Below are 60,948 nucleotides of genomic sequence, written 5' to 3'. Positions count from 1 at the left end.
CACGTGGTAGGCTACATGTGTGATTTAACAGATAAAGTGTCCCGAGAAAACCGCTCTCGGTAGTAAACTTAAATCAGTTATAGCAGTGTAGTACCACAGGGGGCTTTTCTAAGATAGGTTTAACAAGCAACTGATAGTGAAACCAGAAGCACAAACAGAAGGGATGGAGGTCTTCATCTAGCTGTCCAGCAAGAGCATCTGACACAGTTACCCAGCAGAAGGAGTAGACCTTGCTTTGCAGTGGCTTTTTTTTCCCCATCAGAAACATTTATTGAACAGTTAGAGTTTAATACATTATAAAGAACCCAAAACACCTCTTTTTCCTCAAAGGTTCGGGGATGCATAGGAAGGCCTGGCAGGGCCTTTGGGCACTACTTGGAACTTGGTGTTCTCAGAAACAAACTAGTCATTAAATGGAGAAGCAAGTATAGCATCACTAATACTGTGGTCTTAACAGGAGGTTTGGTCTCCCTCATAAAACAGATGTGAACCTTTTCCCTCCCTTACCACACTCACAAGGCAATAACACTTCTGGTTAATGACAGTGCATAAGAGATGCTGATGCCACAATGTTTTGTTTTGTTCCCCTCTTACCTTTGATAGGATAAGGCCAACCTCTTCCTAAAGGGGCATATCATTTCTTTACAGACATCTGGTGCCAAGGGAAAGGGGAACCACTAAAGAGAAAGAGAGACTTAGGCAAATAAAACTGATGGACGTACAGGTTGCCGCAAAGAGGACCTCTCCAGGGTTACCTTTTTCTAGACACAGGTAAAAATGCTTGAGAACACTAGGAAAGGCTTCCCCCCAGAAGAGAGGTCTCAGGTCTCGTGGTCTGTGTAGGCAGAGTGCTCTGCTATCTCGGATCCCTGGGAGGGGCAGGGAGCATAAAACCTGGTGTGCCCAGTCAGTTTGTGAGGCTCCCCTCGGGGAACTAAGGCTTGCAGTGTTTTTGGTCTCAGGAAGAGTTAGGGCTGGACACAGAGAGAGAGCAGCTTTCTTGAGAGTTGGTTCTAGGGGACGCAGGCAGGCTGGGGAGGAGACACGCCCACACATCTGGTGGCAGGTGGAGGAATCTGGTGACAGGGATGTCCTCCACATGGGTCTGGGTGGTCTGGGCTGTGCGTGCCTGCTGGCTTTGGTTGCCTGTGGCTCAGCTCCGGATGTGCTGGTTAACTGTCCACCTGCATTAGGTCTGATCGGTGATGTTGCTGACCTTAGCCCAGGCCGGGAAAGTGTCCAAGTGGAAGAGGCTGACTCCCCAAGTATTGATGGCCACCATCACTATCACCAGGCCAATGACATTGACTCCCAGGCCAGCTTTCACCTGCGGGACAAAAGCCAGAAAAACGCTGAGCCAACAGTAGCCAGATTGCCCCACAGTGAGCCTTCCTAGGCCCAGCCTTAGCCTTGCCCCCATGCTGTGTGGTTTCTCCCAGTAGCTGCTTAGACTGCTCTAGCTCTGTTCTGTACCCATCTGTGGCAGGACCAGAAAGGTGGCGGGGGAGAGGCTAGTGGGGGGCGGGGAGAGGGATAAAAATCACCTTCTTGCCTACAGCACTCTCTTGTCATTAAGTAGAAGCCTGGGAGGTCTGTGAAGCTACCGGAGAAACCAGGTCTGAGGAGTGTTGTTATTTGTGTAACGGAGTGATGGGGAAATATATTTAGCATAAGCAGATCTCCTGACAGGAATGCAGAACCTCCTAAGTGCTCACGGACATTAAGAATGTAGGAGAGGAGGCTGGAGAGATGGCTCAGAGGTTAAGAGCACTGACTGCTCTTCCGGAGGTCCTGAGTTCAATTCCCAGCAACCACATGGTGGCTCACAACCATCTGTAATGAGATCTGGTGCCCTCTTCTGGCCTGCAGGCATACATGGAGGCTGAACACTGTATACATAATAAATAAATAAACAAACAAACAAACAAACAAATAAATAAATAAATAAAAGAATGTAGGAGAGGCTGTATTTAGCCACTGTTACCATCTCCCCCCTCACACACACACAGCTGGGGGATGTAAAGAACCTTGGGTTACTTAGGGAAGTAGCTGCCTCTGTCGTCCCATCCCACCCCCCCCTCCCGTCTCCCCCACCACACAGACACCTAGAGTAACAGAGACCTGCTAGCCCCGATGATGTGAAGGGCGGTGGCTGGTTGAAGTGGGACCCAAGCAGGTCCTCTAGCTAGTAGAAAGCTGGGGAAAATGGACACTGGAAAATGTTCAAAACCCACGACTAGCCTTCTGGCTAGGACCTGAGCTTCTCAGTCATCCTGCACCCTGTTGTGTGAGGCACGGACCATGCTTTCCAGCAGATAGTGGAGGGGTCTTGCATACTAAATTCAGGTTCCATGGAACTGAAAGGGACCACAGGAAGTACCTACTTGGAACCATCTTGTTGAACAGGTGAAGAAACTGGAGATTTAAGTTAGCATCAAGCTAGGAACGGAACCTGACACTGGCTCACTTCCTGTCTTCTAGTCCCTGCATTAAGTACTGTCTCTGATAACGTAAAGGCCAGGGGTAAGGGGTCAGCCACACAGGGAAGCGGAGGCAAGAGAGTTGAGGCAGAACTCAGCATGAGCAGCCTATAGTGATGCAGTGAGAGGGGAGGGGAGTGGCCACGATCTCCCGCCCCGAAGTCACCCCATGAAGAGCCTTTTTAATGGTGAAAAAGGTCTCCAAAACTTGTGTGGCCACTGAGGAAAAGAGTTTCACCTCAGCAAGGGTGATCCTGCTTCAGACTGTTGGGCCTCAGGGCTTTGTGTGGAGTTGGTTTAATATCTCCTCGTACTGTGGTCAGCTTTGGGGACTGAGATCAGCCGTGATTATAGGCTGAGAGAGGAATGTGGGTCTGCCCAGCACTAACAGCAGCCACAGACTGTCTCTGCACAGCCACCTCCTGGGACCCAGCTGGAAACCAGAGTCTGGGGAGGAGACATTTTAATTTGTATTGCTGCCTTCAGGGCTCCCTCGCTTGGGCGAGAACTGAACAGAAGGATCCTGTTCTCACAAGACACCTTTCACCGGGGCTGATGCAGTTTCTCATACTCCATGGTCTCCGAATAAATCAACACTTGTCCAGGGAAGGATTGCGCAAGCTCATGCCTTCTGGAACGAGGCCAAAGCCTGTGCCCTGGTATCCTTCTCTATCCCCGGGCCTGCTTTTTTCCAGATGAGAGTTAGCGTAAACCCATCACTATTCTGGAACTTACAGGCCAACCCAGAACCCTTTAATAGGAATTGGTCTTTCCGCACACCAGAGAGTACTGGGAGCCTGCTATGAAATCAGAGATTCCAGGAGAAGTCCACACAGCGAACCATCCCTGCCCTCGTGGAATGGGGCCTGGCAGAGGGCACCCACAGCTCACCATGTCTTTGATCTGGCAGTGCCCATAGCTGAAGACGATGGCATTGGGGGGGTTGCCCACAGGCAACATCACAGCAAAGGAGATGGACATGGTGACGGGGACCAGGGTGTACAGTGGATTGATGTGTAGCGTTTCCGACTAGAAGAGAAAAGTCCACAGTGATGTTAACTCTGAGAAGAGGCTGGCATGGCCTGTGCTCTCAAGGTGGTGTGGTGTTGGACACCATGTTCTGGAGCATGTTCGTATTAGTTCCCTTCCCTCTGGGGCACGCTTTTGCCCACAAGGGCAGAAACTCTGAGGCAATTCCAAGGATGGATGTTTGAGCTTTGGGGGGGGGGGGCATCTTATACTTTATTTCTTTTTATTTTATGTATGTTGGTGTTTCGTCTGCATGTATGTCTATGTGAGGGTGTCAGATCTTGGAGTTACAGACAGTTGTTAGCTACCATGTGAATGCCAGGAATTGAACCCTGGTCCTCTAGAAGAGCAGAGTCCTTAACCACTGAGCCATCTCTCCAGCCACCCCTTTTTTGTAATTTATTTATTTATTTTTATTGGGAGGAGACATCTTAACAAACTGGTTCTTGAAGTTCATTCTTTAGCTAATAAATCCCTTCTTTAAGAAAATCTCACGAATAAATCTCAAAGTGGCTTTAATTGAAGCAAGAATCCCTCACCGTTGGGGTATAGGTCTGAGGGGCTCTCCCACCCTGGAAGATAGTTTAGTTGCTCTCTTTGGGATTTGAATCCATGGCCTTGCTTTCAGTATTGGTTTGTTTTAAGAAAATGGTCTTGAAGGGCACAGTGGCACATGGATTTAATTTCAGCACCCCTCCCAGTACTGGCAGGCAGAGGCAGATGGGGACATCTGAGCAGAGGGCAGAGAGCAGCCGTGAGAGCTGACGTTCCATGAAGCAGGAAGGATTTTTGTAGGTTGGTAGGGCCTCTATGCCCTACGCTTCCAGGGGCAGCATTCGATCAAGTGTATTTCCGTGGGAACTTCGACACTTGCTCCATTCATTAAAAACTGGCCTGAGGTCATGGAGTCAGGCTGATATTGGAGGTGGTGCCTGTTCAAGCTATGGTCTTGTGTATTGTTTCCCTGAGATGACTTCAGTGTGCAGCCCAGGCTGCCTTCAAAGAAATTAATTCTGCTTTTTTTTAAAAGTGTTTCTAAACTATGAATATATTAATGTATAATTTTATTTTACTAATTGTCATTTTAAAAAACTCGCCACTTACACTGTGGATTGAACACCAACCAGTGAAAGTGGTGGGCAGTGAGAGAGGAATAGCTATAGGAACACTTCTCCAGGCCAGGCTTGGCACTGAGGTCCTCGGGCACACGTCTGGCCATCAGGGAGTCTCAGCTACTCACCAGGGTGCACAGGATGGGCAGGAAGATGGTGATGGTGGCTGGATTGCTGACAAACTCTGTGACGATGGACACCAGGACACATGCCAGGAGAGTGATAGCCCACGGTGGGAGGCTGCTCAGAGACAGCATCTGGTGCCCAATCCACGTGGAGAGGCCGGAGCTCTGCGGAGGAGGTGGGGCGGTGAGAAGGAAGGAGCAAAAGCCAGTTCTGGAGGGGTTGGGAAAGCTGCCTGGGAGGGCTCCCCGGCCTCTCACACTGAGTTCATGAGTAGATTGATTTTATAGTCCAGAAATGTCTTAAAAATAGACAGCATTCTATGTTTGGGTTTCCTGGTCATGGGGCGTTAGAGCCACCCACCTTGGCCTCAAGATCTTCCCCAGGCAGAATTGGGGGTCTCTACCCCCAGCTTTGCACTTCAGGGTTACTCATCCTTCTTCCACCCTCTGACAACCTCACTCCGTGCAGCCCCCTCGCAATGGTGAGGTTATTCTTCCTCTCCTAAATAATGGCCAACGGCATCATTGAGTTTCTGTACTAAAACATCCCAGGTCGCTATATGCATTTTTCTCTCTTCTCTGTGACTGACACACTCAGACTCTTCCTAGAGTATCCCAGAGACTGCAAAGGTGATAAAGAAATGGAGAGTGGGCAGGAGACAAGGTGGACTATATCTCAATCCATTGAGCTTAAGGACCACTTCCATGTGGTTGGGCGGCAAGCCACCTTCGCTCCTCTTCGCTAAAGTTATCGAGAGCTCATGGATCTCCAGGGAACTCTCACCACACCATGGCAAGCTCACAGACTAGTGATGACCAGAGACCTTCACGGTTCTCTCTGCTGTAACTGAGGCGTGTGGAGGACTGAGAGCGGCCCACACAGTACTTGGTGTTGGATAATAATTCATACAGCTCCTCACAGCCTCTGGCAGCTGTCGCTCTTTCCCCTTCTAACACATTGTTATACCAAGAGAATGGTACAAAGGCTGGGAGAGCCACCAGATGAGTTGTCAATAGTATATTTTAGGAAATGATTGAGTTTTACTTATGATGTTATCCAAGTAGTACTTACAAACTAAAGTAACATAAGGATAGTTTTCCAACAAATTATTTATACTAAAGTTTGAAATAAATTGATAAATTATGGTGCCAAGTTAGAAGAAGCACAGTGAAAGACGTCTCCCATTTTTTTTTTTTTTTTTTTTTTTTTGGTTTTTCGAGACAAGGTTTCTCTGTAGCTTTGGTGCCTCTCCCGGAACTAGCTCTTGTAGACCAGGCTGGTCTTGAACTCCCAGAGATCTGCCTGCCTCTGCCTCCCGAGTGCTGGGATTAAAGGTGTGCGCCACCACCGCCCGGCTGACGTCTTCCATTTTTAAAGACTTGGTTGAAAATGCTCTACATTGGAGTTTCCTTACTTGTGCCAAACTCTGAAATAGTTTCAGACTCAGTAGGAATGGCACAGATTTTGCCTGAATTGCTCTAGAATCAAAGCTAGCTGAGTCAGAAGGGTTTACAGGGACAGAACCGTGGTGCCTATAATTCATACACAGTTTTGATGGAAAAAGAATAGGTCTTGTCAGGGAAGGTCCAGGCCAAACTAAGGACTGAAATGCAATAAAAGTCAATATAAAACTCTGAGCACAGAGTTAGAAATGTTGACACAGGGTGGCTGAAAAGGACTGAGGTTTATAGTGGCCCCTAATGCCGAGAATTAGAGCTGCAGGTGATTGCAGTTTCATTGTAGATGTGGACACATGTGTCCAGGCAGCCTCAGAAAAGCTTCTATGCTTTTCTGCATAGCAACTGCAGGCTGATGCTGCCGTCAGGGAAAGAGGAGGGCTAGCTGATATAATTAACAGATCGGCCACCCCAGGACCATATTTAAATACAGCGGAGGAAAACTTCAGTGAGTCCTGAGTGAGAGCGGAAATTGTATGTAACCTTTGAGAATAGTTAAAGGAGCTAGGGACTTTTAGCTGGGGGAAAAAGTCTAATACAACCTATTGGTTACATTAATAACTGTTACCTGGAATTCTAGACGACAGCCAGAACCAACAGTGATGACACACAAAGAAGAAAGAACAACTTGACTGGAAAATGAGTAACTGCTCTTTGTACAGGGAGTGCCCAGTCAGTGGAGGCGTGCAAGGATGATGTCCTGGGGGGATACTCAGTGGGAAGGAAATGGGCCTCAGTGTCCCCTGAGACCAATTCCCCAGGTTCCTTCCCATATAGGAGTCTGGCTGGGTGCCAGTGGTGAGATAGTATTGAGGCCCAAAAAGAATGGGCAGTCAAGAGGGCTCTGCAGAGAAGACCACTTATTCTTGCAGGGGACCTGGTTTCAGTTCCCAGCACCCACATGGCGGCTCACAACCAACCCTAACTCCAGTTCCTGGGGATCTAATGTCTTCTGAACTGTGCAGACACCAGGCACACATATGGTGCATATTCATACATGCAGGCAAAACACTCACATACATAAAATAAATTCTAAGGTGGAAAATACACCAAGTTTGGGATGGGTTAGTACATGCAGCCAAGGTGGGGCGAGAAGCAGTCTGAACCTCAGTCTGATTCATTCCCAGGATTCTTTCCTTCACAGAGGGCTAATGGTAGAAAAGCTTCGATTATTTCCTGTCAGCCTCACTAAAACGATCCCATGCTGGGTGTTCTCAGCCAGGAAGCCAAGCAGACGTATATCCGCTTCTGCTAGGATTCCCTGAGAGGCTCAGTCCAGGCATGTAGATGGTCAGAGGGACAACCTACTGAGTTGTCATTTGGGGTCTCTATGAATGTTTGTGACCAACCTCCTGTCAGTGAGACCCCAGAAAGGAGATGCCTATAAAATCCCCACTTCCTTTTGATAATGACAGTATGGGGGTTACAAAGGAGGTATCAATGTCTGTGCTGACTTGTGGCGCCAGCTAAGATGGCCAGGGAGGAACCAGCGTCTGCTCTACCATGTTGCCGTCCTTCCTAGTGACTTGGTGGCCACTTCTAGTCTCTCCTTCAGGGTTGTAATGGACTCCTAGGAAGCTTCTGGACCAATATTTGACCAAGAAGAGAGCCGAATTGTTACCTTGCTGCCAGATGCCAGGGCATAGCCTCCTCCCACCAGGATGACAATCTCCCAGGGCATCGTTTTCTGGAAGTCCTTCCAGGTGATGATGGGCTCGATCCCCTGGGTGGGCTCCTGGCTTGTCCCTGGATCACAGATAGGAAGAAACAGAGGCAGGTAAAACCCTGGAGGCATGACGGTTTGTGAAGAAGAGCCTAGCTAACGTGGAAATTGCAAGGGTTGGGAACTAGCTATCTGGGTTGGAGTCTGAAGGGCCTCGGAAGGTCTCTTGGCCATTCTGACTTGGTATTCTCTGATTAAAGCCACTTCTGACTTTGTCCCTTGAGTCTTCTCTCACCGTCTCTCTTCTTCCCAAAGCACGGCTTCTTCGCTGGAATGAGGAAGAGCAGGAAGCCGAGGAACACAGAGACCGTGGCATCGGTGCGATAGCCTTTCCTAGCAAAGAGATAGCACGGGGCAGGAGGAGGAGAGTCAGGAATCCTCGAGAGCCACACAAGTCTCACTCAGGACAGGTTGTGGGGACAGAGCACCTCTTCACAGGACACAATCCAGCAGTGACAGCAACCTCTTTGCCGGTTGTTGGGCTGTGCTATGGTGGATTTACAGGGAGGATTAAGGTCTGGAGACAGCCTCCCTAAGGGAGGTGTCTTAGTGTGACGTGACAGCCGGGTAGTGCTTGAGCTGAGTGATCAGAGTTCTTTAGATAATAAGGAAGCAGGGGCCTCTCTCCTGGGGGGGACCACGCCTCCAGGCTGGTGCTGGGAGAGCTTGAAAATCTGCAGTGGTGGCCTCGGACCCTATGTGTACCTCGCCTGGTGGCTTCTTTCCCCACAGGGCTCTGAGGCCACAGTCTCATTATAGCTAGTCCTTTATAGAGGTTTCCCCTTTAACACGCTCAGCGTCTGGGAAATGGGTGAGGCCCCAAGCGTGGTTCCGTAAGCTGACTAAGGTTACGTGGTAAGTGGCAGCCCCTAGTTCCAACCCTAGACAAGGACTCCCAACACTGTGCTTTCTTCCCAGCTCCATACTGCCTCTTCCCTAGAAAGCATGGATTTCCCAAGGGGCAAAATGCTTCCTGGGGTTTATATAACCTGTGGTTACAGCTTGAGGGATGAGTGAGGATGGGGTTCCGGAGGAAACAGTATTGCTTACTTTTCAAAGAAAGAATCCCAGCCAGGGACAAAGCCAGGCTCCCTGGTAAACCACAGCACTGTCATCAGGATGAAGAAAAAAGCAGTCACCATTTCAGGGTAGCTGTCAAAGAAAGCAGGAAGAGCCGCTTCAAGAACTGAGAACTTAGCTTTCTCACATGGCTGCTGGAAGCTCCTATCCAGACCGCCAACACTGACGAGATGAAACATAGATGCTACTTAAGTACTAGACTGGCCGGCAGTGAATTAGGAAACAAACTGACAGGGATGCTAGAGGCGACAGAAGCCATGTTTCCTGGAGAAATGTAGGTGGGAGGGAGAGGGTACAGCGGTGTTGTGAATAAGACAGCTTAATCTTCACTCTCAGGAGAGCGCCATACAGTGAGCATCCTCAGATTCGGCCGGTGGGAGCACACATTGCTACCAACCAGTGTTTTAGGGAAATTTACCATACACCTTAGGAGCTTTAATTTTGGTTATTTCCTTCACCTGAGACAATAACTGGCAATGCACAGTGAATTATTACCTATTGAGAAGGGATCAACAGTGTTGTTTATCCAATGAGGTTCTGTGACAGTGAGTACATTTTGGTATTACCATTAAAATGAGATCCAACCAGTAATAGTCTTGTTGCCATGGCAGAATGAATGACATGGGCCATAATCAGAGCAGAAGGTTAAGTGAAAATAGCATATACAACTACGTTCGGTATGAATGTTATAATATATATATATATATATTAGGTATACATGTATAATATAATTATAATATACATAGCCTGTAGTACTGAAGTTTGAACCCAGGACTTCATGTATGCTTAGCAAGTGCTATTTATTTATTTAATTATTAAAGATTTCTGCCTCCTCCCCGCCACCGCCTCCCATTTCCCTCCCCTTCCCCCAACCAACTCCCCCCACCCATCAGCCCGAAGAGCAGTCAGGGTTCCCTGCCCTGTGGGAAGTCCAAGGACCTCCCACCTCCTTCCAGGTCTAGTAAGGTGAGCATCCAAACAGCCTAGGCTCCCACAAAGCCAGTATGTGCAGTAGGATCAAAACCCAATGCCATTGTTCTTGACTTCTCAGCAGCCCTCAGTGTCCACTATGTTCAGCAAGTCTGGTTTTATCCCATGCTTTTTCAGACCCAGTCCAGCTGGCCTTGGTGAGTTCCCGATAGATCATCCCCATTGTCTCAGTATGTGGGTGCACCCCTCACGGTCCTGAGTTCCTTGCTCGTGCTCTCTCTCCTTCTGCTCCTGATTTGGACCCTGGGATAAGTGCTTTATCATTGAGTTAACTTTCCGAGCTCACTTTGGCTTTAATTCAAAATAGTCTAAGTTGCCCAGTCTGGTCTTGAACTTACCTTCTTGCCTCAGCCTTGGGAGTTAATTGAAATTGTAAATCCAGCTTAATCATATAATTTACACATACACACGAAAGGAATATATTATGCTAGCAATTAAAACAAGGATACAAGTCCATTTTACTTTTTCTTATACATTCCTATATTATATAAACAGCATACCATGGACATTTATTCCTTTTACAAATTAAAGCTTTAAAAATATCATTTCTATCTGATTTTTTTCACTCAAAGTTCAGTATAGGGAGCACTCTGAGAGAGGACACATAGCCTTGATCAGAAGGCTGTACGGGGCACTGTGGGGGTACTGACAGAGTGTTCGTCTAGTTGGTAGTGATGTCCTAGTATTGACCGCCTATCTTCAAGTCTGTGTTTTATGCTCTAAATATAGCACTGAGGCCCCCGCAGCTGGATCACTATTGAGACATGTAAAGATCCCTGACTTTACAAGGAGTCTCACAGGTTCCATCAGTGGCTGTGTTTTCTTTCTGTTGAATTTTCTCGAACTGTCCCGTTAGATCCTTCACCCCATACCTTGGACTGAAGACAGAAGACAGAAGAGGGTAGTCACCGAAAACCGGGCCAGTGTGGCTCTGACATTAAATAGCACCATCTGAATGCTTAGATGTGGAGTTCTGGAAAATTCTGCCAGTGCGGGGGACTGTCAGGACCAAGGCTGCTGGTTCTCCTCACTGTTGGCAATGGGACGGGGAAAGGGGAACAGTAGCTCTTACCTAATGTCTCCCAGCTTTTCGTATTCCTCCCGGATCCTCTTCTCCGACAGCTCTTCCCGTTTGGTCTTCTTCTTCTTGCTCAGAGAACAGGTCTCTTTAAAGCTAGGAAGGGAGAGTGAGCACAAAGGTAAAATACGCTTCTGAGGTCAGATATACCGCTTGTCTCCTGTGTGGTCACCTTGTCCTCTTCACACAACGCTGCCCGCTCTCCTGTTTGCATAGCTTCTGTCTGCCTAGTTACCCAGCCCCTCTTAGGCCTTCCTCTGGCCATGGTTATATCCATGCAGACATAGTTGGGGTGTGGGCTTACGTCTTACAGAGGGAGCTGTGTATTTATGTCTAGTTATTTTCATAATCTAAGTATGTGAGTAGAGTTGCAGTATTGATTGTGTGTGTATGCATGTGTGTGTGTGCACACATACTTATTTGATAGAGACTAGTTTTATGTTACAATATTGGCCTGCTGTATACAGGCCATCGCTGGTTTGACAATAAGTTAAGAGTGATGGGTTCCATAGACAATTTACTAAGGAAACATCATATGTGTTTTCCCCATTTGCATTTGAGATTGATTAAATTTTAGAGTAGATGGATGGTTAATAAGAGAAGGCTTACTAAGCAGTTTAATATTAGAAATAATATCACAAGGGTCATGTCCAACTTGTCATTTTGAGAGATATGATGAGCACATTCCAAATAAACTTCTAAACAGAAATCACTCCTGTTTATAGAATGAAAGCCAGGGCAGCTTAGACTCTTCTTCCTAAGAGCAGTTGAGGTTACTCTATGACTTGAGGGCAATGAAACTGCATCAGGCAATCTCCAGGCTTTCGATAAATCAGACAGGTCTGCAAGCCAAGTGGTCAGAATTAAGACCATCTCATTATGCACTGAGAGAGAAGTGCAGAGTTCATGAAATCTCCGAGTCTCCAGAAGAGGCAATGTTCAGTTCAGTCTCATCCCCTGCATCCCCAGAGTACAGGCCGTTGGGTCTGAGCCTGCCCACTTGCACCAGAGCCTCTGGAAGAACCTTGGTGTTCGGCCAGCAGGGCCCGGACACTCACTTGCAGCCCAGGAAGAGCCAGTGCATCCAGAACCAGCTGACCACCAGCATGAGGAGGGAGATGGGGAAGCTGAAGAGGAACCAGGTCCCGAAGTTCACCACCTCTGCCGCCGGGTACTGGCTGGAGGGGGAAGAGCAGGGCAGGAGTAAGGAACACATGCTATTTCCACATGGTATCTGGGAGTGACAGCCAAGAGCTCCTTCAGGAGACACACAGCAGGCTCAGAGCAGAGGAAACTACAGTAACGCTTGACCAAATGTTACCTAGAACTGTGCAGACTCAACCCAGCTCCTCCTCATTGGCAGAGACCACAGGGAGCTCCCTAAACCTCCTGTTCTGCATTGCTCTCCAGTTTCCATCCAGATGAGTTTCCAGAACTAAAACTATGACATCCACCCTTACTTCAAACTCCTTGACGGTTTCTCATGGCCTTCCTGGTGCTGGCCAAGCTTGTAGGTCTTGTCAGCCCTTTGCCATTTGTTCCTCTCCCTTCCACCCTCCTGCCTCAGAGCCCTCACACCGCTGTACGTTCTTTGGAAAGCTTCCATCTAGTTTCCCCTGCCTCATCATCCAGGTGACCCCATGGCCTTCCTGCAGATGGAGGAGCTCCCTAGGCAGAATCCTGGTCTGGTCTGGCCCTCCTCCACTGGCATGCCAGTCGCTCCGCTCTGGCTCTGACTCTGCCCCTGGCACCTAGCCACTTTCTAACCCAGCCACCAATAGAGGGTACTTACTTAGCCCTTGCTGAGTGAGCGAAAGACTTACTTGTTGAAATACTCTAGGAAGATGAGGCTGGTGGATGTGCCAATAATGGTGGTCAGGCCACCAATGGTGGCAGCATAGGATATGCTCAGAGAAAGGCACTTGCAGATCATTTGGTCATGGTGGGATCTGTACTTCTTCCTGTTCGGTTCTTGGTTCTTGGAGCTGGGGGTCAGGACTCCTGGCTTCTCCTACCAAAGGAAAATCAGTGAATCTCCACGGTTAGCATGGGCTAGCCAGGACACGAAGCCAGAGAGGCGGGAGGCGCAATGGTTCAGTGGACAGGCGCTGAGTTAGAGAAGAACCTAGCTTTCGTGAGATGATACACTTGAGCTCTCCCTCCCTGCCTCACTCTTTCCTCTCTCTTGCTTTTGGCCTTTCCCCTCCCTCTTTGCACATAAGCCTCGGCCTTGGTATGGTCTTGCTTGGTCCAGTTCATAGCCTTGAGTATGGACTAAAGAAGCAGGTGCCCCCATCCCTTCCAGGCTGGGTCCTTTCACTCTCTTGCTAACTCTTTTCATTTTTATAGTGTTTTTTGTTTTTTTTTTTGACTCCCGGTCAATTAGTCCAGTGTAGCCTCAAAATCACCATGTAGCTAAATTTGGTCTTAAATTCCTCATCTGGCTGCCTCCACCTTCCAAGTGCTGGGACTACAGGCAGGCACTACCACGCGTGGCCGCACGAGACTTGGAGAAGCCTGGTGCAAACATCAGCTGGCCAAGTCACAGGAAAACTGCTTTTTGGAAGTGGCCGTCTTGCCATGCTGCTCATGGCTCTTAACTCTTGTGAAATATTAGTTTGAGATGTGTTATGTTCATTTATGCAGTGGAATATTTGTTTAGTGATGCAAATATGTGTTGCACTCTGTGTTATTTTGCCTGCCTAAAACATCTGATTGGTTTAATAAAGAGCTGAATGGCCAATAGCTAGACTGGAGAGGGATAGGTGGGGCTGGCAGGCAGAGTGAATAAGTAGGAGGAGAAATCTGGAAAGAGGAGATCAAGGAGCCAGAAAAGGAGAAGAGAATATCAGGGTCCAGCCACCCAGCCACACAGCCACACAGCCACTCAGCCACACAGCCACACAGCCACACAGTCACTGAACCACATAGCCACCCAGCCACACAGCCACACAGCCACCCAGGCACCCAGCCACACAGCCACACAGCTACGCAGTCACCCAGCCACACAGTCACACAGCCATAGAACCAGCCACGGAGTACGAAGGAAAGAGAGATACATAGAATAGAGAAAGGTAAAAGCCCAGAGGCAAAAAGTAGATGGGATAATTTAAGAAAATCTGGCTAGAAACAAGTCAAGCCAAGGCTAGGCATTTATAAGAAAGAATAAGTCTCCATGTGATTATTTGGGGAACTGGGTGGCAGACCTCCCAAACAGTAAAGAGAAAAAAAAAAAAAAACCAACTACACTTAACTATTGTCTATCTTCTTCTGAAGACCAAAGTAAGGCATGGGTACTTCTAATGGCTGAAAGATTCACTGCTTGCCTGAGCCACAAAGGACCACTTGGATTCTCTGGCTCAAGGATTTCCCATGATCCTTTCTTCTAATGGAATTTATACTGAACCTGAATACATGAACTAACTGTAGCTTTTAACAGGTTTCCAATTCATAGCCAGAAGACTACCAAGGGTTTAACTATGTGTGCACACTGCCTTGGAATCGAGATGCTGTGCTTCCTGGCACCCCACTGTTGATTCCTGATTTCATTGCTGTGCCTCATTTGCAAGAATGAAGTTCAAAATCACTACTTTGTTGAGCCAGGACTGTGGAGAAAATGCCTGGCACTGGGCTTGGTACATGTTCACGGAATAAGCATTTCATAAATGGTGGCATTTATTAATGGTGGCAGTGAAGATGTAAAATGACCAAGACCGGTGATGGATAAAAATGTCTGAAATCAAGTGCTATAGGTGCCCGATGCCTCTTCAGACCAGCCTCAGCATTGCTGCATTTCTGCGTTTTGTTTTAGAGTTACAGCAACAGGAGAAGGCTCATTTGTGCAGAAGAGCAACCGTGCTTATATCCTCAGGACACTAAGAGAGAATATTTACTGTGGGTACCGGTGAGATGGCTTCATGGGTTAAGGCACTTGTCTCCAAACCCGATGGCCTGAGATAGATCCCTGAGACCTACATGGTAGATGCGGAGAACTGACTCCCCCAAATTGTCCTCTGACCTACACATTTGCACCTGCATACTCCTGTGTGTGTCCATGTATGCACTGCATGCGCATGCACACTACACACACACACACATACAATAAATGTAATTTTAGAAATAAAAACTATAGTGCCCTCAAAGAATCATTTGAACCTCATCTCTACCAACATAAAGCATTGACAGTTGAAAAACCTGTGACCCAGAAAGTGGCACATTTTGGCTCTTGGTTCTGTCCAGTGAGCTCAGGCACTTTCTTTCCATGGCACACACATCAGACACTAATGACAGTTCACTAATGACAACATCAGGACCAGCACCTTTCGGAGGTATAAGCTATTTCATATAGGGTCCAGTTACCTGTGATGAATGCTGCCTCTTTGGTTGCTGCTGGTTTGTTGTTTGGACAGGTTTGGTGACCATGGGCACACCGTTTAGGTTCTGCTGGGACAAAAGCCATCGTACTGTTAGGAAGAGCATGTGGTCCAGGTGCCTGGAGACGTACCGCTTGACTGTCCCAGGGCTACCATAGGGACTCAGAGAGCAGAAGGCTGAGAGGGCATTCCTAAGGGCACCCCTACCCAGGGTCAGGATCCATCTTATAGGTTCCATCCAGCCAGGGGAAGAAGATTTGAAACCTGGGATCACCATTCTGTCTTTATAGGCAAGTCGAGGTTCCAGGAGTTTATTAGCAGGTGAAGAACTCTATTCTTTTCAAAACCATGAAACATTAGAAATAATCTACCACAGTGAGATCCACAGTTTGGAGGCTGGAGAGAAAGTTCAGCAGTTAAGAGTATGATTGCTCTTGCAGAGGACTTGAGTTCAGTTCCTAGCACCCAGGTTACAACCACCTAGAACTTCAGTTCTAGGGGATCCGAAATCATCTTTGGGACTTTGCACGTCTCTGTACTTACATGTATACACACACATGCACAGACACATACAGACATACACATAAAATCTTTTAAATAAAATATTTTTTTAAAAAAATTGCACAGAACTGGGCGGTGGTGGTGCATGCCTCTAATTCTAGCACTCAGGGAGGCAGGAGTAGGCAGGTGAGTTCGAGGCCAGCCTGGTCTACAGAGTGAGTTCTAGGATAGCCAGAGATACACAGAGAAGCCTTATCTTGAAAAAACCAAAATAAATAAATAAGTAAAAAAACTGCACAGTTTAATTGGCCAGTTACTCTTTTTTTGTTTGTTTGTTTTTAATTTTTATTTTGGTCTTTTGAGATGAGGTTTCTCTGTGGCTTTGGAGCCTGTCCTGGAACTAGCTCTAGATCAGGCTGGCCTCGAACTCACTGAGATCCGCCTGCCTCTGCCTCCCGAGTGCTGGGATTAAAGGCGTGCACCACCACCGCCTGGCTTCAGTTACTCTTCTTGTGAAGAAATGTGAAACCTTCATGGAGAGAGGGTGAGTCTGAGCAACAGCACACAGGTAAACCCTGCTCTCTTTAGTATTAAGATTTTGCGAATGGAAACCCCAGTGAGAGGAATATAATCCTGAGCTTGAACACATGGCTCTTGAAATCAGAATGTCTGAATTTTGGTTTCCATTAAAAAGATTAACTTGTATTTTACTTATTTAACTTGTCTTGTTCAGCTAGCCAGGACTCAGAGCTGGGGTTCAGAACTACCCACACCCTTGTCTGAAGCCCCACTGGCCCTTCTCGTGTCCAGCCCGGGTGAGTTCAAGAGCCTTAAGCTTAAGTTCAAGGCCAGCACCGAGGCTGCTGACCTACAGAAAAAGCTAGCAGGCATCTTGGTGCCTCAGTTATCTTGAGGGAATTCCACGTGATGTCAAAGCCCAGGGCAGGGAACTGAGGCCATACCTTGTTCTGCATCAGAGAAGTGAAGTCTGCAGTTGGTGTGCTGAAAAGAAGCAAAAGTATCAGGGAGAGCCAAGTGGAACAAGCGTGGCGAGAAGGGTGCTCTTCCTCGTGCTCAGTGTTTGGTATAAGGGTCTTAATGTTAGACTCCAGTTTTCTAGCCTCCAAAGAGGACCTGTGTTTCCCTAGACTCTCCTGACTCCTAAGATGCTCTAAAAGTCCAGGGGCTTGCTTCCTCCCAGGGACGGGCCAGCAGCTTCCTTTGAAGTGGCACCAACACCCCCAATAATAGCAGATATGGAGTTCTGATTGGGTGCAGACACTTAAATTCGAGCTTCATTTTCTATGACACCATCAACCTTCGTAACAGATCCAGGCCACCAGCATCCAGTCACATCACCTCTTAGCGCTAGGATGTCAGAAGTGGGTGCCTGTGGGTCTCTCACTGTCTCATTGGAAAACCTATGCCCGGATGGTATCCTTATTAGCTGCCTCAAGAAGGTCACAATCTAGAAACAGAAATGTGTGACATGCTATCTGAGGTAACAACAGCAGGAAGAGACATGCAGGGAAGAAAAAAAGATGAGGAAGAATTTGGGTCAGTAGCTGCTCCTCAGGAAGGGGACAGTTAGCTGTATGCGCCGAGTCCCTCCCATACCTGTGGCTTCTCCAGTCTTTTCCCTGAAGACAGAGGAAGATGGGAACAATCAGAAATCCCGACACACGGAGTTCTCAGTAGCTGTTTATAGTCTATGTCGGTTGTGCGGACTGTGGCCCTACCGGCTCACCCACTATGAAGGCGGATGACAGTGCTGGGCACTGACACACAGGACATAGAGTCCGGTAACCATCAGTGCGTCAAGGCTGCGTCAGTAGGAGCTGAAGAGGATTACAGGGAAGGGTGCTTTGGAGATTACATGAAGGACTCACGTTTCCTTCCTAGACTGGCTGAAGGGGGAAGCGAGGATCGCCTCAGAAGGCAGGGGAGGCACTGGTCACACGGAAGAGCACCAAGTATCTGTGCTTCTACAGCATAGTGGATCCTGAAGAACTAGGGACAGCTGAGCTTTTGTTTCAGACATTTGGTACTGATACAGTGGAGTGAGAAAGGCCAGAGAGAATAGTTACTGTGGTCATAGAAGCAGCCTGTGTGCAAGCGGGCATGATGCCCATCTTCTCAGGGAGGGGACACACGGGAAGAAGCAGGACTGGAGCCATCTTGAAAAGCATTGTCTAGAAAACAGTGACCACAGGAAACAAAGAGGCTGAACCATCAGAACACGGACAAGAAGGGAGATATGTGGTCATCCAAGAGCCAAGAGCCATCAGGCCTGGGTGATGAAGAGGTCACTTCAAGGTCACCTGTGAACCCTGGAGGTGGGCACCTATAAGTGACAGCTAGGGACTGGGTCTCAGACAGGATTCTAGCCTGGAGCCTTTTTGCCCTATGGTCTTTTCTGTAGCCTACATTTGCCCCAACTCTGGAGACAGCAGAAGCAACAGAGTGAGGGGACAGTAGGAGATGGGATGGGAGACAATGGAAGGTAAGTTCCTTTCTTCTGCAAGCTTAGGCCCAGAGGGAGCAGGTGTGGGCTCAAGGAGAGGAGAGAAGTTTTGGAGAGAGATGAGAGATTTGACATGAGCCTGGGCTAGACTGCCGAGGATCTAAAAATGGGATCCTTCTGCCTCTCTGAAAGGACCAGGAAAACTGTGGCATCTGCCTAAGATACCAGCAAAGGTGAAAGACAGCAAGGCAATATACAAGTCATGATGGAGGACAGGGGTAAGACAAAGATGATATTTCTGCCAGGTCCTCTCTGTGTCTGTCCAGCTATACAGGCTGACTTCACTCCGTGTGAACTCTGTTTTTTTGTTTGTTTGTTTTTAGTTTAAAAGGAAAAATTACAAAGACCCATCACAAAATACAACTTTTAAATGTGTAGTGTTCACTCTGGAATACCCGTAACAACTGTATTTGTATATAGGCTCTGGAAGGAAGTCAGCTGTGGGTAGACTCCACACATATGAACGCTGAAGAACATGTTTCTCTTTTCCTGGTTTTCTGGCTGTCTAAAGCATTATACAGTCCGCCACCAACTGTCCCCTGGTATTCTAAGCGCATAGGTGCGGGTGAAACTCTCCTTAGCAACCACAGGGCAACTCCTACATTTACTCAGATGTAACATCTTTTTATTCTTCTTCATCCCCAAGTATCCTGGGATTAAAGGAGATGCTCTCAAGATCTTGAGAAGTAGAGTCTATGGACAGAGACAAGCTGGTGAGCTTGGTACACCACATCTAAAGCAGATGCCTTTGGTCCTATCTTTCCTGGCCTCTCCGATGGGCCCAAGGAGCTCTGTCTGGGAGGAGGGAGGTCATACTCACTCTTCGTTCACAAAGATGAGTTCCACAGAAGTTTGTCTGTTGTTTACATCAAGACCTATTGTGGTAGAGAAACACAGGAAGTGAAAACTGAGGCAGGAGTGGACCCTGTGTGTGGAAGTCCAGGGGCTCAGGACAGGGTCAGAGGTGCGGTAGATGATCCCCTCCCCTTCTCTCTGGTCTGAAGGTACAGTGGGGGTGTAGATGCAGACAGACTCCAGAGTTTTGCAATAATGCTTGAGCACCTGGGACAAAGAGAAGGGGCGGAGGTACCTGCGGGCAAACTAGGAAGGGAGAGTGTCCATGGGTAAAGGGTACTTGGGTTATGGCATCTGGCATGGGCAAAGTAGGGAAATGAAGACAAGGGCATGGACACCAGGTTGGGCACTGTTGCTGTGAAGAATGGCAGGGAATCCAGGGAGGAGGACGGAGGAGCAGGGGGAGCTGAGCTCCAGTGAACTGTACCCATAAGCTCTGCCTCCTCAGGGCTGGAGGTGCCTGCTACCAGCTGCTCCTCCTCGGCGTTGATCAGCTCCTGCAGCACGGCCTCCACGATGGGCATCACCATGGCGGTGGTGGAGGTGTTGGAGAGCCACATGGACAGCATGGTGGTGCAGCACATGAAACACAGCAGCAGCCTGCGGAGGGCAGGGGCGATTGGGGCGGAGCATGCAGCTGTGGAATTGGGCCTTATGACCCACAGGGTGCCGGCCAGCTTCGAGCTCCCAATGCTGGGTGCAGAGGAACCTTTATTTCAGCATTGGTCCAGCGAATGATTCACATTTTATGGCTAGTGACCATGGCCAGGAAAAAGCCTTTAAAGTAGGAAAGGATAGCTTTGGTAGAAAGGTCCCAGGGTACGGACTCACTGTTATTCTTGCTCTGTGGACATTAGGTGGAGCCCTGTGATGTGTCTCTTACGGACAAGGGGGTTCTTTCCTCTCTCCCTGCACCCAGGGAGTCTAGGGCACAACTGTACCCCTTGCTCAGTGTAAGTCAGCATAGTGATTTGGGAGCAAACAGAGATGAAAGTCGGGGCACTCAGTTACCCGGCTACTTGTCTCAGCATCAACTAGTGGCAAGAATGGTCATAAAGCCACAGAAGCGTTTTCTGTCCCCGCTTGTGTGCATGACTCCAGCTGGCCTCTAGAAGAGTCAAGCTTGGAGGAACACAGAGCAAAAATAACCTTCAGATTATTTCCCCTTGACTCGGAAGCACAGGGCAGGCTGTGCCTCTACAGACCTGGTGCTAGTTGTCATTAGATAAGAACACAGAGGTGGCTTTGTTTATATTTCGGACGACCTTGGACAATCTGGGGGCAGCACATATGTGGACTGTGCCCAAGTAGGGCAGAGTCCTGCCAGTGTTTCTGTTTGAACTGACAGCAACGTGGTTCGAATGTTTTGCACACTAATGGCAGCATGCTACGCGGGCGCAAACTTGCTTGGGTAGTGTGGTAAATAGGGAAGAAGGGAAACACAAATGGGTGGAAATTCTTGTCGGTAGTATAGTTTTAAAGAGCTCTGCAGGGGCTAGAGATGTGGCTCGGGGCTACAGTGCTTGCCCAGGGCGAGGTTGGGGCTTGCTTCACTTATTCCACCAACCCCCTCACCCAGTACCACAAAAGAAACAAAGCTAAACTAAAACAAAGGAGCCATAAGGTCCCAACAAGATGGAAGAAATGCCCCCCCCCCCCCGAAGCTGAGTGGGCAGATGGTTGCTGGGCCTGCGTGGATTAAGCGGTAGTTAGCAATTCCCCTTAGCAATCTGGGAGACAGGAACACCCTTTAGAATTCCAACATGTTAGTCAAAAAGACCGATGCTGGAAATGAATGCTACCTGATTTACAGTTTGCCCCTGGGACTGGCGAGGCAGCTCACATAAGATGTAGTGGAAAGTTTTGAACTAGGCACAGAGAAAGGGAAGAAAGAACAAGGGGCATCCGATCCCACAAAACCGTCCCCCTTGACGCCCCCGCATATTCTGTGAGGGTGAGGATCTGGGCGGAGTGGAAGAAGAGAGAGGATGCGAGGCCATGGAGAGACACGCACTGCCTGCCTAATGGGTCTGGGATCTGAAGCACCACCAGCAACTCGGGTGTATGGAAAGAGACACCCATATCTTCTTAAATGACAATGGGGAAGCCACCCACCCCTTGGTCCAGTGTGTACCCTAACCTACAGGGGAAAAAAACTGGCAAACTGTTTCTGTTGACCCATTTTGTGCTTTCTACCAAGACCCTTAGGTGTTGCAAACCTGCTGTCCTTACAGTCCAGGTGTGACGTGAATGCCTTAGATCTGCTGAAAGTTTCCATCAGGGCTACTGTGCAAATCTGCATTCCGGCTATCGGATCTCTCCCACGGGTGCGGGAGGTCAGTGCCCATCACTCTGATGTCATCTCCTCATTAGCAGAGGAGCGCAAGTACACATCCTGCTGCGGCTCAGGCCCCGCCCCCCACCCCACACGTGACTCACATGCCTGGCTTGGCTCCGGCCATCAAGACCATGCGCAGGGCGATGCGCTTGTGCAAATTCCACTTCTCCACGGCGGCCGCCACGCATATGACACCCACCAGCAGCAGTGTGGTGTTCTTGAAGTACTCAGCCGCCACCTGTAGGGAGAGAGGCAGGTCAGCCACGGGCTGGGAAAGAGCCATGACCAGTGCCGAGTGTTCTGAGAGCCAGAGGCTGGTGAAGGAGAAGCAGGGAGGTGAGGCTTAGTCAATACCTGGTTATCTCCTTCCCTTAGTGTCCTGCAGTTCTGGGATCAAACCCAGGGCCTTTCCCGCGCCGGACAAACACTCTGCCATTAACCTCCACCACCAGTTAAGATGGTTGGTTAACTCCTAAGCACCGGCTGACCTTGGGCATCACCATATCAAACTCTTCACAAAGGCCATCCCATTTCACCCCTTCCAATAATAACTCCATGTGGCCAATAGTATTCAAATAGTACTAAATTTGAATTTGATGTGAATTTTTCTTTAATAAATTTATTTATTTTATGAATGTGTTTTAAAAAAATTAACACACATACATATGTATTTTTACTTTGATCTTTAAAAAATTATTAAAACAGGATGCAATAGCATAGACCTGTGCTGGGATTATAGCCAAGTGCCGCCACACTCCACAGGATAGAATTCTTGAAGGGAATTTTACAGTTTGCTATCCTTTTTTCCTGTTTCACTCAAAATAGAAACAATAAAATATAGACTAAATATTTCATCCTTCACTTTGGTTAGCATTCCCTTCTCATCTGCATGGTCTCCCCCACACACCCACCCCCTTCTTGTGGAACCTCTGCACTCCCAGTGTTCCCCTTTCTCATTACACGCTCCGGCATGTCCTCACTCGGAACATTCTGTCTTCATCCCTGGCTCTATGTTCGGAACAGACTTCACAGCCAAGTTCAAACCTGGTGCAAAAATTCCATACACTGTAGAGCGCTTGGGGCAAGACTGGGGTTGTGGCTTTACTTAAACCTAAACATTGCAGAGAGCTCAAGGGCAAGGCTGGGCTGGTGGTTTGAGGTGTGTGCTGAGGTTTGGTTAGTTTTTAAATCTATCTCTTTCAGTCTTTCGGTAAAAATTTTGGATTGCCAATAGTGGAATAACATGCAAAAGTAGATAAATAAATAAAAAATTAATAATACATCAATCAATAAATAATAATCACATAGATGGAAGAACCATGGCAGAGAGTGAGGAGTTGAACTTTTAAATTTAAAAATGTCTCTCAGAGTGATGAAACAAGAACATTTTTAACTTCAGGAAAAATAATTGCGCAGTGAAGGACATTTAAATATAGTAAAATATGTGGGATTGGAAGTCAATGACATTTATATAACCACACTTAAGAGTTTCCTTTTGGCTACTGAATTAAAAGAAGTTGGGGGGCTGGGGAGATGGCGTGGTTGGTAAAATAAGTGTCAGCCAGCCTGCCGCTATGAATGGGATTCCCTGGATCCACGTAAATCTGCATGCATCTGTAATCCCGGTGCTCCTGTGTGGAGATGGGAGGCAGAGGCAGGAGAGTCATCTGGAAGCTCTCCGGTCAGCTAGACTGTCATAGAGCGGCAGAGACAAGAGAGACTGCCTCAAACAGGGTGGAAGGCAAGGACCTCCACATATACACTGTGGTACGTGCGTACCCTCAGCCACCACCCCTCCTGTATAGTTACTTATTGGAGAATGAAGGGAATCACAGTGGGGGCGGGGTGTAAGAGAACACAGTTCTTACCTGCCACATGGTGGGTGTCATTTAATGTCTAAAACCAGTGACTCAGTGGGAATATGGTGATTAGTGCCGGGGGTAGCATAGGTGAAAGGCATGGCGTCTGAGGCTGGCTGGCTGGGACTTGGAAAAAGTGAGGAAGAGCTGGGGAAGGAGACTCCTGCTTTCATGATAGACTCGTTTAGTTTAAACTTTGTTCAAGCAAACCTTCATAGCCACAACAACGGAACCTACTCCATTTCTCTTTGCCGGCTTGGAAATTTCATGAGTTTTTTGTTTTCACAGTGTGGTTCATGCCTGCGACCATTTTCTGGGAGGCAGAGCCCTGTGCTTCTGGTTGACCTAGCTCTTGTCCCCAAGCTTCCTCATCAGTTGACCATGGTCACGAATGCTCCCAGAGGCCATAGGAAGTCTTCTACTACAGGTAGTTCGAAACGTTCCTGGGGAAGACGCTGTTCCCAGGAGGAGTGAGCATGGTTGGGATGCTATGGGGCCAGTACCTTTCTAGTTTCCTCCCTAGGTTTCTGTGAGTTGGCTTGGGACAGTCTTGAATTTTCCTTTGTCTACTGAGAGGGAACCTCACAACAGACATACGACATGGAAATCATGGGGAATGATCCGTGTGCTACCCTGTGACCCCTGCTTCCTGCTGTGGAAGAGTTGATGAGACTGTAATTCTTCTCCTAGGAGGCTGGCAACAACTTTGGCATGTGCCATCTCATAACACCAGTTTGTGTGTGATGTCTTCTAGAAGGCTCAGTGTTCCTCGTAGGTGGGACTACTTTCTCAGGGTCCCACCCAAGGATAAGAGGAGGACCGTCAGGTAGGTTGGACCTTCTACACTCCAGGTGCTTTGCAGTTCACAATTGCTTTTTCCACTGAGCCCTGCAGAAGTCCTATGGGACGTACACTGGTTGTGTTTAGTTTTAAGATGAGCGAACTCAGAGAGGTTGAGGAACCCGTATGAAGTCACGGTGTGAGGGCAAAGGTGGGGTATCCAAGCATAGCCGAAGCTAAAACCTACTAGGTACCATGCTGTATGAGGTGGACCAGCCGGAAACCAACTGGGAGCAGGCCATTCAGTATCCAGAAAGCACAGGCCGGCATACATTGCTAACCTTCATCCACATCCAGTCTTGACACTGGCTGTAACTGCTGAGGCAGGGTGCCAATCAAAGACTCCGCTTCAGTGTGTTACTGGCTCTGTGATGTTTTCTCATTAAGTGTCTGATGAGCTTCGATCAATTCAGGTGTCCTCCCTGACCTCTTGTGTGTGAGCCAGGGGCTCTCTTGATAGGCTGTGAACACAGAGGTTGCACAGGAAAGTGGGAGGAGCGAGAATTCCAGAGTCAGCCACCCTAGGGAGATTACGCAACCCCTCTCGGCTTTTTTCTTTTCATCTCAATGAAAAGCAGGGTTATGTAAATCCCTACCTTGGAAAGTTGTTGCCACGAGTAAATGCCAGCTGCAAACCTAGCTAGCATGGCCTGCCACATAACAACCGGGACTTCTGGCAACTCTCTTCCTGTTCCTAGAAACTTTACTCAAAGCCTGGCCCAGTCTGGGGGGACTAGCATATGGAGCAGGCTCCTGCACAGAGCTAAGCCACGGGCTGCCTGCTCCTTCACACTGGTGAATGAAAGTCCCGCTCCGTGGTGGTGTCTGTGGTTTTCCCAGCCCACTGGCTTCTCTTCCGCAATAAGACCCGCTTATTTAGAGCCCCTCCAGGGCACCTCCAAGTCTCCAGATTCCTAAGGATTATCTTAACCCTTTTCTAAAGTGTGCTACCTGCTTCCTGACTCTGTTGGATCTGCCACCTTGTCCCAGTCTCCTTCCAACAGGTACAGTGTCCGACTCCCAGCCCAGCAGCGCCCACACAGGGGCACGCACACCTCACTAGCCGCTGACAGCACTGAGTCTCCCTTCCCTGCCCACATCTTATACTCTTTCTCTCTTCTCAGGCCATGCGGTGTCCTCTATTGAGACAAATGTCCTCAGCTGTCCCTTCCCCAAGTTTTAATACTTGCCGGCTTGGAAGAGCTGATAGCAGAACCTGTTGGAGTTATCTATAAGCAGCACTAGGGTCTAATAGTGCACTTCTCCCAGGAAGACAGCTCATGGATTTGTGATGAGTGTGGGGGCAGCCATTGTCTCCTCTGCCTTTCAGCTCTCTGGCTTTCCTGGGAGCGAATAAGTATTTGAGACTGCATTTTAGAAGAGATGGGTCCCCGAGAAAAAGTGTCACTATAGAAGGGTATGGTGAGGAGCCTGGGCTCTGGAGAGCAGCCGCTGGCTGTTACCCCTACCCCATACCCAACCATCTCGCCCATGAGCTAGAGGCTCTCGGACAAGCTAGTAGACTCCATGTTGGTCACTCCGGCCTGGGAAGTGGCAATAGCAGAGCGACTTAACTCACTAATAGTCAGGGCCTTGGTGGCCTTGAGCGAGACAGAGCAGCTGGGCCCTGAGGAGTGCTCAGCGGGAAGTACTTATCAAGAAAGGAAAAGAAATCAGTGCCAGGAGCTGGGGAATGAGGGGTGGAGCTCCGGTCTGCCAGCACAAGCAGGGGAAGGGAATGAGAAGAAACAGGAGGGACGGGCAGACTCAGAAGAGAGATCCATCCAGGTTTCCTCAGAGAGGGACGAGGGGGACGACTTTGAAAGAGCTGGCTTGGCCTTGGATTGGGGGACAAAGGTCAAAGGATGCTTGTTAACTAGTCCTTTGTTAGGGAACTGCAGGTGACTTTAGCTGAAGGTGGTGAGCTTTAAATACTCCTTTCCTGGACACGAATGTACCCTGGACACAGCCACCTCTCTTGAGCTGCAGTTTTAGTTTTCTGTGGTTTTGGTGACCCAAGGCTAACAGTGGTTGGAAAATTCCAGAAATAAACAATCCCTGAATCTTGACTTGTACTCTTCCCAGCAGCAGTATGAAGTCTCCTGCCTCCTATTCAGGACGTGCGTTATCCCCAGGCCCAGTGTATCCACTCTGTATAGGTGAGTCTCCCGCTAGGCATCCATCGACTATCTTAGTCATAAGAATCACTGTCATCCTGGAGTACCTGCACTCAAGGAACTCATTGCATTTAATGACGACCTTAAAGCAAGGACTGGAGTGATGATGGAAAGGTGGCCGTGATGGAAAGGGCTTAAACTCCAGAAGGACATTTGAACTCTGGTCCTCAGTGGCAAAACTGCAGGGCACCAAGCAACATAATACATCTAGTGTTTAATGCTCCGTGTTTCTAGGCAACCACAGGGAGACTTGGGACATAGCCCTTATGTATAATGTATAAGTGTGTGTGTGTGTGTGTGTGTGTGTGTAGTGGACTATGAAGTATTACTTTAACTATCTTTTGACTTTTTTTTTTTTAATGGGAGGAAGGCGATTATGGCTCTCTTCCAAGATGTTTGAGAATGGGAATCCAGATATCAACTTCATCTTGCTGTTTTTCTCACAAAGAATGTGGGCTTGAACCTCTTTGGGGGCCATTCTCATGGGAGACAGGCAGACAGAAAGACTGACTCCTTGTTCTTGCGTGTAAGCTGGTGCCGCGATAGGCCCTTTCACACTCAGAACAGCACAAGGGTCTCACAATGTCCATGGGGTAGGTACTTCCACCCTGGCAAGTTTTACAATGTGGGCAAAACTCTCATTGAGCCTAAAGCATGCTCTTTTTGCTTGGTTGGCCAGCTATCGCATTCCCAGAATCCACCTTCCTTTGGCCCATGAGACTAGGCGCAGCACTTGACACCTACAGCCACACCTGGTGTTCTCATGGGTGCTGGAGATTTGAACTCAGGTCCTCTTAATTTCACAGAATGTTCTCTCACTCACTAGGCCATCTCCCCAGCCCCACTTTACATTTTATGTTGGACTGCATTCATAGTTATTTTGGGGGGCGTGCAGTCTGGGGGCCACAGTGTGAACACTTCTACAACTTTAGACCCAGAACTAGATGCTTGACTTGGCTCTGCCTTAACATTGGGTCCTGTCAAAAACAGGGACATTACGCTACTCTGGCTAGTGTCTAAGGAGGACACAAAGGCCAGCCATGTCTACCTCTCTGCTTGTCATTCCCTCAGGGCAGCGATGCGGCTATGCTGAGAATATCCTGTAGGGGCTCCCTCTTCTCATCCATGGATTTTATTCCTGGGAACCCTGGTTTTCAAATGCATCTGCTGCTGCAGTTAATTCCAGGGATAGCTGTGGGAAGGAAGAGACCAGGGAAGTCCAAGTAACTGGCACCTCAGACTCCCGTCCCTGTTTGAGTAAGCCTTGCTCTTTCTCCTGTTTTGTATATTGAGTCCTTAAGATTGGGTTTAAAGAAAAGGTATTGAGTCAGGCCTAGTGGCACACATTTGTAATGCCAGCTGAGGCAGGAGGATGGAAAGTTTGAGGCCGGCCTGGGCTACATGGTAAGACTCCCGCTCTTCAACAAATAAATAAAGGACCCCAGAAAAGAAAAAAAAAGAGGAGAAAAAAGGAACTGTTGCTTATAAAAAATATTCTTTAGGGGGCTGGAGACATGACTCAGTGATAAAGAGCATTTGCTGCTTTTCCAGAGGACCTGGGTTCGGTCCCTAGCACTCACATAACTGCCTATAACTCTGGCTCCAGGGGATCTGACTCTCTCTGGCCTCAAGGACACCTGCATGAATGCAGTGCACATAAACTCATCCAGGTTTGCATGCATACACATAAATAAAAATAACTAAATAATAAATATTTAAAAAATTATTTTAACATTCTACCTTAGCAAGGAAAGCCCTAGATGGACACCCAGGGAGACCCCAAACCTGGCCTAACTCCCGTGTGGCTGGAGGTCTTGACCTTATTCTCCACAACTCCAGTTTCTGACGTAGGATTCTGCAAAGTACACAGAGTGGGACGGCTGAGGCAGGGGCTGGGCTTGAGGCCAGGCATGAAGTTTGGTCTGGTCATGGCTCAGACGAACTTGTTCCTCCCATAGAAACAAGAACTTAGCCTCAAAGGCTACAGGGTCTACAGCTTCCATATCTGGCCAGATATGAAGTTCAGCTGAGGTCGATGGGCAGGCTGAGCTTATGGCAGAGGGCTCACCTGAGGTGCAGCCCACATCCCTGACGGACCTGCATGCAGGAGGAGGGTCAGCCTCCATGTGCAGCCTGCGTGCAGGAGGAGGGTCAGCCTCCATGTGCAGCCTGCGTGCAGGAGGAGGGTCAGCCTCCATGTGCAGCCTGCGTGCAGGAGGAGGGTCAACCTCCATGTGCAGCCTGTGTGCAAGAGGAGGGTCAGCCCTTTCTGACCTTGAGAGCGGGGTGGGGGAATGGCTTCAGCGTTGAACAAACAGAGAAAGCCAGGGTTTGTACAGCAGGCGGCACCCAGAGGGTCAGAAAGACTGGGAGCCAGCAGGGAATCAGATTCATGACATCAGGCTCCAGCAGGACACGGCTGCTATCCCAGTGGGGGCTGCCTCCAATCTCTCTTGTCCTGGCAGGAGCTCGAATCTCAGTGAGGCTGGCCTAGTGGCTTGCAAGGCAGGGGCAGAAGATGGGGAGGGGGAGGGGAGTGTACAGAGGGAATGTGTAAATACTATCAGAAGTCATTTCTGTTTCCCGGGCTTCCCAGGAAACTGATCCAAGCTCCTCCCATGGTGCCACGATGAGTCTCACGCCACCCCTACCTCCCTGCCTGTTCCTTTGGTGCTCTCTGCATGCCGTTCTCCCTAAGCACAGAGGATGTCAGCTAACCGGAGTGCCCAGGCTGTCAGCATCACAAGCAACACAGTAGTAAAGGGTGAAAAGACTTTTAAGTCAGATATGATGTCAGTAACAATTACAATCAAGCCCAAACAAACAAAATGAACCTAAGATCCAGGGCCAGTTCTGCGTACCAGCAGAGGGACGTATCACAGGATGCTCTTGGGAAGATTGTAGGCAGGTATGGGGAAATGCCTGGGTGTTGAGGTCAACTTAGACTATGTATGAAGACCTATCCAAAAAACGAATGGCAGAATCCTAAAGTCAAGGAATGTCCAATCACCTGCCAAGTCAGAAGAGTCCATCTCTAGCCTAGTGTCCTTGATGTGATGATCATTTGGCTCAAACCTTTTGGAACAGGAATCTGAGGACCACACACAGACACCTGTTCCAGAGTTTCCCCTTACACATGGTATCCATTATGGGAGCTTCTTCTAGCCCTTTGACTGTTTAGTTTGGACTGAGCCTGCCATGCTAGACAGAGAAGCCAGAAGCTACGTCTCCCTAAACTATTTCTTCATTCCCTAGGCTTCTCAGGTTCCAGATCTTTGATGCTCTGGCCAACTCACCTCGGCAAGAGCTCCTAGTGCAGACTGCTGTGTTGTGCCCATCATTTATTAACTCAGCAGAAGCCTTTGGTACAAATGGCCCAGAGGTCAAAAGTTTAAGTTTTACAATCACACACTCCAAGATTCAAGTCCTGGTTCCATTGCTTACTAGCTGTGCAACCGTGGGTAAGTTACTTAACATTTTTGAACTTCTGTTTGCTCCCATAAAACAAAGGTAGGGAACTATGGCTCCTTATAGAAGATTAAATATCGCAGGCCTGGAGATGATGTTCCATGGACCCTGGCAGAAGGTACAGAGAAGGGGGAAGAAACTCCTTTCCTTGACTCTGCTGCTTGAACTGGGGCCTCTCATCTTATTTTCCTCTGGGACTTATGGCATCAGCCCCCCTGGTTTTCTGGCTCTTGGACTCACAGAGCTCACACCCAGGGCTCTCCTGGGGTTCCTGCCACCACAGCAACTCAAGGGATGTCTCAGCAGTCTGGCTGAGGCAGCTCCTTATAACACAGGCATCTCTTTCCATGTCTGTATCTACAGCTAAAGCTGTCCCGTCCTCCTATTGGGTGGCTTCTGTTTTCTCCAGAGCTCTGATGACTATAAATAGCCTCAGGTAGTGGGAACTCAGGAGACAGAAATAAGACTTGAGTGGGCATAAGTGACATGATTACTTCTGTCACCTCTGGGCACTGTACCATCCTGAATGGAAAATCTAGAACTCAGAAGCTGAGTGAATGCATGAGTGACAACAGCCACAGTCTTGGGGCCACACCAACCCCATTCACACACTCTCCTTTATGTGGAGGTCATGCTCTTTAGCCCCAAGAAGCACAGGAAGCGAGGACCATGACCTGAGGGCACTGGGACACAGGCAGGCCACAAGACACCACAAGCCCTAGACAACACATGCTACAGAAAGTTATCTTTGGTATATACCACTTAAAAGGTGAAAACAGGTTAGTTCAGAGGGAAGGGAAGTACTCTTAGGTGAGGTCTTCAGAAATGTTTGTCAGAGCATAATTCAGTAACAGGAATATATATACAAGGTTTCTCTGTGTAGCTTTGGAGCCTGTCCTGGAATTTACTCTGTAGACCAGGTTGACCTAGAACTCATAGAGAAGCACCTGCCTCTGCCTCTCAAGTGTTGAGATTAAAGGTGTGCACCATCACCGCCTGGACCTGAGTAATAGGATTTTAAAAGTGAAGAAATTTCAAGGAATCTTCTGAAATGGGGGCGACCACCCAAGTCTCAGCAGGGGGATGGTCAAGCAGGAGTTGGGTTAGGAACGGTACATGTGGATGACTTGGAGGCTCGGGAGGAGAGCAGCCTAGCTTTCCCCTGATGATGAGTGAGCCATGATGCTGGTATAAGGGTACAGCTAGAGGGGGTGCAGTGACTGCTTCTTCTGGCCCACAAGGAGCTAGAACCCATGTCCTTTATCTTGGTGGCATTTTTCTTTAATCTGAACTAAGGTCAACTGGACAGACTGTATTTGGACTAAGCTGCACATTGATGCACAATTGCTAAATATGGCCACCTACCAAAAACAACTGAAGACAGACGGAGTAAGATTTTTGACTCAAAAAATAAAATGTCTTCTTAATCCCACCCTCCTAGAAATAGCAATACCTGATCACACATGAAGGCCATTCCTTTCAAGTTAAAAGATCCCTCCCCAAACTGTTGCTTCCAAAGAGTCTCCCTATTAAGTTGGCCTTCCTGGCTACACAGAGGAGCAAGACTTGGATAGCTGTCGCCTAGCAACACCTCCATAGTATACTGGGTTGTTGGGTTCACCTGGAGGATACCTGGTTCCCCTCCAGCACCCCCAACTTCCCAGTGAAGTTCTGGGTCCTCAATATTAAGGAGAAATATGCAGAACAAGTTTGTACTCTTTTCCTAAGAAAAGTTGTCTTTGAGGTTGATTGTTCTTTTAGGCACACACAAGAAATCCATCACATCTCTCTTTTCACCCTCAGAAGAAGGGCGACATGGGGAGGGGGGAGGTGGAGCATCTGCCACAATGGCTGGTTTTTGATTGTGACTTTTTCTTGTATCCATGTTACACACATATCTGTAGGGACAAAAACTTGCTCACAGTTTGGGAATTCTATCCTCAGGCTATGATTACTCACAAAAAGAAAAAGAAATCGAAAGCAAACTAAAAAAAATTGTTAGTCAAGAACATCCCATATAAAGAGAAGCTGTTCACTGGTGACCATATACAATCATCAAGGTCAAATTCATCCCGTAGAAAGAGACGGTGTCTATTGGTGACCAAATACAACCATCAAGGGAACTTCAAAAATGTTCTGTTGTTCAAGGCTAAGGCAGCCCATAGACCAGCTTCCTTCTTCCGCCCAGCACAGAGACAGGGATGCCTGCAGTTCCCAGCAATTGGTAACACTATGGAGGCCCATCTATTTTAGGAATTGTCTTTGCATGGTAGAGTGAACACGATTCCAGGCTCTGAAATCTAACAGGTACAGTCTACTGCTCTCTCCTGTATGAGCGGGGTCAGTTTTACTCTCGAAGCCTCTTTCCTGCTGTGTAGATTGGAGCTATCCACACCCTTTCCTAGAACTCTTGAGAGCTCTCCGCTGAAGAATGAAGGCGACTTCATGTAGTGCCCGATTCTTAGGTAGACACAATCGCCCGTTCCCTTCTGTCCTCCAGTGCACCTGACTTACCCAACTCTGCTTTTCAGTTTCTTCATTAGGTGACCTAGACCAGCGCTTCTCAACTTTCCTAATGCTGTGACCCTTCCTAATACAATTCCTCGTGTTGTGGTGACCCCAACCATAAAATTATTTTCATTGCTACTTCAGAACTGTAATTTTGCTACTGTTACGAATCACAATGGAAATATCTGATATGTGGGATATCTGATATGTAACCCTTGTGAAAGGGCCATTCGACCCCAAGGGGGTCACGACCCACAGGTTGAGAACCACTGCCCTGATGGAGCCAGATGATAACTAAGGAGGCACACTATTTACCTGGTTCCCATCCTGCAGGCTGTTTTCATTTTTTTTTTTAAAGCAGGGGGCTGAGGGATAGCTCAGAGTTTAAGAGCACTGAATGAAGATGGAGGGAAGAAGGGGAAGAATTCAGTGTCTGGATCAGGAGATGCAAAGCCCGGCGCTCGGGAGCTCTTCCTGTGCGTAAGGACGGTCTCTCCCATCAACGCCTATCTCCTATCATCTGAAGGCCTCCTTCGCTGGTCCCGCAGACCTGAGCACAAGGTTGGGTTATAAGTGGTCTAACCTCACTGGATCGGAGAACTCCGAAGAACGGGTAGAGGAAGGCGGGTACGAGGGCTGCTGCTCCAAGAGGCACCGCCTCGGACACCCAGTACACGGCGGTCACAAGCAACACGTAAGCACACGCGGCCTCCTGGAAGGGGAGGAAAGAGGTACTTAGTCACTGGGACAGTCACTGTTGCCATGGAGACTCCCGATGAGACCCAGGGCCAAGACAATAGACAACTTAGATCCCACCGGAAGGACCCGTGCTGTGCGTGTGGTTGGCTCTGTATCCATGTGCAGCCTGGACTTTGATGGAGTCCCAGCTCTGATGATTCTTAAAGCCATAGAGAGTGATGATTGATTCTGAGCGCAGCATTTGGGGTCAAGTTCACAAATAGTAGAGATTGCGTTCAAAGCTTTAATTGGTGCATATTGGATCAAGTTCTTTAGCTACTGGAGGCTCTCGGGGGTAGTGGAAGATAGATCAGTGTGTGTCTGATTGGTTCACATGTGGGGTCTGGGGTCAGCCATCCTAATCTTCAATCCAGGTCTACCCTCTATGAAGATTTTTTGGGGCATCTGATATGTACCCACTGAAAGGAAGTGGTTTGGTAAGAAATGAAATTTAAAAATAACCCACAAGGTGGCTTCTGTACTGTGTTCTCATTGCCTCTGGGGAGAACTTCTACCTCAGGACTCTTCTAGGGAGACCAGCAAGGCCTTGAGTCCACCCCTGACTCCAGCCTCATTGGATTTACATACTGATGTTACATTATTAAACATTTCCCATGAAGCTGGGTGGTGGTAGCGCACACTTTTAATCCCACTTTTAATCTGCACTCGGGAGGCAGAGGCAGGCAGATCTTTGTGAGTTCGAGGCCAGCCTGGTCTACAAGAGCTAGTTCCAGGACAGGCTCCAAAGCCACAGAGAAACCCTGTCTTGAACCTCTCCACCACCCCCCAAAAAATTTCCTGGAAATATAATAGGCTTCACTATCTTAAAAGTAAGTAAAGTTAAATCCCCTTGTTTTAAAATATTTTTTAAGCAATTTGGTTCAGTAGGTTTTTTTGCTTGTTTGTTGTTGTTTTTTTGGTTTTCTTTTGTCTTGTGTTGTTTTAGTTTTTGAGGGAAAGGGTCTAGCTATGTTGCCAGGCTGGTTTCAGACTCATGAGTTCAAGTGGTCCTCCTGAGTCAGTCTCCATGCTAGAGGCTTGCCATCACATCTGGCTTAGGTGTAATTAATTCAACGAATTGCTAGGCAACAAGTGTTGGCTGTTTTCCCCTTCAATTCTCAGCCTGAGCTTGTACCATGTACTAGCAGTGAGTGGGGGAATCTTTTCTCTGGGAAGGGTCTGGTGTTGACTGTGGGTGGGTACAGATAGGCAGCAGTCCCTAGACTGAGGCTCATTTTGGAGGAAGGAGAAGGGACACATCGTTCCTCAGCCTTGGCTCTAATGACTCTAAGCTCATTCTTTGCTTTTGGGCCTTCCCGTGTGGTGCACTGAGCCTGGTAGCATCATTTGTCTCTTCCCACTTAGCCATTAGTAGACCCTCCCCTGTTATGACAATCCTGAAAGGTTCTCGTTGTCCCTGGAGGCCACGCCCATGGCCTGGTGCCACAGAAATATCCTTCTATAGAGGGGATAGAAGACTAACCATCCGCAGGAGATGGCAGGGTGGGAAATCTGGAAATTTACCAGTGTTCTCCTCAACTCACCAAAAACCACACCGTGCAACCAAACAGTACAGAGGGTAGATAAACACAACTTTATAAAAACACCACTGTTCCTAGTCTTGGCTACCAGCAGGACTGATTGGTGCCAAGGGATGGTCCCGAGGAAGGGACGTCACTTTCTAAGATCTTAATAATTGCAACATTCCAAAGTGCCCACAGAGGACATTATACAGAGAACCCAAGCCAGCTGAGACTCCCTCAGTGTTTACATAGGATGCAGGTAGGACCCAGCCCAGTCTGCCTGCCCAACAAGGAACCTGACAAATCTTGCTCTGTTCCGGGATCAGTGATATCTGGCTTTGCTGGAAGGGACCTTACTCCCTCCGGATAGCCATGGATTATGGCAGGCTGGGGTTAGGAAGGGGAAGTGAGCCCACTGTTGACTGTAACACCCACAGAATTTTCCTCTGAGGACAAAGGATGAGATAAGAGATACAGCTTTCAGAATTGCTGATAACGTGCTAGAAGTGATACCTTTAGGGAAGATGCAGTTTAGGGAAACGGCCTCCTCGTTGTAGGCATGAAGTTCTAGCCCACATTTCCTCTTTGTGGCAGAGAGACAAGAGGAAGGGTTTTAAGTCCAGGTTAGGATAATGGGGCAGAATGTTGTCTGTCCCTCACTGGGGCAACCTTTACAGGGCCCCGATTTAAGTGAGAAAAGGAGGGAGAGAGAGAGAGAGAGAGAGAGAGAGAGAGAGAGAGAGAGAGAGAGAGAGAGAGAGAGAAGAGCGCAACAGATGATTTTCTTTCTGCTATGCACCATTGAATTGGAACAGGAAAGAGTTAGGTAGGTTAAGATAACTTTTCTGCTGTAAATAACATAATGAGACGTTGATAGATCTCTTGTCCCCTGTGGAGTTGAGAACAGAGTAACCTACTGTCGTTTTTGTCTAGCTTCCTTTAGAGTAGAAAGATGGAAGACACCTTTAGAGGACGTTGTGTCTGTTTCTCCTTAGTTTGCCCCCGGAATCCACACCAGCTTCCTTCTGCCATTTCCCTACCCTCTCCACCTTTAGGTGACTGTGGAGTTAGATACCCCTGGAACTCCATAGAGTTCCCCACATCTGAGCAGACTCTGGGACATGGATAAATTTAGTCGGCTAACAGGTCTCTCTTATCTTATTGGGTTTATGTGTGTGTGTGTGTGTGTGTGTGTGTGTGTGAGGGGGGTTTGCTCTGGAACCCCCAGGCCCCACGTGAGCATTCAGGTCAGAATGTCTTTAATGGGTAGTGCTTGTTTCCTTTTGTTCCCTGCCTAAAATCAGAACGGAAGCTGAGGCTAGCCTGGATTACATGGCAAGACACTGTCCAGAACAGAACAGGACCAGAACCCAACAAAGAAACAGAACAACCAAGCAGACAATAAATGGGGAAGTGTTCAAAGTGGCTTTTCCCTATGAAGACAGTGTCCTACCTAACTTCGGTTCCCTCTCCAGGAAGTTCACCCTTCAACACCCTTCAGTTACATCTCACACAAGCCCTACTAGAAGGGACTTGAAGTCTGTCCCTTTTGGTGGTTCTCTGCTGGTGAGCAAGTCTAGGGCCTTTTGCATGCTAAGCAACTGCTGTACCACAGAGTCACATTCCAAGCCCTACCCTTTTCTGTAACATCATAAGAGTCCAGACTTTAAAGAATTGGGTAAGGAGAGAGGAAAAATCATTTTGACGCCCCCTAAAATGTGGCTGTGGCTTATCACTTGGGAGAACCAGCAGATTGCAAGCTAAGGGCTCCTGCCCAGATGCTTGGCGGCCTCTCTCAAGGGCAGCCTAGAAGAAGAGATTCCATCTAGGAATTCTAAGGATTTTAATATCAGAGTCTCAGAGTTGCATGCAAGGGGTGGAAGGTAGCCAGGAGATATAACTGGCATGGTGCCCCTAGTTCGTGCCTCCTGTGGGCACTAGTTAAGGTCCCCAAGGATGAAGGCTGTCAGGAGGGTGGGGGAGTGAGGAGGTGGGCAGGGAGGGCTTCCTAATACTGCTCAGTAGAAGAAGGCATTTCCTTAAACTAACCTGACATTGGGAGAAAAATACCATGAAAAGAAAACTCAAAACAATCAGTTAGACAAAGCAGAAAATTAACTGTTACACAGTCCAGAAAAAAAAAAATGTCATTGGCAATCACTGTCTGCTAATCCCAGACCGGAGTTAGTTGGTGCCTCCTTGGCACGCTGAAGTATTTATTTTGCTGAAGATTTAAGTCAGCTTGTGTTTAACAAGACCATGATAATCCCTTCTGTTTAACTTTTTAAATTTCATTTTGGTTACCCAGTTCCCCAGAGAACAGCGTGGGAGAGATTCCTTTAGTTAACCTGCCTTGGCTTATTCTTTTCTAAAGTCTCAAGGACAGTGCCAGCTTGGAGGTGGGCTATTTCCCCCCTTTCTCCCCCCCCATCCCCTCGTGGCACACCAGACATGTGAGGAGAGAGAGGGGAATAAGGGAAGGGAGACTATGAAGGTCCAAGAGACTGACTAAACAACTTCAGCACCTTTGCTCCCAAACTCAGGCTTTAAAATTAGGCCATGGGCTAGAGTTTTGGGGCTTGCATTTCTGTTTTCTTGTTGTTTTAGTTTTTAGGTTCTTTTTTGTTTTGTTTTGGTTTTTTTCAAGAAGGAAAACATAGAAGCTTCCAGATAGTTTGAGGATCAGAGTAACAGACTAACCTGTGCTTCCAATTTCAATACCCCCTTCCCAAAAGTTTGCATAGCAGGTTCAGGATGGCCATTTTCATGATCTCTAGACAGACTCCCTCCCAGCTCCACCCCTTCTGGATAGATAGTGAAGGACTTTCTGTGTCTCTAATTGGTGTCATATAATAATAGCCACAGGTCGAGAAATAGGGGCTCCCCGGCCTGTCCTTTCTGTGGGTTCAACCACAGCTCCTGTGCTTTTTTGCAACAGGACAGTCATTTCAGCTGTGGTCTCCCACTCTGTGGAGGCCAGAACTGGGGGGCCTTTCTTGAGACAGGGGCATGGAAACGGTAGTTTGAAGGAAGAAAGTACTTTTGTGGAGGAGTACTACAAGTTCATCCAAATGAAGACAATTTCAATCATAATGAAGTCATCTTGGGGTGCCCCACAAACAATCCACTCCCTACAGACCTCCCTCCTCTGCTCCCCAACCCCTCTGATGCCCTGGCAGGGGTAGGCAGGCTGCTACTTACACTGGTGGGGTAGATGGTGGGCAGAGGCAGCAGCAGCAGCGGCACACAGATGACCAATAGCAGCTTTCTTGCTTGGAGAAGGCCCTGCAGCAAGCCCATGGTGGACCTGTCTGGACTGAGTCCTCGACGGAGACCTAGACCTCGACGGCTGGCTTTCTCCTCTGCTCCACTCTACACACCGCACGGCCCCCAATCCGAGAAGATGCCTCACACTTTCCCTGGCTTCCGAGGGTCAGCCCTCTTTGGTCGCGGGAGCAGAAAAGCAGGGTGGCTGTACCCAGTTTCCACATAAAGCTGGGCTCCTTGCTTTCTGCCTTAGGTAGGATTGAGCAGCATAGTGTTATGGCCATCGAAAAGGAGCTGGAAAAGGATTCTGTGCCGGGGGCGGTGGGTTCTCCCTCTGTGGTTAATGAGAGGGTGGCTCCATTCTAGGTGTCAGCAAAAGCCCTCACAAGCAATGTGCTTGCGGCTGTTGATCAGCTGTGAAGAACCATCGAAGGCTTCAAAAAATAAAAAGTTGCTTTTCTTCTTGCTGGTGACCTCTTTGGGGGCAGTTGCTGTTTTCCCTCCGACCTGGCTGACTGTTGGTAAAAAATCTGGTAGCCCCTTCCCTTAAAGCAAGCACCGGTTTGAGTCTGAGGCACGTGTACACCTCAGATTGGGGAAGGGTGAGGGGAGCGCTGTCTCCCAGGACCTGACACCTTAACTCTGCTTGGATGTCTTTCCTTCAAATTGGGCTCCTACTTAGAGCTTTCCTGGAGTCTGGATTTCCAAAGCAGGCATGAAGAATCTCCAAGACATTCCTTTTTGTTAGAGTCCTAAGACCTGCTGGAGGCCCACCTTTAACTTTCCTGAACCAATGGGAAGCAGGCGCAGGGCCGTCGTTCCGCCCATTCCTCAAAGCCTACCGGCAAGTTGAAAAGAATGAGCCAGCGTTGCATCTGAAGGCAGCCCTCGATTGGTCACAGCAGGGGCCTGCTGATTTGGCAGAACCCAGGCGGCTTCCGAAGCTTGTTTTTCCATTTCTCAAACATCCCAGGGGTTGGATGTTGGTCAGCACCCCGCGCATAATCCCACCTCCCCAAGCACCGCTGCACTGTTTCCGAGCATGGGACCCAGTTTTCCTGGGAGAATCGCTCGCTCGCCACCCCGGGAAGACAACACATTTGGTGGCAGGAGAATATGGACATTAATTCTGGACTGAACAGTATTAAGACTTCCCCTCAGGCAAAGTTTGCTTCTTGGACACTTAGGGGATAGAAAGGTCAGAGCCAGCAGGAAGAACTGGCCTGGAGGAAAGACCCTGGGATGAGTGGGAAGGGAGGGGGGGCGGCTCCCCTCTGCTCTGGAAAAGTCTAGATGACAGTTGGAATGGGTATTTATGAAACTCTCTGAGGCTCTTTACCAAAGAAAGGAAGCAGGCAGTCTTCCTTGATGGAAACACAGGGCAGAGACAGAACGCAGGCCCATGCTGGCAATGGGGACAAGGCTCATCAATAGATCTGGAATTTCTCCTGCTTACAGATCTGGAGAAATGGTTAGCCTCTTTTCCTTTCCTTTTCAGAAAGGACATGTAGATTTGAAATAAGATGAGAAAGAGAAAGGGAAGACCCTAATATCTCCTACAAGATGGTTTTGGTCAGATCGCCTTGATCTGGCCTGCAGAGCTGTGGCTTGAGACCATTCACCTCTAAACTCTGCAGCCAGAGCTCTTGAAGTGATCCCTGGACTAAAAGTAGAGCACCCAGAGAAGTGGCCCAACCAAACCCCTTCTCCTTGATTTTCAGGGTCAGAGAAACTACTGACAGATCTTTGAACTCATCCAGCGCGAGCTATGACGAGTCATCTCTACCTGCATGTCCAAGACGGGCTAGATCACCTTCTGCATCCTTGCCTCATATTTGGGACGGTTTGGGAATGCAGAATAAACAAGACCACATGCTTGTGATGTTTTGGTTACAGAGATGAGAGGGACTGGATAATAATAAACAGCTGTAGAAATCAGCATCTGTCAAAGCCAGGAGCCGCTTCAAATTCCTCCATGACATAATCTGAGGTGACAAAGATTCCAGCGAGTTTAGTAACGCCATTGGGCCAACTGTAATACACCATAGGTGAAATCTGTCGACCAAAATGAAGCAAGGCAAGTTGCACGTTAGGGCCAGGAGTTCGCCTGGCCAATCAGTTGCCCATATGAAGACAGTGCTTTCCAACACAGTGCTAAGGAGTATTGGATAGATTCCAGGTGAAGAAGGCACCTAAAGTAGTCAAACTCTCAAACTATGTATTTTGCCTTTTGGAGACAGTCTCACTCTCTAGGCCAGGATAGCTTGGAACTTACTATGTGACCCAGGCTGACCTCCAACTCACGGGGATCCTCCTGCAGCAGCCTCCCGAGTGTTGAGAATACAGGTGTGAGCCACCCCCTCCCCCCACTAAAGTAGTCAAACTCTCGTGGGAAGTGGAGCAGTGGCCAAAGTGTGGGGAGAAATAGGAAGAGAGTTGTTCAAAGGTCATCGAGTCCCAGTTCATCAAGATGGAAACCATTCACATCGGTGTGAGGGCTGCCGACGTGGCTTGGTAGCAGAGCACTTGCCCGGTGGGCAGGAGGTCCTGTTTCTGAGCCTTACACCTTACAACACTGCCCCCCCCCGCCAAAAAAAATAATAAGAATGCACCATGCAGATACATGGGTGTTTGGAAACGTCAACACGGCTGCGGTGGCAGGTTTCAGGTTGTGTTTGCTAACCCCAAAGAAAGGAGGATATGCAATGTATTAAGACAGGCTGGGAGGAAAGGGGACATTACCAAGTCATTTAGCTGGGATTTCTATTCATGCTAGTTCACCTGATGACATGCCTTTGACGGAGTGATCCCAGATGTGACATCTTCATTAGATTCAGGTGAGGTGACTGAGCAACACAGCATCAGCTGTGACAGGTTTGTCCTTGTGACCCCAGAGATGCAGATGGTTGTGTGCATCTCAGCTGCCCAGGAAGCTTCTAGACAGTGTGGTCATGTCAGGCTCGTCTCCCCAGCAAGCGCTCTGTAGGCAAATCTGACTGTTGTGCGCGTGTAGGGTGGGCATGAAAGAGGCAAAGCAGGAGGGTCTGTTTCTACCCCGTTGCCTCTGTCCTTCACTGAGCCAAGTGTGGGGCTATTATTTGGGGGAGGGGTTATTTTGTTGGACAGTAACATAATATTTGATTTTACGTATCAGTGAAGTCAATGTTATAAAACTTTTTGCGTATAAAATTAATCTGTCTTCATTCAGACGAGAGTGATGCTTAAGAATTTAGTTACTCCCTAGGCAACAAAGAGGACCCTAAGAGAGGCACACATGGATTGAATGTACATGGGAAGTAGAAAAAGACAAGATCTCCTGAGTAAATTGGGAGCATGGGGACCATGGGAGAGGGCAGAAGGGGAGGGGAGAGGAAGGGAGAGGAGCGGAGAAAAATATACAGCTCAATCATCATCATCATCATCATCATCATCATCATCATCATCATCATCTAATTACTTCAGGAAAGACTTCCACTGGAGGAATTTGGACCCCAACCCAGCCATGTAACTACTGACCTTCAGTTTGCCCTGCCTACAAGATGTACTAGGGTACAGGTGGTGCAGAATTATGGGAGTGACCAACCAATGATTGGTTCAGCTTGAGACCCATACCATGAGAGGTTACCCACCCCTGGCACTGCCTGGAGGGTAAGGACCCAGAGGCTGGACAGCCCAGAGACCTGGGATAGAACTAAAAATGACTGGGAAAAAAAAGTCAATGAAATGATTCCAAATTATTCTGCTATACTCATAGAATGGTGCCCAAGCCAATTATCAGAGAGGCTTCTCCTAGCAACGGATGGAAACAGATACAGAGCTCCACAGTCAAACAGGTGAACCTTGGAAAGTCCTGTGGAAGAGGGGGAGGAAGAATTGTGGGGAGCCAGAGGGGTCCCACAAGAAAACCTACAGAATCAGCTAAACAGGGTTCACAGGTGCTCCCAGAGACTGAACTGTCAACTAGAGAGCTCCCGTGGGACTGACCTAGGCATTCAGCAAATGTTACAGCTGTATAGCTTGGTCCTCTTGAGGGACAGGAGTTAGGAAACGGTGGGAGCAGGGGCTGTCTCTGACTCTGCAACCTGCTTCTAGAACCCCTTCCTCTTACCAGGTTTCCTAGCTCAACCGTTATAGGAGAGGAGGTTTCTAAGCTTACTGTAACTTGCTATGCCATGGCTAGCACATTTACAGGGGAAGCCTGCTCTTTTCTGAAGAGAAAGAAGGAGTGGGGGAGGATAGTGGGGGTTAGGGGGAGGGACTGGGAAGAGAGGAGGGAGGGAGAAACTATGATTGGGCTGAAAAATATAGATTAATTTAATAAAAACGATTTAAAAAATCTAGTTAATTTGAAAATGAAGTTTTCGTTTATCTTGAAAAGATCATGTCCTTTTCACATTTTTTTCAGCCGTTGATTGCCATGTAAATTTAAGCTCCAATTTATAAATATAAAATGCTTTTAATTTTTGTGTGTGTGCGCACGTGTGTGTGTGTTGGAATAATGAATTACTATTGATCCCAGCATTTCTTGAAATAATTTCTATCCTCACCTGTCTCCAGTTCTCCTGCCCACAAATTGCTGCTCTTACAACATGGTAGGCAGCCAACCCAGTCTTCCGCTAGCACCTGAGTATGAATCTGGTGTAGTCTCCGGCCGGGAGCAAAGCTACTCTGAGGGTTTTGCACAGTATCTAGAAACTGAGATATTGTGGTCCCCTGCTCACTTCACATCCAGGAAAGTACACAGAGTAGGTCACGGATTATGGGTTCATCTCTGCAAAATCCAAGCATGTCTGCATGCTGTCCTTTGTTATAGCTGAATGAAACAAAGGAAGCCGTATGGGTGGGGTGAGATACTGAGAGGGGAGGAGAGGAGGGCCACTAGAAGAGGCTGGAGACATTACCCCCCTCCAAATATTCACAACGGGACCCAACTGTTGAAACATCAGAGACGCCAACTATATTAGAGAAAGAGGCAAGCAGAACGTCAAAGACCGTGTAATGTGCATGAGCAAATGGGGGGATGGCTCAATGGGTAAGAATATTTACTGGGCGAGATGAAGAATTGAGTTCAACTCTCCAACACCCTATGTAAAAATCCAGATGTGAACCCCAGTAACCCCAGCACTGAGAGTTGTAGAGATAGGACCATTACTGGGGCTTCTGGTAGCCAGCCTAGCCCAAGTTCAGTAAGAGACCCTGTCTCAAGGGAATAAAGCAGAGACTGGTAGAGTGGGACACCTGACTCTCTCCTCTAACCTCTATGTACACTCCCCACATGCACATACATGCATTGCATGCATGCACAGGCACACACACACACACATGCACACACAGAGAGAGCAAAGGCAAGAAGGAGGGACGGAGAGAGAGAGTCACTGTTAGAAATGGTTTGGGAGTTAGGAAGAGAATACTCAGGTGAGAAAGAACAGGACCAAGGGTTACTGCCTGAGCAGGTGAATTTGAAGATGAAGTGCCATGCTTGTTCTGGTGAAGTATCTTCTTCCTGCACCCTAGTTGAGGGCGAAACACCATGCTTGTTCTAGTGAGGCATCTTCTTCTGGCTCCTTAGGCCTTCTGCAGAGAGATTATGCAGCTAGAACATGCAGGCAAAGCTTACCTGGAAGATTTGGGAAGTCCAAACTCATTGTGCTTAAGTGGCAATTGTAAAATACCTTTTCCACAATGTCGCCCAGCAGATGCCCTCACTCAAATATCAGACTTCCTGCAGTATAGACCCCAGAATCCAGCTGGAGCCCAGAAGGAGAAAGAAACTAGATTTCTGTGCTGGGGCAAAGCCTTCCAGAACGCAGGTGCTTCACTCCCTGACACAGGTCATTGCCTATGACCTCAGCCCAGAATATTAAGAAGTCTGGCTTGTTTAGGGCCAGGCCGCTCAAGAAGGATAGCTGAAGGGGCAAGTGTATGGGTAATAATGAAAAGTGGACTTTAGTGACCTGGATGTGAGGGGACAGTGGAGAACCCAGGACCCCACACAGGATGGACAGCACTTCCCTGGATCTTGTGTGTGAACTGGAGCGGGGACTCCACAGACACAGGAGGCTCCCTATAGAACCTCACAGTTGTTAGATGACTACAGTCATTTCATGAATAGAAGGGACCTGAGAGTTGTCCGCCTCCTTTGTTAGAATGTTCTAAATAATTTAAATATCAAGCAAGGGCCAAAGACATTGCATACGTATAGCTTAAATATCAACCAGTAATTATTTAATATAAATAATAGATATTGACCCAACATTTTGAAAATTAAAAGTTCAGCATTTGAAAGTAGACAATCTGTCATCTGAAAGTGATTTTTATCAGGAGCACCAAAATCTCTGACAATACTGTATATTTTAGGACAGACAAGCATGGTGGTGCCACCTCTTTCATTAGGAGGGCATTATGTGTTTAGCTTGGCTTCCATTTTCAAATGACAGGGCATGGATGGACTATTAGCACTTCCATGGCCTTCCTATTTCTCCTGTCTCAGAATAACTTCAGAAAAGATGAATCAAGCCATGTAGGTCACCACATTATTGATTTTGTGACTGATTCTTCTCCATGACTTTGAGGAAACCAAGTATATCCTTCCTAGACAACAGTGTGTTTATTTGAATGTATCTCTACTTTTAAAATATTTACCATAGGACCTGCCAGAAATGTTCATTAAGCACAGGTCCCTGAGAACCAACAAATTCTGTCCACCAACTTCTTGTCATGTCTAGACCCCATCCTCAGTTCTTGCTCTTGTGTGTGTGGGTATCTTAGACTTCTGCTTATTACCAGGTAGACCAGTTGGCCTCTGGAGGTATCTTGAAAGCTCAATCTAGTCCTTTCTTTTAGCTCAGATAACATTATATTATAGGTCAGAGATATATGTCAGGAAGCAACAAGAAACAAAAGAGTATTGGGATGACTCATTTATCTTTGCTATTCTGTGTGGACAGTACAAACTTTTTTCATGGACTCTGTGAGTAAAGGATGAATATCCTGAAAGACAGTGTGTGCCTGTCCATGCTTCAGGGTTCTGGTATGGGCCGCCAGGCTCTCAGGAAGACACTCCAGGGCCCAAGGACCGCATCAAGTCATGCCTCAGGGCCTGGAAAAGGCTAATGAGGGCCTGAGCCCAGACGTCCTTCTGGTGCCCTTCAGACAAAGCTGTTCTGTAGGCTGTGTAAGCCAGGGTCAGTGCTGTCCTTTCAAAATCTTCTTTCTTGAGGATTCCAGGGTGGTTGGCCAGGCTGGCACTCAGCCTGCGGATATCTGGGATGTGCTTGGGGATTATATTATTGCAGATGGAGTGGAAGTTCAAGGCCTTCCGCAGGGAGGCTAGTTCCTCATCCTTGATGGAGATCTTCAGGTCTGGGCTGATCTCCATTTCAGCCAGCAAGATCTGTGGAGAAAGATGGGATACGGAAAACCATGAAGCCAGGTATTGTTGAAGACAGAGTGAGGGTCACTAGTCACATGTAGAGAGGCAGCCATAAGAGGAGCTTAGAATCCAAGGGACCCCCAGCTCTGATTTTCCTTCTTAACTCCTCTGGGCCTCACCTTTCTTTTCTGTAAAATGGCCAGTTACAGTGTGTGCTCCATTGGGATAGCATGAGAAATATGCAGGACAGATTTGGGCAAATGTGACATCGTGCCTGGTCTCAACTACAAAGCCGTCATTTAGTTGGTTGATCAATCTTCTCTTCCCCTCTTACCCAAGTCTTCTGAAATATAAACTGACCACCACAGATAAAATTGTAACCAGAAGTTGGGAATTTCAAGAATGCAGAGGGTTGTGCTGTGGGTATTGGGATACAGAGATGTTCTATCTCCCCGGCTTGCAAGAATAGGGGCTGTTATCTATCATCTTCATCCCTGCCCTGTTCCACAAGGAACCTAGCAAATACTCCAGGAATGGAAAGCCTCCAAATTCTAAATGTCCTTCTTTCCCTCTGCCCTCCTCTGCATGCCCATGACACTCCCTGTTTTCCCTCTGCCCTCCTCTGCTGCCCATGACACTCCCTGTTTTCCCTCTGCCCTCCTCTGCTGCCCATGATACTCCCTATTGTCCCTCTGCCCTCCTCTGCTGCCCATGACACTATTGTCTCCTGAACCATTGATTTGTGAATCCCACTTTTAAGGCTTAGTAGAGACCATACATGGCAGTTTGCTGCCCAAGACAGTGTTTGAAGTCTCCTCCCTGACTTCACCGTGTCATAAGTGTCAAAGCTGGAAGGGAATTTGGGGTCTTACACTTAAACTTCTTGTAATAGTTGAGAATCAGGGTCAGACACTCTTGGTCAATGGACTCAAGTTCAGATTTTGAAGTTAGAACTCCTGGCATTGATCTGAACCAAGAGACCTCAGGAAACTCACCGGGTGGTTTTGAGGAGTGGGGTCTCAGGGAAACAGTTATAAATGGAAGAAGGAAGCCTGTCCGGTAGTACAGGCTTCCGGAAACTTAGGTGAGCTTGTGGAGCAGCCAGCCAGCATCTCTGTACAGCAGGCAAAGCCTCAGAGATGTGACAGTGCCTGGGTCCCAGTGTGGCTTTGCCAGGACACTCCTGATGTGTGATGCTTAAAGTTTTTGCTTGGAATCTTCCAGTCAGTGCCTGGGTGTGGTTGTGGTACCAATGGGTATGGGACAAACCCCACCTTTCCTTATGCCTGGACTGAACTCTGAACACTGGCATTTCTGTCAGGACGCATGGAAAAGGTAAAGTGGTCCCAGGAGTCCCTTACTTGTCACCTCCAGGAATGAGTTTAGGCCATTCCCTGCCTAAACTCCACAGGCCCAGGCAGACCGCTTCTCAGAGAAAGAACATGCATGTCTTTGGGTGACTTGGGTGGATGGCTTTCCCTCCGCTTACCTCATAGAGGAGTTCCACATCCTCCAGGGAGGTCTGCAGGATTGGATTCAAGGGCAATGACAAGGACCTCTTTGGCCGGTGGGCAGCAGGGAACAGCGCAGCTAGAAGAGACAAGAGACTGACTTGTGGGACGCCTATGGCCACCTCTACTCCACCTTGAGGGAAGCCCTCAAGCATATCTTGAAAGCGGGTGGACGTAGGTGCCGGGAGGTGACATTTCTCTTCCTGTGTCTCAGAGAGCTCCCAGATACGCCAGACTAGCAGCTCATCAAAAGCAGCCAAGAAACTGGAAAACATTTATCTGCTTGGGCTGTGTTTGTACTAGGAAATTAGGTTAAAACCAAACAGATGAGGCAAAATAGAAAAAAGCGAGAAAATGAGAATTCCCTAATCCCACAAGGGAGACCCCCAAACTATAGCCTAACACACTGCATACCTGAGTGCTTAAACCAGTCAGTCTATAAGTGCTGCCCTGCAACCTTGTCATCAGAGACTCTGGCTAACCCAGGCATCTGAAGGGGAAGTGCCACGGGTCCTTACGCAGATGACAAAGGAAAGGAAGCAGGGAGCTGCAAGACCTTGACACTGGGCTCGACGGGACCATGTGGCTGAGTTCAGAGCTTCCCACAAGGATAGCTAATTTAACGGAGCATTTACTGCACAGTCAAGGCCAGGGACACATTTGGAAGCTGGGTGGGTTCCTGATGCTGCAGGATTGGAAACACTAGGAACTGAGGGAGGCGCGAAGGAAAAAGCAGAAAATGGTTGAACAGGATGATTATGGAAACCCCAGATCTTCAGGACTGGATCAGACAGCCCCTGCCACCTGCTCAGCCCTTTGATGTAGCAGACACCAGTCACGAATGATTGACAAGCCTGTGGGTAGACAACGATTGTGACCTTTAGAAAACCAGAGAGAAGAATGTAGAAATCAGAGGGCTGTGAGGGTGGCCCTCTGAAGCTGTGTAACTATACTCGTCACAGCCCTTGGTGGCTGCCTTGCTACATGTCGTGTCCCCGAGCCACCAGTAAAATGTTCAGTTGAGTTCAGGGCACTAAGTTATATTAAATGTGCTAAAGAGAGCAGAACAGTGTAAAACATTCCAGAATGATTTCCATCAGACATGATACACGAAGATCTCAGCTAAAAAGGCCCTTCCTAAAAAGTCTACCGTTGAAATCTCCTGCTTCCCATACAAAGTGGCTGTGGACAGCTTCGCTGAAGTGCCCTTTGTAGTAGCTCATTCGTGACCATTGTCACCAGTTCGTCAGGACTGGGGTGAATGGGATTTGTGCTTCTACCAGCCTATTTGAGCCTGGAAGCCACAAGTGAGGATCCCAGCAGTGTGCGGGCTTGGTCTCTGTCTTCTTCATAGGGAAGGAAACATGGGTACTTGGTACAGATCAAGGAGCGAGCCATTTCTGTGTGTTTGTGTGTGTGTGTGCATGTGTGTACACACGTGCGATGGTACACTTGTTTGTAGCGGCTTGGGGTTGGCATTTGGATATCTTCCTTAGTCACGTCTTGACCTTCATATTTTGAGACAGGGTCTCTCACTGAATCTGGGGCTTCGGTTTTAGCTTCATTGGCTGCTCAGGGAGCCCCAGGGATCCTGCTGTCCCCACCCCACAGATCTGGGGTTACACGTTCCTGCTGCCATGCCTGGCCTTTACATGGGTGCTAAGAATTCGAACTTGAGTCCCCATGCTTGCACAGCAAGCACCTCACCCTCTCACCATCTCCCACTGCCCCTTTATGAACTTCTCTTTCACGCATGTGTGAAAAGATGGAGGAGACGGACTCACGCTAGGACCAGAGGGAAACTTCACTCCCCAATTCTCCCAGAACATCTTTATTTTTTAATTTAGTTTTTGAGAATTTTATATGAGCACTGTATTTACATCAACATCTCTTCTTCTTCTTCTCTCCGTCCAACTCCTCGGCCATGTTCCTTCCAACTCCTCAAATTCATGGTCTCTAATCTTTAATTATAAGTGATATATATGTATATATATACACACACACACATATATATGTATGTATATAAATTTATAAGCACAACCTGGTGAGTTCACTTAGTGTTGCTCATAAGTATTTAGGGTTTATCTCCTGAGATTTACTAACCTCCCACTAACCTCTTCATCCCTGGAGAAGACTGATTCTCCCTCTTCCAGCAACCACCAATTGCCTGAGTTCTTCTTGTATGGGTGGAGCCCTGTGAGAATTTACTTATCCATGTTGGCATGTCCATTGTGTTGCCTTTTTTGTTTGTTTGTTTGTTTTTAAAACAAAGGTCTTGTGACTTTTTTTTTTTTTTTTTTTTTTTTTTTTGGTTTTTCGAGACAGGGTTTCTCTGTGGTTTTGGAGCCTGTCCTGGAATTAGCTCTTGTAGACCAGGCTGGTCTCGAACGCACAGAGATCCGCCTGCCTCTGCCTCCCAAGTGCTGGGATTAAAGGCGTGTGCCACCACCGCCCGGCTCTTGTGACTTTTAAAAGAATTATTTACTTTTATTTCATGTGCATTGGTGTTTTGCTTGCATGTATGTTTGTGTGAGTATGTAGGATTCCCTGGAACTGGAACTACAAACTGTTGTGAGCTGCCATGTGGGTGCTGGGAATTGAACCCAGGTCCTTTGGAAGAGCAGTCAGTGCTCTTAACTGCTGAGCCACCTCTCCAGGCCTGTGCGTTGTCATTTTTATGGTCTTATTTAGGCCACCATATTGTTGAGACTTCCTGGGTACAGTTTCTGTCACATATAGAAGACTCTGTCTCACAGCAGATGTCCTATCCTGGTCCTCTGGCTCTCAGAATCTTTCTGTGCCCTCTTCTGAGATGTTCCTCGAGCCTTAGGTGAAGGGGCTGTGTTGTATATCTCTGTTTGGGCCAGGAGCCCCATGGTTAGTTGTCCTCTGCATTTTGGTCAGTCGTGATGTTCTGTAATGGCTTCTATCTGCTACAGACAGAAGCTTCTTTATGTGGGCTGAGAGCTACACTTATCTGTGGGATAGGATATGTATTTAGAGTACAGTTAGAAACCATACTGGTTTAGTGTGGTGTCAGTAGTTGGGTTTCTTCTAGGGTCCGTGGCCTCGCCTGTCACAAGCAGCAGGTGTGAATTCCTCCCTCTGAGAAGTCTGTAAGTCAAATTAGATGGCCGTTGGTTACAACCAAGACAGAAGTACCACTATTTTGTCTCTAGGAATATCTTGTCATTCTGCCCTTGTTATTGTCCATAGTTGGGTACAACTGTCAATTGATTTTCTCCTTTGGCAGCTTGCATAGCTCCTCCGCTACAGTGAGAGCAAGTCCTCATGAAGAAGGTGTCCTTGTCAGCTCCTGTTAATTCTTCCATGTTGTCTGCCATATTTTTTTTTAAAAAGTCTTTATGTATTTTATTTAGAGTATGTATGTGCCTGCTTGTCTTTGTGTATACCACATACATTCAGCATCCAAGGAAGCAAACAGAGGGCGTTAGATTTCCTGGAGCTGGAATTAGAGGCAGATGTGGAGGCACAGTGTGAGTGCTGGCAATCAAACCCAGGTTTTAGGTTAGAAGAATCAATGTTCTTCGTTGCTGAACCATTTTTTTTCTAGCCCCAGAACATCTTTCTTACTGGAAAATTTAAAGTATCTACTTTTAAATGCCTTGTGAGTTCCGTAGGCAGTGTGTCAGTCTCATATAAATATCCACCCTCCTGCAGATGGAGGGAGAAGGCAGCAATGTTGTAGGCTGAGGGTCTCTCTTCCCTGCCATCAGGGGCTCCCTAAGGGCTCCTCAAGGGCTCCCCAGGGAAGTTACTGTAGTTTTAGGCCTGGGCATTCTTCACTTAGTCCCTTTCCTGAGAACACATCTTCTATCATGCTTGCTTTATTTAGGGAGCCCCTAACTCTCAGAGTCAAGGAGAACACACTTTCCCACTCAAAACTGAGCTTAACGATGGTCACTGTCATTCCTAGCAGCTGCTATTCTCATACCTATAATGACACTGGTGGTGAGCGTCAGAAGTAGCCTCAGCCCTCCAGACGTGGATGGCGGTTGTGTGGGAAGAGTGCACAAATATCTTGCTTTTCCTTTTCATGTGTGTGGTGTTTGTATGGGTGTCTGTGCACTTGTACATGTGTGTATGCATGTGGAGGGCTGAAGCAGAGTTCAGGAATCTTCCTCCATCGCTCCTCCACCTTGTTCTTTGAAGCAGGGTCTCGCAGTCAAACCTAACACCCACTAATACAGCTATTCAGCTGGAGCACAGGTATTTTAAAGGTCCTTCCTTTCCTTCTCCCATTTCCCACACTGGCTTATCCGTTGGCATTGTTGCACCCCATATTTATATAGCTGACTTGATCCTGTGCATTGGAGACCTGTATGTCTCCAGACTGTTGGAGTGGAGCTTCCTATAGGCTGATGTCTCAGAAGCTCTCCAACTGCTTTGATGTGACTCTTTAGGTAAGACCTGGAGATGCTGGAGTAGCCAGTGAGAAACAGCTCTGTCCCCCCAGGCAATGTCGAACATGGAGGTGGAAATTTAACAAGTGTCTGTCCCCAGATGCTCTTGACCATAATTGTGAAGACTGCATCCTGCCAAAAATACCCATGGCCAAAACAAGTGCCAGCTGGGATTGAGAGAAACATATACAAAACTTGAAATGAGTCTTGTTCTCATGTCGTTGGGAGACAGCCCTGTTTCCCCAGGAATCCTCTCCCGTGCACCCCATGGCATGCATCAACCTCTGAGGCTTTCTCATCCATTCTGCATACTTAGTGGCTTGCTATCTCCTCACTTGGAATGTGCTCTCTGGATTTCCAGTTCCTGGGATAGGGAGCGAGTTTTCTGCTCCCTCAGCTCTGCATATTGTAAGGCTCAGAGGGTGGGCTCAATAGGACTGACTTAAAAGAACAACTGGATGCTAAATAAAGCAGCAGCCCCGACTTATGGATGCTACTATCCCTTTAGCCCCTTGTTCACTATGAACCATCCCTGAACTGTGTAGCAGAGTGAGCTTGGCAGGGAGGTAGTCCTGGGCTACTATCAGGCTTGGCTCCTCCCACCAAAGGGAAGAGAGAAGAGGGAGAGAAAATGGAGACAGCAGAAAGTGTTAGAGAGAGTGCCCCACATTCCCTGGACCACTGGGTCTTAGACAAGAAGGTTGCTGGAAGCTTTGCTCAGACTCACAGGCCTTGTGCACATTTTGTGGGGTGTAAGCCTGGCCTATTTGCTTGCTTACTTTTCTCACTAGTGTTGCACAACCAAAGCCCAATCACTAAGCATCTCTCCGGAGTGTGAATATCCTCATGAGGGTCTCTTCCAGTGCCTGTCTCAAGGACACCTGGGACTCACTGGTCTGCTTGCTTAAAAGACTGCAGTACAGGCTGGCCTTGGGGATGAGGACAGAGCTCGCCCCCTTTCCAGGCAAATGAGTGTCTATGACATATTGGACCTACCAGCGCAGAACAAAGGATTCACCTGCTCTGATCATGCCAGGTGGATCAAGAAACGGGATCCAGAACTACGTGATCCATCTGTTGCAGCAAGTCCAGTCCTTGCCTTCTGTTGAGAGACATGCTTGGACCTCAAACAGAAGCTACTAAATCAAGGCACTTGTGTATTAACAAGAACCCTAGAGTATCCACCATGTGCCCGTCAGCAGGCTGAGTCTTTCCTGTGTCTACAGAGAAGTAAGTCTTATTTTAGAGATGGCGATGCTCAGAAGTCAGGACCACCAAATTTGCTTGAGATAGACCCGAGAGTAGGATAACTGTCCTGCAGGTTGACATAGACCCGAGGGTATGTTACCTATCCTGCAGGTTGAGATAGACCCGAGAGTATGATAACTATCCTGCAGGTTGACATAGACCCGAGGGTATGTTACCTATCCTGCAGGTTGAGATAGACCCGAGAGTATGATAACTATCCTGCAGGTTGACATAGACCCGAGGGTATGTTACCTATCCTGCAGGTTGAGATAGACCCGAGAGTATGATAACTATCCTGCAGGTTGACATAGACCCGAGGGTATGTTACCTATCCTGCAGGTTGAGATAGACCCGAGAGTATGATAACTATCCTGCAGGTTGACATAGACCCGAGAGTAGGATAACTATCCTGCAGGCTCCACAGCCCAACCTCACAGGCACAGGTACACAATGCTCATTTGCCCCAAGCCCCATTGTTCTTCAGTTCTCAATAATCATGGGACAGATGTGTCTGGCATAAAACATGTCCTTAAATGAATTGCACACGTGGGGAGGTCAGAAGACAATTTATGGGAGTGAATTCTCTCCTTCCATCACGGGGGGCCCAGGGATGGAGCTCGGGTCGTGAGTCTTGGTGGCAGGCACCTTCACCCACGGAGTCATGGCTCAACCCCTGCCACTTTTCCAGGTCTGCACATCTGCCTGTTTTTGGAGGGGATATTACTCTTTTAAGTAGCTGTATTTTAAAAATCTCACTCACCCCCTCTCTTAGACCCTGATGCTGTCCAGCAGTCCCTGGGTTTCCTGTCTCCTCCCACGCTCACACTTTCTCAGACAACCTCTTCCCACCTTTGGCTCCTCCCGCATGCCAGTCACCCGATTCTTGTACACACACACACACACACACACACACACACGCATGCACGCACACACGCAGCACGCACGTACGCACACACACACCACCTTCTACCGCCTAGGTGAGCCACATTCTTCATGTGTGCACGCAGCCTCTGTGAAGACAGATCCAGCGATTCAGTTTCTCCTTTCTGCTGGATCTTATAGGGCTCCATAAACACATGGCTGTGTCTTCCACGTGTTTCTACCTCCCCCTGGCCCCAGGTGCCTATTCTTCTTCCCGGCCTACTAGCAAAGCAAAGTGCTGGTCTCAGTCTTGTGTTTTCACCCGTCTCCTGACCACACTGACTGCTGGACTGATGTTCAGCTTTTAGGTTTCCAAGCAGACCCTCCTTCCTCTGGAACTTCCTTTGGGGATTTAAGTGCTCTTTTTCCTTACCTTCAGCTTGGGGCTAATATCTCCCAGTTACCCTGCTTCCCCCTGCCCCACGTGGCTCTGGCCACAAACACACTCACTGTTTCCAAGCACTTCTGCCAGGTTTTTGTCTCAAGGCTTTTGTATATCTGTTTCTCCTGCCTGAAATACCTGCCCCCAAGCTCCACCCAGGTTGCAAGACTCCATCTTTTCCCCCTCAGGCTGTTTGTGGTTTTTCTTTCAAAGGGGGCTTCTGTGACTCTCACATTTAGCATGATAAGCCTTTACACACTCTAGCCTCTGTCCTTACTTTATTGACGTCCGTCAAATCATAGGTTTTTTTTTTTTAATTCGTGTGCTTGTCGTCTCCGCCCCCCCCCCCCCCACACACACACACTAGAATGTCAGCTCCATGACGGAATGGAACCTGTCTGTGTTGCTCATTACTGTATTCCTATTACCTAGCCTTGGCCCATTACTGTTTGTTGACTGGATAAATGATACCACATAGAGACACACTGCCCACTCTGCTACTGAGCTTGGCTCTTTTCAGAGTGCTTTACCAAACCTTTCTCTCTGCAAGAGAGTGATTCTCTCATCATTTGCAGTTTCGGGTCTGGTCTTAGCTAAGAAGAAGTGTTGACTTTGGTCTGCACACTCCTTCCCCTTATCTCTTCCGAGTCCCTGCTCCAGCTCAGAAGGAGCCGATCTGCATTTATCTCTGTTAAGGCAGTTGCTATCTCTCCATGCTTTGTCCCGCGCAGACTTTGGGACATAGAGTGCAGCCAGAAGGCGCCTGAGGAGGAAGCTGGCTCATGGTGGGGTCTGACCTCTGACTTGTCATAATCCTGGTTCAAAAGTCTTTTCTGCCTTCCTGTTCACATTCCTGTGTGTGCAGTGCTCCCTTGGAGTCCACTCAGTTATATATTTGCACCAAAGAACTTGCTGGAAAGGCTGCAGGCTGCAATCCACACCAAGTCTAAGCACAGCCCCACTGTGAATGAATCCTTGAAGCAGCTCTGGGTGTGGAAGGGAAATGTTCTTGCTTATGAATGATCTTCTGCCAGATTCTGATGTCGTTCACTCTTTGGCTCCTGGACTGGCCTTTTGGAAAATTGGTGCTGTTCAGAGAAAGCCACAGTCATAGCCTCTGTGCCAGCTTCCTGTGGGACAGCGTTGGAGGGGCGCTGTCTTGACTAGAAAGCTCCACAACAGGGGGATGGAATGACGGCAAGTGAACAGGGTCGTGGGAGTGATCTCAGATAGTCACGAAGTCACATCCACTCAGCCTCTAGCAGAGTGATTCGGGCCTTGTCCCTCCTTGTCCAGACCTTCTACTTTCCTTACCTGCAAATGTTTACCTACAGGGAGTGGTAGGCGACAAACGCTGCAGTGATCAGCATCAACTCATGCCACCCATTGTCCAAGAGCAAGGACACACCCACCTGAAAGTGAGATTCCACTAACCCTCGGGGCTGTCTTCCTTACCAAACTGCTTCATAAATAAATACTTTAGGAGGTGGCGTGATGGCTCAGCAGTTAAGGCACTGACATCAAGCGTGAAAACCTGAGTCCAGTCCCTAGGACACACAAGGTGGAAGGAGAGAACTGACTTCTACAAGTTGTCCTCTGACCTCCACATGAATGGATCTATCTATCTATCTATCTATCTATCTATCTATCTATCTATCTATCTATCTATCTATCATCTATCTATCATCTATCTGTCTATCATCTATCTGTCTATCTATACACACAATAAATGTAATATATATATATATACACAAATACATGTAAGAAAATAGAAATAATTTATATGTACTTAAAAATAACATTGGTTATTACGTATTGATTTTACAGCTTTTTAAAGACAAGGGAAGTCCTCTCCCTTCAAGTATTGCTCTGACAAGATGCTAGGACGTGGAGTGTGTGTGTGTGTGTAGGTCAGTGTCCTTAAGTTGGCCCTGTTAACCACAGTAACCATAGGTGAGTCACTGCTTCATCATGCTGGTAGGGAGGTAACGGGCTGTCCTGGATCTTGCTGTGGAATTTCCGAAGCTGAGGGAATCCTAGAGAACATTTCTTATGGAGAGGGGAGGAGAAGAAGAAGGCACCCTGGTAGTGGGCAAACTCCTTGTGGGTTTCTTTGCATAGAGAGAGTGGGGTGTATGGAGGGGTGTGGTGGTGGTGTGGGGGCAAGGATGGAGGTAGACAGTCTAATAAGGAGGGCTTCCGTCAAACTCTTTTTAAGGAATTCATTGATAGCCATGTGGCAGTTCTCAGCTGGAGTAAGATGGCAAAAAAGGGACAGTGTGTGTGTGTGTGTGTGTGAGAGAGAGAGAGAGAGAGAGAGAGAGAGAGAGGGAGAGAGAGAGGGAGAGAGAGAGGAGACAGCCTTCAGATTGCCACTCACAGGAACACTTCTTTGAGTCAGTGTGTCTCATCGGCCTGGAACTCACCAGTTGGCTTGGGCTGGTGGATAGTGAACCCTGGGTTCCTTCTGCCTCGGTCTCTGCAGTACTAGGATTGCAAGCACAGGTAGTCACACCCATCTTTTCTACATGGAATCTGGGGTAACCCAGGTTCTCATGCCTGCATGGGAAGCGCTCTTCTTAACTGAGTTCACTTAAAAGCGACAAGAACTATGTCCTTTTATAATTAGAAAAAAATATTCAAGACAGGAAAATTAAAACCAACTACGTGGAAGAGCTTTGATGAGACTTGGAAGGACTCCACATCATTTGTTGCTTCTGAACACAGTCTTGAGCCATAAATTTAGCCCTTCAAATCATTGTCCCATAATGGCCTTTTGGTCATTTTTGTTGGCCTTGATCCTTTATAGACAGAGCCAGAGGCCCTGCTGGGAAAGCCTTCGCCAAAGAGCCTCAGATATTACAGCAAACCTCTGTTGAGAGCCTCAACTTTTTTTTAATCAACGAATAATGATTTTTAAGTGCTATAGCCACTGACACTTAGTGCTTCATCGTTTTCAAAGCATGTCTTTGAATACATCCCTCAAATCAACCCCATGAAGGCAAGCTTTGCAGTTGTTAAGATGGTACCTGCTAACAGCATCCAGGGAAGTTAGGGGCCTGCTAGAGATCCTGCAGCCGGCTTGTTAGAGGCAGAGCTGAAATCTCAGTCCTTGCAGGAGTGCTCCCAAGGCAGCCGGGATCTTTATGAGCCTGGTCACATGTCCTGGCTTCCAGACAGTCTATGCCTTCAGAAGAGTAGATGCTTTTGTCTCCTTTGAACAGGCAAGTTGACTTGTGCTCCTGGTGTGACAAGAGTCAGCGACAGAATCCAGTTCTAAGATCTCTCTGCTTTCCATCCCCAAGTGTGACTGTGCACACGATGAGCAGGCAGGGTGGCAGATGTGTGTGTGTGTGTGTGTAAGAAAAGTCTGTGTTATTTACATCTCAGCAATACTCACTCCCTGGCTCTGTTCAGAGACCTGGCCAGTCCCTAATAATCAGGGTTAAACATAAGGAGGATAAAATAAAAGGTAAGTGCCTTGGCTCCCTCTCTTCCATCGCAGATGCTGCAGCACAGGCCGCTCTTTCTCTCCCTGACATTGTATTGGAGAAGGAGGGGCACATCCCTGTCACCATGCCAATCCTCCTCCCACTTGGGGTCTCTGTAAAGAGCTTCTGGGTTGATCTGAGGGAACACGGTTTTCCGAGATCTTCCTGGGTACGTGAACTCAGCTGACTTCAGGCGGTGGAAAGATTTCCCTTCAGACTGGCATGGGGTGGGTAGCACTCCCAGCTCGTCATTTCCCGATAGCGATAAACGAGCCGGCTTGATATGCTTCCAGTGCCTGCCAAGCACAGCCAGTCCCAGGGCGCAGAGTAAAGATGCCCTCCTGCTTCTGAGAAGTGGCATCCCGAGAAAGAAGATGTCAGCACGAGAAGAAAACTTCTGCACCGATCCTGTTCTTTCCATGGTGACGGGATGAAGGTGGCAGGAGCCAAACACCCTGCGAGGGTGCTCACAAAGGCTCTTTTGTTCTTACCTGCCACCCAGCAGCTTGACCTGGCTGCAAAAATGCATCCACGGCAGCCTGGAGACCTCATTCCTGGCCAGCGTGACCAAGAACTCTGCTTTAGTCCCTCAGGTAGCAGCCTCCTTCATCTCAAGGCCACCGTTCCGTCACACAGGCAGCTGAACTTGCCTCTGTGTTCTGCTCCCAGGGGTCCAAGAAGTCCTCACAGGGATCTGGGGAGGACCTGTCCCCATTCTCTGAAGCAATCAAGCCTTCTTTCTGGCTCAGCAGCAGGGGCAACCCCATGGTTTACAACCTCCACCAGGGTCCCGAATCGGCTGCTTTGATGTTTTTCCACTGTCTTTTTTTCCCCATCACTTTTACCACGAAGGAGCATGCCAGGATGCATAGAGCACTGGCAAAGATAGTTTACAAAGTGGTAATAGGGCTTCTGATTCCTCCCTCCCTCTATCTCCACTCCATAGCCACAATCCTATTCAAGAGAGATGAATGAGCACCAGAGAAAGCAAGAATAAACACCACTCACCCCTGCTCCACCTGCGGGACTCAGTAGCCTGGGTGCCGGAGAACAGCAGAAGCAGCATCAAGGCCTTCCAGGGCATCTTCCAGAAGGCAGAAAAATTGACCCTCTAATCCCCGCGGGATCCCGGGAGCTACAGGGGGCCCCTGAGTTCTTCTCTGTGGAATGACAGAGTTCTCACTGGCCTTTCTTGTCTAGGAGGACAGCAAGGGCCTCTCCTTGGCTTCACAGGGTGGAGGCGGATGCTGCCTCCTGGGTGGGACAGAAGTTGGTACCTCTCCTAACCTAAGTCTCTCTGGGATTGGGGGACCGGGCTTCCACACAGAGGCTCTGTTTTTGAGCACATCTGGAGTGACTCACAGGGCATGTGATCTCTTTGGCAGTGGGCTGGATAAATATAATTTCTGTACTTGAGTTCCATGTGTTGGATGCGCCCACTGGAATTTTTCTTTAACAAACAGACCCGCGGAACTTGTTAGAGAGCCCGGCAAAAAGTTGGCTGTTCACTCCTCCACCCCGCCACCCCTCCCCACCACCCCGCCACCCCTGTCCACACATACTAATTCAGAGCCAGGACTGAGGGCTGGAAGAGGAGCTGGGAGATTGCCTGCCAGACAGTGGGGTTGGTGAAGCTCACTTAGAGCTGTCTGTGGGACAGCACAGTCCCTGTAGTACTGGGATAGAGTGTCTCTGCTATGCTTCCCTGGAGATAGACCTGTGGATCTTGGGGTCCAGCACCTTTCTTAGCTCCTGGGTAGGTGGGGAGTGGGCAGGATGTGAGTGAGGGGCATAAATGGACAGGTAGCATGGAAAACCAGTATTGCCTTGTGAAGTGATGCAGATGATAACACGGGAGGCTGAGGGAGAGCTCCCATTCCCATCCATGCTGCTTGCAGTAGGTGCTTTCCATTGCTAGAGTAAAATGCCTGAGGCTCGATGATTTGTAAAGAAAAGAGATCGATTTAGCTTATTCTTTTGGAGAGCCAAGAGCCTGACACCAGCTTCTGCATAGCTCTGGTTAGGATCTGATGGCAGCAGACATCCCAATGGGGAATGTTAGTATGGAAGAGATTTCCTGGTGATCCAGGAACCCAGAGAGTTTCAAAGGTCAGGCTTTGTCTATTTGCAGAAACCTTTCAAAGTAACTAATTAGGGTCCCCAGAGAGCTACATTAATCATTTCCAATGATGTAGTTACTTTGCCCCCCCTCCCCCGCATCTTGAAGGTTCTACTACTTTTTAACACTGGGGACCAAGCGTACAATATGACCCTGAGAGTTCAGGGACCAAGCCATTTAATTTCTCTCAAAATGGGAAGTGTTTTCCCATGATCACTTGAAAAATATTGGGGATTTGGCTCAGCGGATAAAGCGCTTGCTGTGTCAGCAAGAGGACCTGAGTTTGATCCCCGGTCCTCCTGAAGTAAATAGGCGCAGCTGAACATGTCTGCAGCCTCAGAGCTGGGGAGACCGAGAGAGGAGATCCCCGGGGCTCATCACCAGCCAGACTACCCGGATTGGTGAGCTCCAGGTTTGGTGTCTCAGCGATTAAGGTGGAGATAGCTGAGGAAGATACCTGACATGGATCTCACACGCGTGCACATGTGCATGCTCACTTGCCCCCCAAACATGTACAGGCACATGAAAGTACTGCTGTAGACATGCCTTAACCATGTCCTTAATTAAGTTCCACTTCCTCACCTCCTCTGACCCCCCCAGAGGAGAACACTAACGCTTGACAAACTTCGAAGGATCTTCTACCTTAGGGGTTTTCTAGCCTGTGGAGATAGTGACCAGGTTACCAGAGAGGACACCATGAGGTCTCTCTTACTTTCTCCAGAGCTCCCTGCTTTATGGTGAAAGACACTGATGTCAATAATATGAATAATGACCCTCGGTGTTTAGTGTTTGGGGTTCTGTGCTAGAGTCTTTTTTTCCCTGTGCTAACCGGTCAATGCTTACAACAGGCGACGGGGGCAGCACTCTTCGCAGACACACTAGTCCCAGATGCAATTACGAATTCTATCAGCCTCCTTAAAGACAAAAAAAACAGGTGTAATAAATCTAATTCTACTTATTGAATTTACCATATCCAAGTATCATTTCTACATATAATCAATAAAGTTTTAACAAGGCATTAAATAAATGTGCACACACGTACACACGCACACACACAGAGTACAATAATCTCTGAAATGTCTTGTATGTGTCTCACATCACATCCTTCAATTTCAGTTAACCAAACTGAAGTCCTCTGTAGTGTGAGATCAGGCAGTGCAGTGCTGGAAGCCAGACTGGGCTCTCAGGTCAGGCTGTTTGCTCTTCTGACTCTGCCCGTCACTATGAGATCTTAGTGCAGTCCCCGACTGCCTTTGCCTCCATAGCCCGCTCTGCAGAAGAGCGGGACTGAGAGTTTCCTTTCCAGGGATTGCTTCTAGGAATCAATGAATGAATGCATGTAAGCGCTGAGACCAATACCTGCTACAGACTAAGTATTCCATGCATAGGTACTATGTACACTTGAAGAAACAGGCTCAGAGGGGTCAAGGAATC

The 60,948-nt window shown here is 48.1% G+C and overlaps 2 protein-coding genes across 2 annotated transcripts; both read right to left on the bottom strand.

Moving 5' to 3' along the window:
- Positions 1–287: 287 nt before the first annotated feature.
- Slc13a4 (solute carrier family 13 member 4) lies at positions 288–38,737 on the bottom strand. The gene is made up of 16 exons (XM_057779212.1): positions 37,981–38,737; positions 33,102–33,230; positions 21,768–21,904; positions 19,756–19,928; positions 19,294–19,348; positions 16,912–16,951; positions 15,435–15,515; positions 12,899–13,086; positions 12,134–12,253; positions 11,070–11,171; positions 8,978–9,079; positions 8,163–8,260; positions 7,826–7,950; positions 4,750–4,911; positions 3,372–3,509; positions 288–1,327 (listed from the first exon to the last, which is right to left on the bottom strand). The coding sequence occupies exons 1-16, from the start codon at positions 38,077–38,079 to the stop codon at positions 1,190–1,192; spliced, it is 1,887 nt and encodes a 628-aa protein (XP_057635195.1). The 5' UTR covers positions 38,080–38,737; the 3' UTR covers positions 288–1,189.
- A 5,729-nt stretch (positions 38,738–44,466) lies between these two features.
- Positions 44,467–58,695, bottom strand: Fam180a (family with sequence similarity 180 member A). The gene is made up of 3 exons (XM_057784718.1): positions 58,404–58,695; positions 46,908–47,008; positions 44,467–45,439 (listed from the first exon to the last, which is right to left on the bottom strand). The coding sequence occupies exons 1-3, from the start codon at positions 58,477–58,479 to the stop codon at positions 45,095–45,097; spliced, it is 522 nt and encodes a 173-aa protein (XP_057640701.1). The 5' UTR covers positions 58,480–58,695; the 3' UTR covers positions 44,467–45,094.
- Positions 58,696–60,948: the final 2,253 nt, after the last annotated feature.

Source organism: Chionomys nivalis, chromosome 1 (assembly GCF_950005125.1).
Source record: "Chionomys nivalis chromosome 1, mChiNiv1.1, whole genome shotgun sequence".
NCBI classification, from domain to species: domain Eukaryota; kingdom Metazoa; phylum Chordata; class Mammalia; order Rodentia; family Cricetidae; genus Chionomys; species Chionomys nivalis.
Note: the sequence above shows the minus strand (reverse complement) of the source record. Positions and strands in the feature narration are given on the sequence as shown.

Coding starts and splice junctions, on each gene's coding strand:
- Slc13a4 (XM_057779212.1), bottom strand. CDS start 38,079: ATGGGCTTGCTGCAGGGCCTTCTCCAAGCAAGAAAGCTGCTATTGGTC. Junction 19,349..19,755: donor TGAGGAGGCAGAGCTTATGG/GTACAGTTCACT, acceptor CTACCACAATAG/GTCTTGATGTAAACAACAGA. Junction 4,912..7,825: donor CCCTGGCATCTGGCAGCAAG/GTAACAATTCGG, acceptor CCTCCTCCGCAG/AGCTCCGGCCTCTCCACGTG.
- Fam180a (XM_057784718.1), bottom strand. CDS start 58,479: ATGCCCTGGAAGGCCTTGATGCTGCTTCTGCTGTTCTCCGGCACCCAG. Junction 47,009..58,403: donor GTCCCGCAGGTGGAGCAGGG/GTGAGTGGTGTT, acceptor TGTCTCTTCTAG/CTGCGCTGTTCCCTGCTGCC. Junction 45,440..46,907: donor ATGTGGAACTCCTCTATGAG/GTAAGCGGAGGG, acceptor CTTTCTCCACAG/ATCTTGCTGGCTGAAATGGA.